This window comes from Haplochromis burtoni, unplaced genomic scaffold (assembly GCF_018398535.1).
Source record: "Haplochromis burtoni strain Fernald_Lab_line unplaced genomic scaffold, NCSU_Asbu1 Contig_561, whole genome shotgun sequence".
Lineage (NCBI taxonomy): Eukaryota > Metazoa > Chordata > Actinopteri > Cichliformes > Cichlidae > Haplochromis > Haplochromis burtoni.
In genome coordinates, this window is record NW_024582922.1 from 289,147 (window position 1) to 344,097 (window position 54,951).

Below are 54,951 nucleotides of genomic sequence, written 5' to 3' on the forward strand. Positions count from 1 at the left end.
GTGTGTGTGTGTGTGTGTGTGTGTGTGTGTGTGTGTGTTAGAGAGAGACAGAGAGAAACACAGAGCGAGGCAGATTAAACATGACGTGTCCTCTGCCTGTGCACCGTGTTTCTGTGCTCAGCGCGCTGTAGTTCCATGATATTACATTACATGCTGTTTGCTTCTGCTATTAGTGTTTCATTTTCCACAAACAAAAACTGACCACACGACAAATTCTGCCACACTGCATCTACTGCTGCCAGAGGATACGAGTGCAAAAGATTTTAATGCCCAAAGCACTTCCTACTTGGTATTTAAATCTGACCCCAATCACCTCCACATACTTGCCTTACATTCTACACCAGAGTTCAAGTTTGCCACTGAGGGCTGAGTAAAGTTAGCCAAAAACAACCTCAGCAGTTGCTGCCTGCAGTGCTTGGAGATCTATTACTGGATGAGTGTAGTACTAGAGGAAACTTTAAAGCTCGGTAAGATTTAGGTAAGCGCTACACTAAGAAAAAGTGGTTTTTTTTCTATAATTTTCAGAAGAATTTATGGATGTCTAGGTCATTTTATTGGTGATAAATCGGAAAGGGACTCCAAACTTTAGTCCTTCATACAAAATAAAAAAGGTGTGATATAAACAAATTAAAACACCCAACAGAAACTGGTTTTGTAGCAGGCTGCAGACATGTTTATTTCTGCTGTAAAGTTGGAAAATTTAACATGGAAGTCTATGGGCACTCGTTTACTTTTACACCCTGCCCCAAGTGGACAATAGGGGAACTGCAGCCCTAAACTGCTGTTTAGTCTTTTCAACCTTGTCTATTTACAGAACAAGTTAAAAAATGTACACTATTTAAAATAAATACTTGAACATGTTAAACTTTTTACCATTGTTATTGTGATGACTAGTCCATAGAACATAGAAAAGTGGCTGATCATAAATGAATAACAACAATGGTGCAATGAAGAAAACTTTCATCTAAAAATGTTTGTTCCATAAAAAGAGGGAAAATAAATCCTGAAAACTCAGTTTTATCCACTAAACGTCCAGATACTGACTGTTGTCGTTTGCTCAGCTCCTTCTCTTTCCCTGTAAGATCTTTCTTTAATTTCTCCATCATCTCCATGGCAGCTGAGACCTGCAGGAATACAAAAATAGAACAGTGAATATACAGCGACTTCAAAATCGTGTTTAAAACATTGCTTAAAGCCCCACCCACCTGTCGGGACAGGTAGGCTGCTTTCTCTTCCACTTCCTGTTTCTCACTCCTGAGTCGTTCCTTGTCTCGCCTCGCCCGCTGTAGCTCCATCTCTCTCCTCTGTAGCTCCACTTTCAGTTGGGCCATGCGTCGGTTCACCCTCTCCTCAACCTCCGCGAAAGTCCGGGCGATTTTATGATCCAGCCCGAGCCCCAGTCGCTCTTCCAGCCCAATCTCCACCAAGCCTAGCTGGACCCTCACCTCTCCAAGGTTCTTCCCAGCAAAAAGATCCACAGATCCAGGAAGGGCCAGAGCAGTGGAGGGGCCTTCTGAATGTACCGTAGAGGAAGGCAGAGGGCAATCTGAAGCACCGAACATGTCCCTGAGCAGTTGGACGGAGGCAGATGATGAGGCGAGATCCAAGCAGGCCAGTGGCAGGGGCAGGCTTTGATGTTCCATGTCCAGAGAAGTGCTCTGACTTTGGGATACAGCTGGGCTAGGGAGTGGGAGGAGAGAACTGGTTCTGGAGCTTCTGACCCGAGCCTGAAACATTAAGACAAAGTTAATACTGGCACTGGTAACGCAGTTCAAGGTCTGGTCACATTAAAAAAAAATTAATTAGTTACAGGTGGAAGATCTGGATCATCTCAATGGTCTCCAAACGATCCTGTAAATCTTCCTTTCACTCTTGCTGCTATCGTTCATTCACAAATTGCCCCTGACACTCTCCCCCCACTCCACCCTACCTGCACTCTCTTCCTCATCGCTCTTGTGCACTGTCTATTGCTTTGGATGGTTGACTCACCTTCACCATCTTTTCCTCTCCAGAGCATACCTCCACCTCTCCCTGCTCAAACTATAGAACACAGTGTCATCTGCAAACATCAGAGTCCACAGAGACTCCCGTCTGACTTCCTCTATCTTCCTCTACCTGTCTATCATAACTCTAAATAAGGGGGGGGGGGTAAAGCCAAACCCTAATGTGGTTCCACCCACCTGCCACTCCTACTGTCTCACTGTCTTCAAATGTGTCCTGCACCGCTTTTAGAATGCAAAGAACTAAAATATTCTCAATAAAATGAAGGAGAAGAAACGAATAACACTGGTATAAATTTCATGGGTGTCACAAACTCACAATATTAGCTACATCCCTGAGTTTATGATGCTGACATGAGGATCAGAGAGGTGATGCTTGACAGAATTCACATAAATCTAAACAGTTTAAGAGTCTTAATTATTTAGAAAAATAAAAATAAAAGCCTGTGTTTGTTTCTATTCACAAACCATGCACTAACCAGATTAACTGTCAGACACAGCCACTTATTTTCTTCGTTGCAATAATCTGGTCAGTTTTTCTCCCTTTCTAAGGTCTGACACGACCTCACTTCTGTGTGCAAACAGCACGAACATCCATCGATCTATGGTTTATTTTTGCAGTCCTAGCATGATCAGTTATGACCAGGCAGATTATGTTGGGAATTCAACCATGTTTGCTAGGAAATTAAAGCTACCAAAGTCATGTATTGTTGGCTAGCTTCATTACCAGCAGGTGTCAAACAGAAAATCTTAAATCTGAGAGGCTGAAAAATGAAACAGACAACATCAGTTTGTTTTAATGTAGAGTAACTAATGAGTCTCTGTAGCTCCATATAGCTGCTTTCCATCCATATTCCGTATTCACCGGGTGATGTCAGACAGATTTCCCAATCAGATCCATTATTATGTGTCCAAATTGCAATCGTTTCCACGATGTGGCCTCTGGGAGGACACATTATTTCTTTGTTCCACATGACAGTAAACTCAAATCTCTTTAGTTTGTCACATATCATGAAATCTTCCACAACAAAAGTACTTTAGCAGTTAACCAGTCGTGAAAATGATCATTTGCTTGGTTACCTGGGAGAGCACCAGCAGGGTCTCGTAGGTGTGTCGGCTGACCAGGTGCGCCCGGAGCTCAGCTACAGATGAGAACCGAAACCCATCACCGCAACGAGGACAGAAGTAGGGCAGCTCCGTGGAAGAGGAGGAGGACGAGGAGGAAGACATGATTCACGAGGAAGCAGCAGACCTGGAAGAAAAGATATGAGCTCATTAGAGAAAAACAAAGAGACTGCAACAGAGATAGTAAGAGTAGAAGAAGAAACACACAGAGTAATCCGGAGTGAAAACTGGGTCAGAGTGCGTGTGAGCTCTACATAATTGATTCTATGCAGATGAAGATGTAACGAGGCTCAGACCTGAACATTAAAGACAGCAGAACACGTGTGTTTGATTTATTCTTCACGGATAAGCCGGATCCATGCTGGAGCGTCACATGCGTGTCCTGTGGCGAGCTGCTGGGTCTGATGTTAGTGGGGCGCATGTGTGTGTTTGTTTCTGTGAGGCAGCAATCTTTCACGCCGCTGCTCCGAACCGTGCAGAGGAATTTAAGCACGCATGGATGAGCAGGAAGAAAGAAACGTCTGGGGCGTGGAGTCTCTGTGTTCGCCTACTTCAGCCTCCTCTTCCTCTTTCCATGCCCACCATGTTTCATTCAGGAGTTTTTATTTGGTAAGGACTACAGCGAGGGGCTGCTGCATTACAGTGACTCGCCTGAGAGCTTATACAAATATAGAAGAAGAGCATATTTGTGCTTAAGCAGCACAAATATAGAGTAAATATGCTCTGTGCCACAGAGGAGGATTTGTTCACAGTTCAGTTTTTACATTTGTTTTAAGGGAGTTATGCAGTTACTGAATGTCCTTTCACTCCCAAACAAATTGGTGTGGAGGCCTTTGATGATTAAATTTATGTCACTCAGACCAACACCAGCTTAACAAACCAAAATGTTTGAGTCGCCAAATCAAAATCATGAGATAAAAAGTAAAAGTGATCAGAAAAATTAAAGCTTTAAACATACAGCAACATTTTTAAATGAAAACTGAAACTGAAAGAAAAGTATACATTTAAGAACTAACCACTAAGAAACTTAGAATTTTGAGATATTTTGACATAAAAAGTCTAAATTATGCAACTAATTATGCTGCTATTCATACTGTCATTATCTTAATGCTGCTATCCTGTATATATCGTACTTACTATTGTTTGAGTACTTGTGATTGTTTTATTTTAGTTTTTATATTTTACATTTATATTTATTATTGAATCTTGCACCAAGGGAGTGGCACTCCAATTTCGTTGTACTCTGTACAATGACAATAAAGGCTATTCTATTCTAAAGAGTCAAATTATGACACAAAAATGTCAAAATTGGACAATTAAAACTTAAAACGTTTAACCTAATAAGTGAAAAGGTAAGCAAAACAGTCTAATTAATTAAAATATAAATAAAATAATACATTACAAAGAAAGGTCAAAATAAGAAATTAAGTAAAATTAGTTCTGTGATGAAAAAAATATAAAATGTAAATATATTTTTTAAAAAACGTGAAAAATATAAAGAAAATGTTGCTATAATGTATCATTATAAAATGTAAACATAAAAAAACTAACAATGATGTAAAATCAAAGCTTTTAGAAAAAAAAAGTCAACACTAACAAATGACAGATTGGTCAGAACTATTTTGGAAAAGTTTGATTTGTGACACGAGAAAACTTTAATTCATGAATTGAAAAAAATGAGACCTGAGCACAAATCAAAGAAAAGACTGTCGAATGACCTGCAGCAGAAAGTATGAACACTGAACAGGGTTTCACTGATTAATCAGCCCGCCCACTCTGTGTCCAGCTGTTAGAGTGCAGCTTACATTACAGCTTTTATTACGTAAAAGAACGTAAAAGTTGAGCCACACAGACAGAAACTGATAGATTATTCGAACATCTGCCTGCAGCTGTGAGGAGAACGAGCTGCTCTTCGGGTTCTTACCGAAATATCGAGACTGATGACAGCTTCTGTGCTGCCACACACACGCGCGAGCGCCCGGTTCACCTGTACCTGTGACAATCGATCCACGGATGTCTGGTCCTCGCGCTACCTGAACCCACCCTTATCGACCGCCTGCGTCACTCAACCCCAAAATCCCGTTGCCATGGTTTCCCGGTTCTTCCCAGTTCTTCCCAGTTCCCCTCGGATCGATGGTCCATCATCCCGGTACCGACCACGTTTTATCGTGCAGCAGCAGCATTGCACACGGAGCGAATGTGTGCGTGTCTGTGTGTGTGCGTGTGTGCGTGCAGTTGCTGACGTAGAGAACGCGTGATGTGGGCCATGATTGCCAAGGCTCTCTGGTTTCACACATTTGTGTTTTTATCGTTCAGATTAGACTGAATTGGACATAAAAGCATGAACACGGCGACGCGCGCGAGGCGATCTGTAGATAGTTTGATATTCATTAACACACATCCACTGCGCGGGCTTCAGTGTGTCTTTGGAAGTCACGAAAACTGTGTCCTTCTCACGGCGTTCAGACCACTTTTTTTTTTCAACTGAGAATCAGTTCACTTCTTCACCCCTGTAACCAAGGAGACACGTGTACTCCAAAACATCTCTCCATAGAGGAAGAAAAAAAACAACTTCAAGCATCATGGGAATGTTTCAGTCTTCCAGCTCAAAGCATCCTTAATAATTAAAGTCATTTGTGTAACGTAGAAGGAGTGCAGTGACACAGTGTTTATTTTATGAGTATATTTGGTTTCACCGACAAGTTTTATTCTCCCAGAGTGACACTGCTGGTGTTTCTGTTTGTCCGGGGGAACTTTTCATACCACAGAAATGACAGAATGGGCTTCGTGCCGCTTTTAATAAGACTGGAAATAAATGTCTGTGTTTTATACATAAGCAGCAGCCTGCCATCATCATCATCATCATCATCACTACCCAGATTTCACTGTAATAACTCCAGCCACCAGCCAGTTCCTCTACAGAGTGTCTGACCTTTAACCCACCACAAGCAGAAAGAATCAATTAAGAGATCTGTTTTCCCAGTGGAACTGATTAACTGATTAGGATGTCAAACACAGAACAGTCCTGCTGGATGAAGATGTTTGAATCACTGAAACTCCTCCGTGTGAAGTTTTGTTCTGTAATCTGTAATCATGTTGAAATTTCATCATGAGATGGCTCCCTGTACAGTCTATATGACCACAGAACGACAGCAAGACTACAAGTTTGTGGATATTAGGTGGTCTCTGTTTTGCAATCTGTGTAAAAGGCATTTTTTGTGACACATTCTTTTGTGCATGAGTGTATTATTTTTTTCTCCTTCTGTGATAATGTGGTGGCCACTGGAGGGCGCCAGAATCCTGCGGCCTTCAGGAAAAGCTTTTATCCTATTTAGTTTGCAGTGGAGGCCAAAGATCTCTGAAAGCAAACGTGTGTTTCCAAACACGTCTGGTTTTAGTATCAGGGTTACAATTTGGTTATGTTTAGGTTTAGGCTGAGGGTTAGGCTTAGGTATTCATTTTTGATGGTTAGGGTAAGCGACTAGGGAAAGCATTATGTCAATGAGATGTCCTCACGAAGATATGAAAATGAGTGTGTGTGTGTGTATGTGTGCGTGTGTGTGTGTGTGTGTGTGTGTGTGTGTGTTGTGTGTGTGTCTGGTGTGTGTGTGTATGTGTGTGTGTGTGTGTGTCTGTGTGTCTGTGTGTGTGGGAGAGAGAATAAGACTGGGTAAAACTGCTGTTCCCATAGCAACATGACCTTCACTGTTCAAAAAAGTGTTGGCAACAGAAACCTGTTGATGCACGGAAAACAGAGAAATCTGGAGAAACCCGAGAACGACTGAAGTGATGATGCATAGATAAGTCATGAGGAAGATGAAGGTGATAAGTTGGTATAATAATTACTGTTAGGTTTTGTATTGTTGATTGTCATTTATGCTTAGAAATATCTACTTATATATGCTTAGAGTTTTATAATTAATTTTAGATTGGTAGAGGTTTGATCCTTAATAGTCTGCAAACTTGACATGAACTGTTGGATTTTCCAGACCAGCAGGTTAAGGGAAGTCGTTTATGGGGTCACACTCTGCCCCCCCCCCCCCCCCCCCCCACACACACACACACACACAGGCAAGGTACTCTTTGTTTGTATGTAGACGTCATATGTTAATGACCCTATGCATATTCATGTAACCACAATAAAAGGAGTGCTATGGGGAACCTGGCTGAGAGTCTGACGGAGGTCAAGTGGTGGAACGACACTTGGCTCCAGGCAGGTCTCCCTCATGCATGAGTAACACGAAGAACTTTGCCTACTTGGTGTTCAATGCTTTTGCTGTGTTTTTAAATTGTCTCGTTCCAGCGGTGGGCCTGTGCTAGACAGACCCAACAATTACCATTTAATTGGTGTGAATTGTGGACTTAATCGTATTAAGTGGCTGCTAATACAGTGGTTCCCGAACTTTTTTTTGCTGGGCCCCCCTTTGTTTTACAGAAAAATGTTGCCCCCCCCCCCCCCCCCCGCGCGCACACACGCACTAACACATCCTCCAACCACACACACCCATATTTTGCTCCACACCACAAGTTTATTTCACACCTCAAATATTTAGTAAACAATTAAGCAAATACAAGTAACCAGCAATAAATGACAGGTAGTAATAAAATAAACTACTAACTCTTTTACGCTACGTCCACACCTACACGGGTATTTGTGAAAACGCAGCTGTTTCGTCCACACGTAAACGGCGTTTCAAATCACCGAAAACTGCGATTTTTTAAAACTCCTTTTTTGTGGTTTACGTGTGGACGAGGAATACAGAGTTCGTCTGGTATGTGCCTCTTTTCACGTCACGCTGTGCGCCACTTATTGTTTACATGAGATGAATTGCAGAATGGCAGAGAGAGACGAAATACTGTTACTGTTAATCTGACTATCCTCAGGTTTTACACGCAGTTACTGTCTCTCCATTTACAGAGGCAGAGGCATCACTGTGCGATTATTTTACATGTAGTTGGGGTTTTTTTCTGTGTAATAATATTCAACATTGCTATCAATACATTTTTCAAAAAAATGCCTCTCTGTGCAAAATGGGTTTAAAAATATAAACAGCTGTGGGATACTGTTTGTCCATGATTTGAACCGGGGTGACAAATCGTGGCAGGATCAGCCTGATGTTATTTGTATCCAGCTGTAACTTTACTGTATAAAGAGCTAACGTCTCCAAAATGTCAGGAGTTAGTCGTTACAACAAGTGTTTGTGAACTAAAAATCAATAATGTGGGATACTGTTTGTCCGTGATATAAAAAGCCCAGCACTGCTCCCAACGAAGGGAAAACCAATCCCGCAGGGGAGACCTACCTCGGCGCTTGTGCAGGTGAAACCAAAGAGAAGATATGCTTCAGCAGATTTTCTAGTCTTTGGCTTGGAAGATAGTTTGTTTGGAAACATATTCAGCAATGCTTCACCTCCTGCTTTGCATTTCTGTGGGAGCCCCGTGCTAGCAGTGTCCAAGAGTTTTGTTTTTTTTTCTTTTTCATACCGCGCCCCCCCATGCCATGGCTCTGCGTCCCCCCTAGGGGGCGGGCCCCACACTTTGGGAAGGTCTGTGCTAATAACACTTAAAAATGCTGATACAGCAGAACAACGGAGAAACAACTGCCTGTTAAACATAAGAGGACCGGGCTGAAACTCAACCTCCTTTTTAAATGAGTAATGATTAAATATAATTAAAGAAGTTGAGGTTGAGATCAGGGGTGTCTGCCCTGGTGAGTGGGTGGAAATCAAAGAAAAACACAGAGTGCCCCCTCATATCACCTCTGAGTGAAGAGAGCCTGAACCCCCCCCGTACAGACCCATATAAATTAGACCTGTGTTATGAAGCAGCAGAAGAATTAGTCGGACACGCTCACTCTTTGTTTGTTTGTTTATTGACAGCGACAGCAGCCTCCATGCAGAACGAGGGAACAGTAAACCTGCACAACCATGTGTGCTACTTGGAGCTCAGCTCTCACTGAGCTGGTATGTGTTCAGTTTTTTTTTCCACCGTCACAGTACAAACAACACGATGCACCGGTGCAGCTCAGACCTGCACCCGCAGTAATATAAAGTTCAGTCAGCGTCCAAAGACGCGACCGTTGGTTTCATAATCAGTCTCATAGAAAAGAAAGAGTGACATCGCAGCACATTCATCTTTAGAAATATATACAATCTGATTGTAAACACGAAGAGGTAGACGAGCCATCTAGAAAAATAGAGCTATCTTACAAACATAGAACTCCTCGAATATAAAGATGTTCACATAAAAATAGCAGTCAAAACAAAGCACGACATTCTGACGTCTACATTTCTTCACGTCCTCATGCAGAAAAGTCACAGGTTGGTATTTTACAGGAGAAACCTCCCAGCGGGCAGCGGACTGCTCCTTTAACAGTCCACCACAGTAAGCAGGCAGGCGGGCGCAGACAGGAAACACGTCAGTGGCACCTGCGGTACAGCCCTCTCCTGTGCGGCCCTGCTCACAGTCCAGCTGCAGGACCGCGCTTGCGCATGCGCCCTGAGAGGAACCAAAACGTGCACTTGGTAGTCCCCCGAACACCTGTAAACGCCTGGCACGTCCTCCTCCTCTTTCGGGTCCAGCCAAAATCGTCCACGATGTGACGTTATGTGGAAAGGTGTCTCGGACGCTTTCCGGTCGACGGTTCAAATCCTGAAGCTCTGAGCGAGCTCGTCTGCTGTTGTTCTTTGCTTTTAGACGCCAGGCGCGTTCAGGGCCAGGGAGTAGGCGGCCATCATCTGTGCGCGCAGCTGCTGCTTGACATGCACGCGCCCGTGCCTTTTTCTCTCGTCGCTGCGCGCGAACCTCTTTCCGCACACGTCGCAGGAGAAGGGCTTCTCTCCGGTGTGCGTGCGAGTGTGCGTGGTCAGGTGGTCGCTGCGGCTGAAGCTGCGCGCGCAGATGGTGCACTGGAACGGCTTCTGTCCCGTGTGGATGCGCACGTGCCTGTTGAGCTCGTCGGAGCGCGAGAAGCGGCGCTCGCAGCCCTGCACGGAGCACGGGAACGGCTTCGCCTTCGGCCCCCCCTTCGCGGGGGCTCGCCTGCCTCCGCGCGACAGCTTGGGGGCTGCTGCCGCGTGCACGCCGCCGATGTTGACTATCGGGAACACGCCCTGCAGGAGGGAGGAGAGCAGCTGGGAGTCGAGGGTTGAGGGGAGGGAGGAGGGGGCGCAGTGGAGGTCGCTCCCGCTCTGCACGAGCTCCGTCTTTATCGGCGGTCTGTTGATGACGTAGCTGCCGGAATCTCCCCCGGTAACGGGAGCGGCGGACAGGCTCTTCAGCCAGTCCTCCAGCCCCAGCGGCTCCTGCTTCACCTCGCATAAGGGCTTTAGGTCTCCCTGTGCGGCGTCAGCGCTCAGCAGCGAGTCGATTAGATCCGCCACATCTACCTGTTGCTCCAGAGCTGACAGCGGCAGAAGCGAGTCCGCGCTGGAAGGGTACAGCGCGTCGTTTCCGGCTGTGGAGAGCGGCTCACACCCGCTGCTGCAACTGGAAGCCACAAACTCGCTCTTGACCACAGCTGGCAGGGAAGCGGAGGTGGAGGGCAGCTGCTGGGCGGCAGGCAGGGGTGGAGGGAGGTCCAGGACAGGTGCTGGGGCGAAGCTGGAGGCTGCAGAGGTGGTGGAGGTGATGGTGTTGGTGGCGGGCTGCTGCTGCTGCTGCTGCTCCATCTCTGTGCAGATTCCCACGATCTCTGTGATCATGTTGAGGATCGCGTCCGCGGTGCTGCTCAGTCCCGCCGGTGCCGCCTCCGGCTCCGCGAAAAAGCTGCCGGTGTAGCCGAGGGAGGGCGAGAGCGTGTCCGAGGAGCAGTCGCTGAAGTCGGAGAAGAAATCTGAGTCAGAGGCGTCGGTGCCCGGAGAGAAAACTGGAGAGAGAGAGAGAGAGAGAGAGGGAGGGAGAGAGGGGGCGTTACTGTCATTGCATAATCAGCGGGCAGCCTCCTCGTCACACATCAGTCACAGGTGCAAACATCTGGCACAGCTGCTCTATCACACTCACCTTGGCAGAAAGGTGATCCCACGTCCGAGTCTGCGGGGTCGCTGAGGCTCGAGCCCACACTGTCCACCCAGGCGCTGCACGCGTCCTCAAACTCCGACATGAAGCTGTCCTCGCGTTCCAGAAGCATTTTTACACGAATCACAAACAAAAATCCAGTAAAAACGTAAAGCTGCTGGGCTCGTGCTGCCGGGATTCCCTTTAAAAACGATAATCCGGCGGTTAATCCGGAGCGGGTCGGTTAGTCCACGCTCTGAGGCTGAGGATGCTGAAGATGCTGAGGATGCTGGGCTCCCTGCGCTTTTATACTCTCCGTCTCCTAGGTAACTCCCGTCCGGGCCTTATTGGTCGACACCGGCGCGAGGGATTCCCCCCGCCGCGACGCTTCGTAGCTGCCCAAATATGGGCAGCATCCGGCCGTGACGGCGGGTATCCCCCATGCCTTAAAAGGACAGGCGGCAGAGCGACGTAGAGCTAGAGGAGAGAGGGGTTTCCTCCACTGCGGCAAGACAGGAGTTACACAAGCAGAGGAGGAGATGGAGGAGGAGAGGAGCGGGCTGTTTTTGAACCTGGAGTTCCAAGTTAGGAGCATTTGGCCTCGCGGGGAGACTGAGGCTGTGACCGGTGTCAGTGAAGTTTGTTTTGAGGACAAAGAGGCTGCTGCTCTGCTCAGACCTGCAGGTAAACACAGTCCGCAGTGCTGCAGAAGGGTCGAGAGACACCCAGAGGAAACACGGAGAGCGATAAAGAGAGAGGGTGGCATGATTACATGTTAGTGACATTCCTGCACAGCCTCGTTCTGGCTCAGCTGCGGTGATGTTGTCTCCATGGAGATGAGGGAGATTCAGGGCATGTGTTATGTAAAAGGAGCAGAGTTTACTTAGATTATTTTTTTTTATTTATTTGATGTTGTTTGTACATTTTTCTACATAAAGCCACACAGACTGCAGCTTAATGACAACTACAGTAAAGCAGTAAAATACTGAAGGTGGCTGGTGATATCAGTGCACAGGGAGGCATCCATCCATCCATCCATCCATCCATCCATCCATCCATCCATCCATCCATCCATCCATCCTCGATTCAGCTGTCACAGACAGGAGGACAAATAGAATCATTTACCCATATGCCCTGCTGATTAAGATTCTGTTTGAGCGCTGGTTGGTGGTGTGCACATTTCTGTGTGTGCACATTTATAAAATAAAAGCACAGCAGGACCAGTGGCCTCTACGGCTCCACACAGAAGTTATGTGGGTGTGACATGTCCACATGTGAGTGTCTGCCTCGGTTCAAAATTAAATTTAGTCATTAAAGGATGAACCAGAGGCTCCGAGTGGACATCAGCGACCTCTGCTATAAGAGTTTGAAGCCCAATTTAAAAAGCAGAGCTAGTGTCTGTCTGCTGAACCCAGTCTGGGAGCTGGGGCCTGAAAGCTGAAGGCCTGTCATTCTACTTTTTATTAGTCTAGGAACAACAAGTAAGCCTGCAGTCTTAGAGTGAAGTGCTCTAATGGGACAATATATTTCCATGAAGATATGACAGGGTCTGATTATTAAAGAGCTTGTATGTGAGGAGCAGGATTTTAAATTCTGGATTTAACAGGAAGCCAATGAAGGAAAGCCAATGTGGGAGAGATTTTAGAAGAACGCAATCAATAATTTTTGATGTGTGACAGTCAAAACATTATGACTCTTGTCCCTGATTACAAAGACCAAACTACATCCTCTGATAGGTTAGTGTTAGGGTGATCAGCAATGGCGACTGAATTACAAGGAGCCTCGATACACCAAATTTGGGCTAAGTGTGCTGTCAGGGTGAGGTAAAGAGAAGTAAATATTCGAATAATTTTAATAAAGGAGCCCATCTCACATTTTACAGAGACTACCTACAGTGGGGCAAAAAAGTATTTAGTCAGCCACCGATTGTGCAAGTTCCCCCACTTAAAATGATGACAGAGGTCAGTAATTTGCACCAGAGGTACACTTCAACTGTGAGAGACAGAATGTGAAAAAAAAATCCATGAATCCACATGGTAGGATTTGTAAAGAATTTATTCGTAAATTAGGGTGGAAAATAAGTATTTGGTCACCTCAAACAAGGAAAATCTCTGGCTCTCACAGACCTGTAACGTCTTCTGTAAGAAGCTTTTCTGTCCCCCACTCGTTACCTGTATGAATGGCACCTGTTTGAACTCATCATCTGTATAAAAGACACCTGTCCACAGCCTCAAACAGTCAGACTCCAAACTCCGCCATGGCCAAGACCAAAGAGCTTTCGAAGGACACCAGGAAAAGTATTGTAGACCTGCACCAGACTGGGAAGAGTGAATCTACAATAGGCAAGCAGCTTGGTGTGAAAAAATCAACTGTGGGAGCAATCATCAGAAAATGGAAGACATACAAGACCACTGATAATCTCCCTCGATCATGGGGTTCCACGCAAGATCTCATCCCGTGGGGTCAAAATGATCATGAGAACGGTGAGCAAAGATCCCAGAACCACACGGGGGGACCTGGTGAATGACCTGCAGAGAGCTGGGACCAAAGTAACAAAGGTCACCATCAGTAACACACTACAACGGCAGGGAATCAAATCCCGCAGTGCCAGACGTGTTCCGCTGCTGAAGCCAGTGCATGTCCAGGCCCGTCTGAAGTTTGCCAGAGAGCACATGGATGATACAGCAGAGGATTGGGAGAATGTCATGTGGTCAGATGAAACCAAAGTAGAACTTTTTGGTATAAACTCAACTCGTCGTGTTTGGAGGAAGAAGAATACTGAGTTGCATCCCAAGAACACCATACCTACTGTGAAGCATGGGGGTGGAAACATCATGCTATGGGGCTGTTTTTCTGCCAAGGGGACAGGACGACTGATCCGTGTTAAGGACAGAATGAATGGGGCCATGTATCGTGAGATTTTGAGCCAAAACCTCCTTCCATCAGTGAGAACTTTGAAGATGAAACGAGGCTGGGTCTTCCAACATGACAATGATCCAAAACACACCGCCCGGGCAACAAAGGAGTGGCTCCGTAAGAAGCATTTGAAAGTCCTGGAGTGGCCTAGCCAGTCTCCAGACCTCAACCCCATAGAAAATCTGTGGCGGGAGTTGAAAGTCCGTGTTGCTCGGCGACAGCCCCAAAACATCACTGCTCTCGAGAAGATCTGCATGGAGGAATGGGCCAAAATACCAGCTACTGTGTGTGCAAACCTGGTAAAGACCTATAGTAAACGTTTGACCTCTGTTATTGCCAACAAAGGTTATGTTACAAAGTATTGAGTTGTATTTTTGTTATTGACCAAATACTTATTTTCCACCCTGATTTACGAATAAATTCTTTACAAATCCTACCATGTGATTCATGGATTTTTTTTTCACATTCTGTCTCTCACAGTTGAAGTGTACCTCTGGTGCAAATTACTGACCTCTGTCATCATTTTAGGTGGGGGAACTTGCACAATCGGTGGCTGACTAAATACTTTTTTGCCCCACTGTACATATACACATAAGTTTTACATCTTATCATCTTATACTAATATCACTTAAAAAAGTGAAACACATATAATATAATTAACTAATAGCATTAGTTAATATTTATTATTATTATTAGCACACTATAGTGCTGCATTATGATTATTTTAACCTGAAAGAAGAAAAATAACATTAAGTTAAAAACACAAGGTGGAAAAAGATTTTAATAAAAAGTTATTAGTTTCAAACTATGAAACAAATGACATACAGTCATGTTGAATATAAAGTTTTCACAGGACTCTTAACAGTCATGGCAAAACAAAATAGCTCCCAGGGGTGATTATCAGATGCATTTGATTAAATGATCATCAGGAAGTCCGAGCACATCTATAAAAGCAGAAGTTTTACACATTTGCAGGTCTGGAGCATTCAGCTGTGTTCCCACATCCAAGAAATTCACTGTGAGTTCAGACCCTCTGATGATCAGGGAAACTGCAAAATATCCAACTCTACAGGCCTCAGTCAGCATGTTAAACAGTGAAGTTCATGACGGTACAAATAAAAAAACTAGTTGTTTGGAAGCAGAAAGCCTCTTCACTCTAAAAAGAACAGAAGGTGCTCCTGAGCAAACCGCAAAACTTCTGGAACGACGTCCTTTAGACAGATGGGACCAAAATGATGTTGTGTGGAGCAAATCAGCATGAACACCTCAGACCAACAGTCAGCGAGGTGGTGGGGAGGTGATGATTTGCGCACCTTGCAGTCACTTGGTCCGTCATGAATTCCTCTGTGTACCAAAATATGCTCGAGTCTAACGCAAGGCCATCTGTGTGACAACTAAAGCTTGGCTGAAACTGAGACATGGAACAGGATGATGATCACATGCACAGCAGCAAATCTACAACAGATTCCCTGAATATTAAAAGAGTCAGTGCAGCAGCGGTCAGGTCAAAGTCCAGACCTTCAGAGAGCTGTGCACGAACCTCAGTGACCTGAAGCAGAGAAGACAAAGTCATAGAGAAAATAATCACTTTAGCTTATTGCTGCTAAAGGTGGTTCAACTAAGCTAAGATCAAACCCAGCCCTCAATTAAAAAAACTGATTAAAAACAGAAAACTGTGCAACAAACAACAAACAGCTGCTCTGATTTCTGCTGAAAACATCTCTGACATATTTCAGAAAAGTGCCCAAACTTTTCAGATACTTTTTCTTTGACCTTCAGCATCGCTCTAAGTGTAAGCATACAACAAAGTTAGGAGCACTGCTCAATTTAGTGTATACAGAAAAACATAAATGAAATATGTTATATGCTATCATAAATAAAAAAATAAATGAATGAATAGGTAATATTAGTATAACAACACCCTGAATGTGTAACTCTTTCTGATGGGAGGGTTTAGCTCAAGTCTCTGAGTATGCTGTTAGACCAAACAGCCAAGCTTCATTTTTTAGTTTAACTTTTACTTCCACACATTCAGAGCATTCCCCGGGAGCATCTGGTGGCTGTCAGAGGAACTGCGGCTTCGGGCATTTTTAGCATCCTCTGTTCTGTATATTCATATTTAATCAGCTCGGGTTCTGGTGCTGCTTACGTTTGTGAGTGTTTGGATCCCGGGTGACTAAAATAAGCCCGATCACATCGGCGTGAGAGCGTTCAGGCGACAGGGCTGCAAAAAACAGTCAGCTGACGATGCAGAGAGAAGAGAGAAGGAAGCTATATCAAGAAAGATGATGGAAGAGGGAGTGTGTGTGGGCGAAGTAAGAGAGGCTGTTGCCATGGCACTCTGCCACCTCCTGTTCCCTCCACCTGTTACAAATAACACACTGCGATGGAGACATTAATGTGGCGTCAGAAGCACTGTGGCCTTCAGTTTCTGTCATCTGCAGCCACTGACTCACACTCCGTACAGTATGTGGCTGCTTTAGATTTTCCAGATTCTCCTACATCGCAGAGGCATCTCATTGGCCCCAGACTCATCCTGCAGCAGGACAGCAAGCCCTAGCATCCAGCCACAGTCACAAAGAACCAAATTCAACTGCGAGAGGAATGAGATTTGTGCTCTTTCAGGTTCTCAAGAGCACAAATCTTAACATCATGGCGTCTAAAATCAACCGAGTCCTGCATGACGAGTCCACCACCAACTTCAAAATGTGGGACACAAGTGTGTTTTGTACCTCACTCTGTAAGAAGGTGGTTATTTAATAAAAAGTCCTTATTTTGTTCTGAATTTACATTTAGAGCCTAAAACTTTCCATACTCCTGTAGCGAAGGACTATAAGGAAAAACTAAAGGAGTCCAAGCACTGATCCAAAAACCATTTGCTGACTCTGGATGCCATTACCTTCACCTCCAATACACTGTGAAAAATCTTGGAGTCGGTTTTGACCAGGATATGTCCATCAGTGCACATATTAAACAAATACGTAGGACTTCTTTCTTCTATTTGTGCAAAATTTCTAAAATTAGAAATATCCTGTCTCAGAGTGACGCTGAAAAACTACTTCATGCATTTATTACTTCCAGGCTGGACGACTGTAATTCATTATTATCAGGATGTCCAAAAAACTCACTGAAAAGCCTTCAGCTAATCCAAAATGCTGCAGCAAGAGTCCTGACAGGGACTAGAAAGAGAGAGCATATTTCTCCTGTTTTGGCTTCCCTTCATTGGCTTCCTGTTAAATCCAGAATTGAATTCAAAATCCTGCTCCTCACATACAAGGTCTTAAATAATCAGGCCCCATCTTATCTTAATGACCTTGTAGTACCATATCACCCTATTAGAGCACTTCGCTCTCGCTCTGCAGGCCTACTTGTTGTTCCTAGAGTATTTAAAAGTAGAATGGGAGGCAGAGCCTTCAGTTTTCAGGCCCCTCTTCTGTGGAACCAGCTTCCAGTTTGGATTCGGGAGACAGACACTATCTCTACTTTTAAGATTAGGCTTCAAACTTTCCTTTTTGCTAAAGCATATAGTTAGGGCTGGACCAGGTGACCCTGAATCCTCCCTTAGTTATGCTGCAATAGACGTAGGCTGCCGGGGGATTCCCATGATGCATTGAGTTTTTCCTTTCCAGTCACCTTTCTCACTCACTATGTGTTAATAGACCTCTCTGCATTGAATCATATCTGTTATTAATCTCTGTCTCTCTTTCACAGAATGTCCTTGTGTTGTCTTCCTCCCTCCAGCCCCAACCGGTCATGACAGATGGCCACCTGGGTGGTACAGGAAGTTTCTTGCTGTTAAAAGGGTGTTTTTCCTTCCCACTGTCACCCAGTGCTTGCTCATAAACAGTGTTGGGAAGGTTACTTTTAAAATGTATTCCACTACAGATTACAGAATACATGCCCCAAAATGTATTTTGTAATCTATTCCTATAAGTTGCTCACTGAGAGTAGGCTAACGTATTTTTGAATATCATGAATGTACTATTGCTGTGTGATTTATTACTGTTACTGAAGGTTACTCCCCATACCAATACCAATTTAAATCTTAACATAAAATGAGTAACAGTAGGGTGGACGTAAGGCTGCACTTTTTGCAGTCATCTCGTATAGAAAACCATTTCTGTATCAGTAATGTGTTTTCTTTTTGTCTGTTAATAATCATGTGGAACTGCACATGATTATTTGCAGCTAGCAGGTTGTTAATGCTATCCATCAAGTCTAAAAACAGCATGTTAATACATGGAGATCCTGAAGGCTGCTCCAAAAATGATCAGCTTATACTTTAAATATTTGTTCAGTTCTCTTCCAAACCAGCTGTCTATTGTAAGTTTTGAGTGCTTAAAGTGTTCTAACATCCCATGTTTGTTTTTATTCAGGTACAAATTTGCACTGCTTTTATTAAGAGATGAAGCTTGTGTTTCTGTCATGTAGTGATTGTGGTTAACTGTATGAAGCTTATTAGATATTATGAAAACAATGATATTTTTAAATGATCTTTTTTTTTTAAGAAACCTACTACATCATCTGTAATTTTTTTATGTCATGTGTAATTTCCATTGCAAATATTAATCACAGTTAAATTACGAGTCAGTCTAACCTCAGCTAACGCCAGCTAATAATGGCAGATACTGAAGTTTCGCCCATCCCATTCATCTTATGAGGTGGTGTCGGAATTTCCAAGTAAGAAAAGCATTCCTGCCCGTGTACCGCTGGCTCTGAGGCCATTGTGTAACTGAGGCCACCAACATTAACAGAATACTTACATTAGAGCCTCTTATTATGTCTTTTGTTTGGGTTTTGGGCAATCAGAATCCAACCCAGAGAAACTGCATTAATCCCAGATGGAAATTGAGTAAAAAAATAAATAAATAAAAATGATTCAAACCCCAGCCAGCAGCCCTTAACCATGTGTCATATGAGTGCATGATCAGCCAACTGAGCTAAAGTGGACCCAACTCTGTTTAATCACCAAAATTGGAGAAGCGATAGAGAGGGGATAGCCTAACATATGAAACAGGAAATGACTGCAAAAGGTGGTATTCTAAATAAAGCATTGTTTGATTGTTGGTGTTTTCTCTGTATTATTACACAATCTTTACTGTACAATACAAAACACCTTGAAGTGACTGTTGTTGTGATTTGGTGCTATATAAATAAAACTGAATTGAAATTGAATATGTGCCTTTTTGACTCTCTGAAATGTTCATGGAGTTAACCTGAGGTCCAGTAATAAGTGCTACACGGGTCTTTATATAAGAACAGAAACAGACTTTTCCCATATCACTGTACCACAGAGTTACTCAAACAAGAGTCAAATTAAAAAGAGACCACAATGAAGCCAAAAACAAAGCTCAAAACTAGTTTTTAAAACAAGTTAATTTGTCAAACACAACATAACAAATATAATTAAGCAACAACAGACAGCATAATACAAACTCACATAAGTATACACAAACACACACACCATCTCATTTTGTGTCATTATAATAAATATAAATATATAATAAATATGATGTAAAATGGTAGTTTAGAGTGAGTCTCAAACAGTCCGAGGTTAAAGGCGTTTTATTTTGAAACCCTTCAGCTTTAGAGCAGCAGCTGTAAATGTTTGCTGAGCCTCCTGTGGACACTCGGGTATCTGTGCTGCTGCTGAACAAACAGACAACGAATGATAGACTAATAACAGTAACAGCTCGTTAACACATTAATAAGTGCTTTGAAACGCTCACAAATCCACTGGTGTGCATCTGGCTTGTGGTCCATTGATTTACAGCTATCCAGGAGATAAATTCGAATATCACCTTGAAGTTTCATCCTGTGGTGAAACAGAACAAACTGACTTGGATGAAACCCACTGACGAGGTCGTATTCTCCTTTAAGGTTGCTATGGGAACCAGATATGCAGCTTGATAACATCAAGGTTGTCGAACCAACATAAACACCCGCCAGCGAGCGCACACACACATTCACGGTCATACGTAAGTAACAAAAACAACTCCCGCATACACACACAGCGACCTCTCCAAGGTTTTTTTGTGCGTGTATGAGGTTAAAGCCGGGGCTCTCCAGCATCTCCCTGCACTCTCCTCCACTTCACCGCAGACATGCTCACCTGTCTCCTCTCATTCCTGTCTCCTTCGCTCTCTCCCTCTGTCCTTATCACCCTTTTTACTGTCGTAGTGGTCGTCCTGTTCTTGACCACATGCCGGCTCGTTCCTGTAACCGAACCCTCGGCTCGGGGCTCCATCCCCTGCCTGCCACGGCTCCCCTTCCTGGGCAGTCTCCCCTGGCTTGGAGGAGGCCTCCCACCTCATCTCCTCCTCACGCAGATGTCCCACAGGTGAGATTGGCATGTTAATTTTCTGGTCGTGAGTTTGGTCATGAGTTTTCGTCAGGAGGAATCAGTCATGTTTACAAGACAGCAATCAGTCACAGATATGGAAGGACTGGTTCATTTTTAGGGACACTTTGGCAGGACCTTTTAATGTGTAGTCATGTTTGAGAAGACTAGTTAATGTTAGTCGGCAAATATTCCTTCATTTGGTGGACAAAATAGGTGGAAAACCTAGTGCATGTTTAGGAAGACAAACTATACAAATATGTATATCTTTGGGGGACTACTACTACTACTTATCATGGAATGAGTAGTTAATGTTTGAGAGGAATACTTAATATGAACTTTAGTAGCAGGGCTGGACTGGGACAAAAAATCGGCCCAGATATTTTGACTGGTGACCGGCCCACCAGGTATTAAAGGAAAAACCATAAAGCCTTTGAATGAAAACAAACGCCGTTGCCACAGTGATGTACACTGTCTTGTTGGTATATATGTATCAATCTAATAAACTTAAACCTACACCATCCTCCCTATGCTGGTATTCTAAACAGTACCTGAAAGTAGACTGCTTAGTCGAGTTAACCTCCTGAACTATCTACAACACATGGTGAAAACCTGAAATTAAGACAGAGAAGACTAGAGGTGAGACATGATCATTACTGATTACTGATGACAGATTTAGATATATTTTCATAAACCATTCATTTGACACATCTATAAACAAGCAGGGCAAAATATTTTTTCTAACATGGCAACCTTTAAAAAGTGAAAGGAGACAGAAAGACAGGTGAGAAAGAATAAAACTTAATAGACTTTTTGATGGCATTTTACACACAGTACTGGTGCAGTATCTAGAAAATGTGGGAAAATACTGGCATCATATACAGTACTTAGCTACTTCTGAAGAAATTATGTTGGGACCCTCAAAAAATTACTATGTACAATAATGGATTTCTATATTTTACATCAGATGAAAACGTTTGTTGTAAGATTCAGATAATTATTTATTCAAAGTTTTTTAATGACATAACAAAGAAAAGTATTTCTTTGTGCCCCCCTTTCCCTGTTAATGCCCTATATGCCCTACCTGGCAAAACTTTCCTAGACCCGCCCCTGCACAGTTACCAGCTGTCAGCTACCTAAAAAAGGATCCTGGTGTTATTTGTCTCTCAGAAACAGTTCATAACTTCCCTTCAACTCATTCATGTCACCTAAAAGGTAAACCTGTTTCTCCATCACAGCTCTGATGATTCAGTAAGGACATCTCCTGGTTTCATCTTCATGTTTCCCTCTCACCACATATCCAAACCGATATCATGACCAGCAGCTTTACAGCTGTGGCTCCAGCAAACATCAGCTGATACTAGAAATTAATATTAAATAAATTCTAACAACAGCTGATCAAGCTTAAACGTGCTGCTGTTGTTTAGCGCGACATCCGCTGGTTTCCTCTTTCTGGCGCAAAGTGAGCGATAAACAAACAAGAGAGAAAAGACGATCAGCTGATCATTGATCAGTTTCATGATTGAAGTAGAAACAGGAGAGGGAGGGGGGAGAATGAAAGAAGAGGCAGCTGTGCAGCAAAGACACAGAATAACTCCAGCTTTGTGTACGGGACAAACTGTTCCTTTTCACCTCAATAAACGCACAATATTTTCTCTGAATACAAGGCAACTCTTTTTACGGGACAGTTGGAAACTCTAATAACTAACCTTATAAATAAAATAAGATAAAACAAGTTCAACATCAATAAAATCATAGCACCCACCCAGCTGTATAGAAACTCCGTCGAGTTATTGTAACTGACTGTAAAAAGTCAGCATAACGAAAATAAACTCCACCTAAACTTGGTTTATATCTGACCCAGACAGACTGCAGGTCATAACTTCTTACCTGAAGTTCAGTTCACCGCCTCAGGTCTCTGCTCCTCCTGCCTTTCCGTCATCCACCTGCCAGCGTGTTGCACCTGCTGGCCTCCACCACTTGCTAATGTTACTGAATCTGTGGAAGCTCCGCAATAGCCACCACCAAACAACTGAGTTATTTTTACACATCTCCCTTCATCTGGCCAATCCACCACCTCAAGTTCAAGTTCAAATTTTATTCGCCCAGGTTGCCCAGACCCGCCTCGTGTTCCCAGGAGGCAACAAGCATCGAAGGCATTGGAAGGAGGGGGGATGAGTGAGTGCTTATTAGTGTAAGTGTATGTGTGTGCGTATCCATAGTTCAGCTGAGACAGTGTCCTTCGCCCTATCAGGCTTAGTATAACAGTCTCCAGCCAACCCAGGTGCTTTATGGATATATATGTATATATATATATTATATATGAATATTAATATATATATAATATATCTATATCTGTATCTATCTATCTATCTATCTCTCTATCTATCTATATATATATATATATATATATATATATACATTATATATATATACATAAATCTATTATGGAAGTACTGGATAGGAGGACAGGTTAATGTTTGTAAGTATGCATTCATTATTGGAGATCTAGATAATGTTGAGGAGGACAAGTAAATGTTAGTGATGTAAATATTAAATGTTAAATAAATATAGTAAATATTTATGTGTGGGGGAGGAGGAGTTAGTGTGTATAAGGACAATTTACTGTTTACTATGACTAGTTAGTGTATCTCAATTCACTGTGGTCACGTTTTTATGCATCAGTGTCCGCACTGTTCCATTTCAGGTATGGGCCTCTGTTTGGGCTCTACCTCGGTCCTCACTACACTGTGGTCATAAACAGCCATCAACATGCCAGAGAGGTTCTGATGCAGAAAGGCAAGGACTTTGCTGGACGGCCGAGCATGGTGAGACATGCAGATGTAAAGACAGAGAAAATACCCACATGATATTCTGTTCCAACAATTGCCCAGATTCTTCAATTTAATTATGTTTTTGCAGCTTGAAGGGCATAAAGAGGGTATATGGAGGTTCATGATCTAAATTTAATTTTAACTGGACTGGTTAGTTTCTAAAGTGGGAAATGATTTTAGGCTCTTTAGTGTTTGATTTTCTGGATTTTTTCTGGAATACTTTGGGTTTTAGGCTGTTGGTTAGACCTTTTGGTACTTAATGACACTCATGTCTTATGTGATCTGTGATAATTGAGAAATAATTTTATTCAGTTTGATAAAATTTCATTTCAACAACTGCTCCCTCAAAGAGCTTTACATTATAGGGTAATGACTCTAAAGAGCCCCCAACAATCATATCGTTATCCACCAAGCGCTTGGCGAAGGAAGGAAAAACTCCCTTTTTGTAACCTGTATATATATTGATAATGACCAGAATTCTTCAATTCTTCACTATAGCTTTAGTGTACTGCTCTCCTTGTGTGTGCAGGTACACAATTCACGCAGCCAGCCAAACTCCATTTGAAAGAATATGTGAGTCAGCATATAGCGTCCAAGCTCCAGATGCTTTATTTTACATTGCACCGCCATACACCATTGAATCTGAGTGAAACTAAAACATAAGAAGAAATAATACAATAGTAAGGTGATTAACACAATGATATATTACAAATGCCATTATCTACTCTATAGCAAGTCAAAGCTAGCAACAAAAGACAAAGACATATTCATGTAATAGGTCATCCTATGTATACATGACATGTGGCTAGCTTAGCAAATTTAGCAAATGTTACTAAAATATGGCTCTATACGGTTAAGTCAACAAGTACTTACAGACGCTGCTTTCGAAGGCATAAACAAGAATAAGGATTGCAGTGGATAACTACAGGAACCCTTCAGCACATGTGAACCTGCTTACCCTAACTAACATGGTCATCTTCCTGTTCTGAGTCAAAGTGCATGTCACGTTAACAACAATTTACAAGGCCCAGTAGGGGGCAATAAACTCAAGGCAGAACATCCAGTTTATGGAACATTTTACCTAAATCAAAAAACTATATAACTCATATTTCATTTTACAAAATTTTTTTTTTTTTTTTACAAAGTTTATTTGAGGTTGACGCTTATCCATAATTATAAACCCTTCACCTTTAGTGTACTTCCCACCCTTAATTAAACACATGTGAAGTCTTTCATTAAGATGCCCCCAGCTTAGTGAGAACCTCAGTAATGTAACTGTTACGTAATGTGGATTTTCCTATGTATATTTCATGCCTGTAAACCATTTCACAGCTACTCTGATGTGAAAAACACAACAGAAGAAAAACCCACTGCATTTTTAGAAAACCCTTCACAGAAATAATACTGTTGGTTTTCGTCCTTGGTGTCAGGTCAATGTCATTTCCTGTCTCTGTGCTGCTCTCAGCAGTGTCCTTGTCTGAATATTTTTCTTCCATTTTATTTTGAAGTACTGTTTTGAAACTGTTCTTACATTCATCCTTGTTTTTCCCTGCAGGTCACCACCAACCTGCTGACCAGAGGAGGCAAAGACATCGCATTTTCAGACTACACCCCTCTCTGGAAGCATCACCGTCGCCTCGTCCACAACTCCTTCACTCTGTTCGGAGAAGGAACAACTCGACTGCAGGACATCGGTACTTGGCTTCATCCTGCCACTTGATTTTAATTCACCCATCTGTTTCGTAAAAAAACAACAAAACCCCACACTTCTAATATTTTAACAGGTTTAGCTGAAGTACACTGCTGTTTGACAGGCAAAGTAAAAAATATTCATCAAAATCAGCATCAAGCTAACGTAAACCTAAATAGCCTTCAGGTTGGCATGGGAATTCACAAGAAATGTTTAATATAAGGCAAAAAGGAAATGCTTTTTCAAATGTGCCAGTTTATGTTGATTGTTTGATGGATATAAACAGCATGTAACTCCATAGACTATAAATAGTTCATTCAGAATATGAAGAAACAGACTTTTAGTTTTTTTTAAATGTCTCTGTATTGTACTGAAGCGATACCTACTGATGCTGGCAAAGGGTCAGGCAGTACTTTTATGTACAACCACTTCCTACCACAAGACGGTGCAGCGACTCTCTGTAACCCTGATTTATGGTACCTTCAGAAAAACCTTTAATTTCAAAAGTGTTTTGTTGAAATTCTGATTGTGCCATTTTCTGATCTTTTTTCTTTTTCTTTACATTTTTTATCATTTCTTTCTTCAGTTCTGTCTGAGGTGGACAGTCTGTGTGTTGAGCTGTTGTCCAGCGAAAAGCAGGGGTTTGATCCATCCTCTGCAGTAACCAGAGCCGTCACGAATATTATTTGCACACTAGTGTTCAGTGCCACCTATCGACACGGCGATGCTGAGCTGCAGGAGGTGATTCAATACAACAATGGGATTGTGGAAACAATTGCCAGGGGAGGACTGGTTGACATCTACCCCTGGCTGAAGGTATAATTCTATACTTGGTACTGAGGTGCTCTGTATACAATCTTATATCCTATATCTGTTTGAAAAAAAAGAAGAAGAAAATTGCCCTTTTTGAAAAACTCAAACTCAAACTCACTCAAACTTTATTTAAAGATGTCAACTGACAAATTAACAAACACATGTAAATATTTAACTTTAGAGGACACATTTCTTCTCACTGTGTTGCTAAAATGATCAGCTAAAACTTTCTCAAGGACTTATTGTCACCATTTGGTGACAGCTGGAGCTGTATGATTCAACTTAACCTTTACATAGAAACAAACAAAAATAAAACATGAGGACTTACTGATAAGTTGTAAAAATATGATACAAGGCCCAAATATTTGGCAGTTAAAAAAAGATCCAAAACCATCCAGTGATGGCATTTATAGTAACACAAGCAAAACATTGCTTCTTTCCTTGTCTGAATAAACTGTAAGAGTCTAACTCTATCCCGCAGGTATTCCCCAACAAGTCTCTCAGTAAATTGAAGAAGTGTATCACTATCAGAGACCAACTACTGACCCGCAAACTGCAGGAACACAAGGTAATAAACAAACTTACACTACTTTAATATAAGCAAACAGAATGGATTTTTTATCATAGAAACACATCACGTAGCATCAGGAGTCACTCAAGGCTCAAAACTGGAAGATGGGTCTCTCCAGTAGGCAACGTCAGGATTTTGTCTTGGGGAAATAAGGAACACACAGCATAACAGTGTGGCATTGTGGGTATATTAAACCCTTAAAGATGAGATAAAGGTTTCGATTTATAATGTATTAAGCACGTGTTGTTGCCTGTGTTTCAAAATATATTTACATATCTTCAAACAATTCTAGAAAATTGTCTTTGATCTTGCCTGATTTTTTTGTTTTGTTTTACCTTATCTGTTTTCAGTTATCAAGAAGTGACGGAGAACCACGTGACCTCCTGGATGCCTTGTTAAAGGGCCAGACTGGTGGGCAGGGTCAAAAATCTTCGGAGCCAAAAGATGACGAGTTAACTGACGACCATGTCCTGATGACAGCGGCTGAGACGTTTGGAGCTGGAGTGGAGACAACATCCACCACACTACTGTGGATTCTGGCCTACCTGTTGCATCACCCTGAGGTAGAAACATAATGTCGGTCAAAGAAATGTAAAAGAAAAGGCATTATAAGGACTTTCTGTTTATCAGCCCAACAAGAAAAACATGAAGACGTTTGGGCAGAAAACTGGCGGCATATAAGACACTTCATCTTGTGCCCTCCATCATGCTCGATGCCTTTTCTGTAGTCTTTAATTATGAATGGTCAATTTGGTCTGCCAATATGCTTCACCCACTCCAGGTCCAGGAGCGCGTGCAGAAGGAGCTGGATGAGCATGTTGGCAGTGAGCGGACTGTGACCATATCAGACCGTGGTCAGCTGCCGTACCTGAACAGTGTCATTAACGAGGGCATGAGGATCCGGCCAGTGAGTCCCGTGCTGATCCCACACACCGCTATGACCAACAGCAGGTAGACCAGTTTAAATCTGTATTGCAGCCATTGCTGATTTGTTTAGTACATTAAGTTTCTTGTTATGATGAAAATGTGAACAAGGAAACATTAGCTTATTTTCTCCATCCATTGTCTTCTGCTGAACTGAAGCACTGTTAGCTAAAAAAAGATTACAACAGAAATGCATTATAAGGTAATCTGATTGTTTTGTATAATACGAAAACCTTAAAACCTTAAATAACTGGGGATCTCTGGTAGCATTGGAGGCCACATTGTCAGCAAGGGGACACGTGTTTTGGTCAACATGTGGTCGATTCACCACGACCCCCATCACTGGGACAAACCTGATTTGTTCAAACCAGGTTAACAGATGCACATAAACACCAACAATGTAACTCCAGCTTTTTTTTAAAAAGAGCACCTGATCACACCACCTTCTCCTGTGTTATCCCATCATTTCAGAACGTTTTCTTGACCACCGTGGTCAGCAGGTCACACCCTCCTCTTTCCTTCCATTTGGAGCGGGACCTCGAGTCTGCGTTGGCAAATCACTGGCTATCCTGGAGCTTTTCCTTTTCTTGTCCTCTCTGCTCCAGCGAATGAGCTTCAGGGTGCCACATGGTGCTCCTCTGCCCAACTTGCAGGGACGGTTGGGTGTGGTGTTGCAGCCATTGCCTTTTAAAATTGTTGTTATTCCCAGGGCTGGATGGGAGGATGGAGGAAAATGACAGAGTGGAGGCAGACAGTCAGGCTGGGTGATGAGAAACAGAAACGTAAATTGCTCATTCCATGTCATTTCATCACGTGCCTCCTACTGCCCAAAATCCAAGCAAAAAAAAAAAAAAGGAAAAAACCAAATTCAGGTGAAAGATACACCTCTTAATAGCAACAGAGAGAGGAATACCAGTTTGTGGTGTCTCTGCTGTCATTAGTTTTCTCACAAAAAACAAAACAAAACAAAAACAGAGAAAAAAATGTTTTTAAATGTTTTTGTTGCATTGTTTTTTGAGGATTCATGTTTGCAAGTCCTTTATCCAATATGAAATTTTACATAAAGATGTGAATCTTAACCTTGGGATTTTTTTCAGGCAAAGGGGAGATTTTATTAAAGCTTATGAACTGTGATGGAGCCATACCATAACCATAATGCACATATAGCTAAGAGAGTAAGCTAAGCACTTCCATAACCATTAAACTAACCCATTAAACCATTATTCTAGTCAAAATATTCTATATTGTTGTTGTTCTTTAGGAAGCTCTTTGTCGTAACATACTTCCATCATATTTGGATAAAACAAAAAACACAGTTATTTTGTTAAATAAACATTGGGTAGATCTGACCAATAAACGTGTTACTAATTAGTATAAAATTATTATGAAGTATACCATATAAAGTATTAGTATAAAACTAGCAACTATCACCTGCCACTATTGCCGTTTTTAGGGGGTTTTCCTACCTGTGCAGTTTGGTCAGTTCAAGTCAAACTCTGGTTGAGTGGTGTCACACTTTGCGCTTGGTAACAGGAATGTCCTGTGGATTTTTTCCCACATTTTGGCTCACATGATAACAGTGTTTTAATGACCCACAGGAATGCCTCAAAAAAAGTATGACCAAGAGGGGTTAAATACTCTGGGCTGTCAGTTATTTTAGAAGAATCCTCCTGGATGCAAGGCAAAACAACTTCACATAGTCCAGTTGACTTCATTTTAACCACTCAAGGTGTGTTCAGTTGTGAATATGGGCATCACACTTAGACGTGGGCCAATATGAGTGGACAGAGACCCTTTAGTGGCTTTGGTTGGGTTTCAAACAAACTCCAAAGCAGTTTTTTATAGAACCATCCGACTCAAGTACAAGGTCTATGCTGCAGTTTTGAGTTAGACGGCCCGTAGCCAGCCATGGTCTGCAATCTGGTGTGCAGCAGAGCACTACAGACACAGACTACAGCTCATCCTGAAATATCATCTAATATAATGAGTTTGTAAACTACAGGTATGAAAATGCCCTGAGAAGATTGACAAGAAATTGTTTGACTTGGTAGTTTTATGCTGAATTCCCTTCCTGACACGACAAGCAAACTTATGTCCCCGGCTGGAATCAAAGTTTACCACTACACTATGAAACCATGTACTGATTTCTTCTTTAAATAACAGACAAAAAATGTACAAGAACACTGTAAATCCTTAGAAATGTTAGTGTAATGGTGGAACCTTCCCTACAGCTTCAAGCTGCTAATACCTTCAAATTTTCACTACTTTTTTTAAATTTTAGTATTAACGACTATGTGATAATTTTATTACTTGTTCAATTATCATCTGTAATTGTTACAAAATACAGTCTGTCATTATTATTATTTCAAATGAATAAATGATGACTAATCTTCAGTGTGGTTGTAGCACTTCTTCATTTTCTGTCCTATATGGATGAAATGTTGTTCTACTAGAAAGAGCAGAAAGACAGTTTTTTTTTTTAGATTTGACAGTTTATTCAGTATATTTTCACACACTTTTAGAACAGGCTGGTTTAGTTGGATCACACACACATACACTCATACATACACGCTAGCTATTAATTTAGTATTACTACTAATTAGCTCTGTTGCCATTGTAATATTAATGGGTTTTAACAACTAATCTCTTCGGTGCTTCTTTCGACATCGCCGACAAACCTCATGCATACAGGAAGGACAGAAGAGATTACTAGAAGAGCATAGCATCCTTTAGACAGAGGGATGGATCCCTACAATAGAAGGAACAACAACACTTTCAGAAAATTAAATAATTTTGCTATACACCACAGGTGAAGCTGCTTACAGTTGCATCGTCCAAAAAGTGAAAATTGATCAAAGAGCCAAAAAGAGAGAAATTTGGTTATTCCAAATCTAAACGGACTCTAGTCATGTTAAGATCTGTGTTTGTTTCACAGGGTAAGATAATAATAACAGGGTACAGACTCTGCATGACCAAATACTGACTGTACCATGACCATGACCAAACATTTGGTCATCAGACTTTAGTTCCAAATTTAGTCTTTTGTTAGCATCAATGTAGGCAGTTTTACATAAAGAGAACAGGTCACCCCAAAAATTAAAACATGATTCATTGCCTCCAAATAGCTCCTGCTCCTGGATCTCAGGATGGACTTCCATTTATAGCCCCCACTATTAGCAACTCTGATGAGAAGTTATGATGAGAATACAGAATTTAGCTTGTAACATTCGCCCACAATCTTCACGTAATCATCAAACAAGCATGCGTCTTTCTCCAGAAGTTAAATAAACCTGGTCTCTTCTGACTTCAGCCAGAATGTCAATGACGCAATAGGTCATCTGGCTTACAATCCATCACAATTCACTGCTTATTAACTTGAAAATAACAAACTGATCTTGACCTTAAGTGCAGTTTAGGTGAAGACACATTAGTTGATCATTTTGTGCAAGTTCCACTAAAACTTCCCAAATACTTCAGGAAGAGTAGAGATTCTTGTGAACTATTAAGAGAAGGCAGATGCCTCAACATGGTCAAAGTTCAACGATCCTTTGGCCAGATGAGCTAAAATAACAAGATGGTATGGCCTTTAAGATAAGGAACCACAGAGTAAGATTACAGCAACTATGGTATACTTTTATAAAATGGTCTAAGAAGAAAACCATTTCAGCGGTTAGCCAATGGGCTGGGTAGGTGATCAGTTCCCTTTAATGGTTACACTACCTCAAATGTATGGAGTCAGAGAAAAACAGGAACATAAATGCTTTTACATGGATACTTTTTGACTCTGTTTGAGCAAAAAGTTTAAAATAACATATTGTGACACTACAAACATGTGACCTGTCGATGCAAAACCTGTCAACGTGCTAGTAAATGTAAAACTCTTCAGTGCAAGAGAACACTTGTTAACATCTGATGAAAATGATAAGTCCCAGTTTAACTCTAACAAAAAGACAGAGACTGGGGTTTCCAAAAGTTATTCAGTTCTAAAATTAGCCTCACATTCAAGGAGACTGGGTACAATGGGTCGAAGATTTTATCCCCAAAACGCCAAAGGAGACAGTTACCATGTTGGCTTCCAAGAGCTTCAGTAAAAACTCTTGATGGTCAACATGTCACAGCTCTAAAGTCACAATCACACAGCTCTAGAGACTCTTTGACACTGACTGGCAACTCCTGGTTGCAAGGAAATATTTAGCATTTCCCAACTGGTTGCAAGTGGCTTAACAATGGCAAGTGACTTCTGGTAACCACTAGTTACCAGGGAAAAATGTGTATTCCCCAAACGGTTGCCAGGTGGCTGCTTGATGCTGCTTGGTAAAATAAGTCACAAGATACAGATGATGTTGAGTCTAAAACCTTCTTGCCTTTGCTTTGGTTGCTAGGAGATTGCAGTGGTTGCATGATGCAGAATTATCTGCAAACACTTATCACTGAGTGGCTTCGAAAATGAAAAGTGCAACATAAAGTTTAATAAGATTGTTTCCCTCCAAAGTAAAAGTTATGCCCTTTCAAACAAGATGGTATCAATGGTTTCTATTTCAGCCCCATGTTGCCCTGTGTTGCACTCTTCAAACCTTCAGAACCACCAGTGAGTAGTTTGCAACTGTTTGCAGACAAGTCTGCATCTTCAGTATAAACTACAGGAAACTGCTGCAATCTGCTAACAATCAAAGACATCACAAGGAGATTTCTGTTGCTGTTTGTGATCAATTTCAATGAGTTACCTCCAACAAATACTCCACATCTGGTTGGGAATACATATTTTTACATACTGACTGGACCTTGCCAAGGTTCGCCAAGTGGTCTCTTGGCTTGTGTGACTAAGGAATTGTAAGGCAGATTAAAGAGCTCCACAGCTTTGGGAACCCGGGCTTGCAGACAGATTTCAGGCAACATTTCCCCAGTCATTCTGGTCAAAAGTCCACACAAACACACACACACATACACACACACAGAGCGAGAACAGCTCTAGCTAATGCTAAGTAGTAACAGTTGTCAAGTAGAAATAGCACTCATTAACCATGGAGATATATATAACCTTATTAGTTCAGGTATACAAAAAACTTCAAAACAAACCAAAATTAATAAACAAAACAAAAAAAACAAACACCACCAGTAACAACATTTACCACAACATCAACGGCTTGTTGTCATCCTTGAACTTTCTGGAGGTCCGTCAGCCACGGCAAACTCTTTGATCTCAATCCATAAGATGAATCCGTTCAGACTCACATAAGTCCAGGTTCAAAACCAGATATATGCACACTGATCCAAGTATTAATCCAGTCTTTTGTACGTTGGCTACCAAAACAGTCTGCTTCGTCATGTCCTTTGTATGGTGGGACACGGCTTCTGTCCATGACAGCGTCGTATATTGTGAGAGGTATCCGTATGGACACCTCTGCCAAGAAAGTTGTACATGAAGTACGTGAAATACATGTTGTAATGCAGCATGGACACAGGATTTAAGGATATCACCAGGTGAACCCTGCACCATGGGGACCTGACCATTCTCATGTCTTTGCTTTTTTAGGCAACAGTTAAACATTCCAACCTTTAAGAGTTCTGGTTTAAGCATTCACCTGCCAGTACGATCCAACAACACCACTGTGCACTATTTCTCTTATTGGAGTCAACACACTTTCCAACACACTGCAAATTTAACGCACGTCTGTGAAAACTTTCAAACGCAGGTAACATTAACAGGCTGCAAAAACAAGTGCACTTTGTGGGAGCAGATATGAAGGCATCTCACCCTTTGTGCTCCAACCAGTTCAGTTTTAAGAATCCATGCGCTACAATGCTACAACACAAGATAACAAAGTGACAGTATACATTTTTGAATTGTATGCATTCGACTTGATGTTATACACCGACACACAGAGTCTCACAAATGTGTGATGGCGCACTTCCATCAAGCGCGTTGGAAATTACTTGTGTCCTTAAAACTGCACAATTATTCTACTGCTGTCAGGTGAAAAAGAAGAGAAAACACAGACAAAGGTAGGCAGAATTTGCTTGAACCACAGTAGAAATCCAAACCTTACAGATTTTACAATCAATGATGATGCATTCTTACTATGAAGCCTTTCAGAGGTGGTTATTCTGCAGCTCTCTCTCTGGCTATTTACACACAGACTCTTGCTGAAAAATATTGCTTTTCACTAATTTCACACTCTAAGGTGACTTTAAACACATTAGCCATTACTATACAAACATTATTCTGTGTCACTGACAAAATATACTCTACCTTCAAGTCTTTTTGTCACAAAATATCAATATTGACATGTTTATTATGTGGAGAGTGTACGAAACATTAATTGGTACCAACTGCTGCCAAAAAAATAAATCACAGTTCTAGCCAGATTGTGGGGCATCATTTCTAAGGCCTTAAAATATCTTGACTTACTGGCAAAACGTTGATTGGAATACATTTACTTGATCCCATTTCACCAGGACAAAGGAGAGTTGTCTATGAATAAGAGGTGCATGAAGCGTAAAGCAAGATGCTACTGTTTAGATGTATTGTATCATCTGACCTCAAACTCAGTGAAAGAGGCAAAGAAGGCAAGACGGGAACCATGACGTGTTTCGTCTCTGCTGTGTTTGGCGCTTTGTTTCTCTCTAAACGTACCCATTGTTTGCGTTTATTTATGTAAGAGCTTTTCTCTGTTGAATGGCTGACGCACAGGAAGCCTGCCGATCCTGTCCACCCCGAAAATCTTCTACACACAATCAGGATCGCAGGAAAAAAAAAACATCAACAGAAAAAAGTAAATGAAAAATAAAAAAAGCGACCCACCTAATTCTACCCTTCTGACAGACTTTTTCATCAAAAACGTCCCCTTAATGAATGAATCAGCTTTCCTGCTGTCAGTCAGCGTGAATCATCCGCCTACATCAGCCTCTCTTCAATTCCAAACCAGCCAATTTGTCCCCAGCACATTGCCAAACCTACGTCATCACCCAAGACGAGCGAGGCATCTCTGGCTACATGTCCAACTATTTAAAGTTCCTTATTTTTTTTTATTAACCGTGGACAACATAATTTCTGTGAGGGGTGTGATGCAATCTACAGCGACAATCTGTGCAGTCTTAATTCAGTATTAATGACAAATTGTGACAGTCATCGGATCGGCTAAGTTTCTCTCTGAGCATTTAAATCCTCTGCATCACTAAAACAGCATTAATCTGCTAGTCTGCTGAATTTGGGGGAAACAACCACTTTTTAAGGTTTCTGGTGTAGCCAACAAAAGTCTGTATCAAGACTACTTCTGCCCATGAGTCATTGGTCTACAAATGCACCAAAACTTAGGCTAGCAAAAGCCTAAAAGCTAATGATTTTGTGGTTTTGCAAGTAAAATTACACAAATCCAATCCCTGACTGTTTGCCTTCATGCAACTTGCTGTGCAAACATGGTTAGAAAAATGAACTTGAAGTAGAAACCAAAATTATTAGCAATTATCATCAAGTGTTTGATGACTGCATGCAGCATATGTTTTGTAGATATTTAATGGCATGTCCATCTGCTGTCACAACCAAACCATGACTGAGATGGTTATTTGTTTAATGGAAACTAATATTGTCATCAATTACTTTGTGTTTACAATTTTTCTTGCTGGCTAACAAATTACTCCATCTGTGAAAGCCTCCAATGTACATGAGTTAAAATCACGTTGGAACTGAAAACGTCAACCTCAAGACGATCCTACAATCAGAGTTAAGGTTAACTCTAACTGTAACCCTAATGTTTTGAATAAAGAAAACTATATTTTTGCTAGTTTCAAGTTTTGTGTCAGTTTTTCTTTTGCCCTGGATGCCAAAGCTCAGGAGAACAACTTTCAAAAGCTAAAAAAACCTATTGTTCAATACCACAGATTAGATTTTAAGGTTTAGTTCCCACTTTACAAAGACTTTCCTGTAACTGTGAACGCCACTTAATGGATGTGCAGATCCTTTACGATTGGGTGCTTCAGCTAATGCTCCATAATCTTTGTTAGAGATATAGATTTTCTTCATAAATAGGCAACTGTCCAAAATGAAGTAATAATGGATGGGTAGAAATTTTAGAGGCCGCTTTTGCAGCACCATCTAAATGAGATAAAATTAGGGAGATGGGGCCCACCTAGCTGACAACAGCTCTGCAGTGTGGTAGTCCTAAAACTTTTCCAACATTGCATGGTATTTGAGTGAAAACCGCTCTTGTACCTGGATATGTCAAAAGTTGGCACAAGGACTCTTTATGATTCCAACTCATTTTAAGAAACTCTCAAGTCAGCCATCTAAAAATTGTGCATGCCTATTAACGGGACCTATTTTATCCTCAGTCAAAATCACATTTAACTAAAGCCTTTCCAGTTACAGAAAGATTTAAGGGTAAACACTATCGATCAGTTCTTGTTGTCTGGAACCCCTGTCTGGATGGCGAATGACCCTACTTATGTCAGTCACACTGTCTCCATGACAATGACGACTTCGCCGCTGTCCTCAGATGTTGGTGTTGTGGTAGCGGTCGGAGTACACAGTGTAAGTCCTTCCTCTGTGGTCACCTGACCCCTTGCAGGGCAGTCCACACTGTCATGGAGATCAGAGTCACTATTTCTTTTATCTCTCTCCCCTCCATTTCCTCTCCTGCCACCTTCCTCCTCCTCCTCCTCCTCTTCATCCTCCTCCTCTACTCGACACCTGCACACCTCGATCCCAGAGTCACCTGTGAGTCGCCGGTGTCTATACTGGCTCTCATCAGCTCCCATGTCCTCATCGTCGTCTTCGTCATTGTCCTTCTCCTCCTGGTCCTCGTCCTCATTCTCCCAACTGGGTGGTCCTGGCTCAAAGACATCCACGCAGGGGGAAAACAGAGTCTGTTTTGGTGGAGACTGAGTAGCACGAGGTGATGGTGAGAGGGAGGATGCGTGGCCAGAGGAAGATCCACCTTTGTCAGACTGGTGGAAAGCAGTAAGGGGGTCCAGAAGTAAGGCTGGAGCAGGAAGGGAGGTGGAAGAAAGGGCTTGAAGAGTTAGGGGAGGAGGAGGAGAAGTAGAAAGGGATGGGGGTGAGGATGGGGAGAGAGTCGCAAGGGGTGACTGACAAGTAGCATAAGAAGATTCAGACTCTATGGTTATGGCTGGGCAGGGGGACGCAGTGGACACTTGTTCTGAGAAAGTGAGAAGTGGTGTAGGGGTGGACAGAGGCTCAGACTCAGAACCAGCCCCAGGGCGCAATTCAGATCCAGAACAAGAACCAGAACTAAAACACGCCTGGGCATTTGAAGGCAATGGAGGAATATGGTCAAACTCAGACAATCGAGGCGGGACCAGAGAATGACCTGAATGATCTGTTTCTGCAGTTGAATCCAGGCAAGATGTTGAAACAGCAATAGACCCTAAATGCTGGGATAAGTGTGACCCAGGGCTGGGATGACCCTCGACTAAACCTGATCCAGGTGATAGTTCTAGGTTCTGGCACTGAGATAGGATGGGTAAAGTTGGTGCTGCATCTGTGACTAGGGCAAGATTTGCATGCCTTGGAGACAGAAGGCTATTAACTGGTGAATCTGCAACTACCCCAGCTTTAGGCTGTGGATTTGGAAGCAGGATATGATCTGAAGTTACCAAATCTGGAGGTTGTGTAAGCTTTAGAAATAGTGATTGTGGTTCCTGACCTTGTGTAAACTTTGTATGTTCTTGGACTGGAGACTGGGTAAGCTTTGTAGGTGATGGAATTGGTACAAGAGTTGGGTCAGGAGTTAGGCAACCAGAAACAGAGCTTGCTATTGGAGACAAAGTTCTTCCAGCATCTGGTGATGGAACTGAGGCTGGGCTATTAGGAGAACTGACTGTATCAAAAGTCCTTGTTAAATTGAGTGTTTCCAGTGATTTTATGGTTATAGAAGAGTCAGAAGCAGTTGGGGTAGGAGGCCTTGACATTAAGGGAATCTTTGGGGTATCGTTTTGGACAGTATTGGTGTCCATTGCTGGGCTATGTATTATTTGGATGGAGGGGAGTGCTGTGTCAACAACATTTGGACTAGGGAGTGTACTTGAGCTACAGGTGCTGACTATTGGGGTACATGGTGCTATGTCAAGCTGCTGCTTTATGGGAGATGTAGTCCCGACTGGGAGGGTGAGCTGAAAACCAGGTGAGGGTGGAGGCTGAGGGGAGGCTGCCCTGGTAACAACCGCCACAGTAACAGTCTGGTTGGAAACCGATGAGTTTGTGGCAACTGCTGTATGAGCTCCAGCACCGCTTACGTCAGCAACGTCAAGGACCATCCTCTCAGAAGCAACCTGCGTCTCGTTTGAATTCAAGTAGGTTGCAGCTGCAGAGATGGTCTCCATGGTGACATCAAGGGTGAGAGGCGTGGCTTCGCTGGGTGTGGAGGCATGGCTAGTGTCAGTCTCATATGTAATGGGTGCCGACAGGGAGGAGCTACACGGAGAGGAGGGGCAGCAGGAATCACAGGAACAGCTGGAGCTACAGGAAAGATTTACAGATATTGAATAACACCTGAATATTATATACTAAAGCTGCAAAAATCCAACTCATAAGGTAAACACAGTAATCAGTGACAGAAAAATTGTTTGAATGGTATTATCAGTACTGAAAATGCTACGTTGATGAACAAAATGAACCTTCTGGGATTTTCTTACCTGGATTGAACGTGCATCAAGACGGTATTATCAGTAGTTTAAATAATAGCGGTAGCAAAAATACTGGGAGTAGCTATTATTTGTGATAGTACCACTAATACCAGTGACACTTGATGTCACACTTGAGCTGAGGTAGGAAAAGCGCCTGGTTCCAAATCAGTAATTACTGCTACTTTTGCTGTTGCGGTAGTAGTTATAGTAGTATCACCACTTGTACTTCCTGTACCATTAGAAAAACTGTTACCTGTTGTCTGAGCTGAGGGAGGACGGCCCATCGCTGTGCGGCCGGTGCAGCAAGGGACCGTGTTGTGTGAGCAGATGGGGGTCGGCGGTGCGTGGAGGTTGAGGGTATCGAGGGGTGGTGAAGACGGAGCTGTAAGGAGGAGGAGGAGTCGAGGGCTGAGCTGCCACCTCCTCATAGGAAGGCAACTTCAGGGATGCCAAGAAACCTACAAGCAGAAGAGGGAAGGAAGGTTAGCACAAAGACACTGGTCAGTGGCCCTTTTGTTTTTTTCTACATTTGTTTTGATGTAATGCACCTAGAGGGCAGTGGGATTGCTTTTTTTAAGCAGTCCCTCAGCAGGTTGATAGTGGTAACTTTGTTAAACTGAACTTAATAAAAGCCCAACTCAACAAAAGTGCTCTCTCCTGCAGCCATGTCAAAAGGTGGAAACCAAGATTCGAAAATCTTGTCCTATTTAGCAATATTTTTTCTATAGAATGTGAATTCATTTGTATTCCTAGACATGCAAGATATCATGGTTTTCCAAATAAATAAACAATACCCCCCTGCCAAGGGGGGCGCTACAGCGAGTAGCTCCACAAATTAGATTTTTTACGCTGGACTCCCAAACCGGCTTTTATCCCCTCATGGGTAATTATAAATTACGCCTGGGTGATCTACCCCAAAAATGTCCAAACCCGAGTTTAAAAGACGATCGAGGTGTTGTGGTCCAGCAAGCATCTGTGATTTATATGACGTAGCCTTGATCTGAATTACAATAATGACAAGTGGGCAGCTTGATGCCGAGGCTCTACAAACAAAACCTGATGCATTTACAGATGCACTTCTCTTTGGAGTGCATTTTAGCACAAAGTTTCTGAAAACCTTTGGTCTATGTAACTCATTATGCAGGCAAGATATATGCTAATGGAGCTTTTTCTGCCAGCTGTAGACAGAACAAGTGATGAAGACAGTGTGATTTATCTGGAAGTAGCAAGACACTTAGAATTCTTTGATCATGCAAACCCACTGCATGGAGTGGGTGTAGCAGAGGAGGATGCTAGGGGACAGGATGAAATGGAGGAAGATGATCTGCTGTGACGAACCGCAAAAGGGTGCAGCTGCATAAGGCAAATTCATAAAAATCAAACAAACAAGAAGTGGTTCAATTGTGATGCCACTTCAACTCGATTAGCACAGCGTTAGCATGATCCAACATCTCCTAGCTTGAGTGACCCCTGCTTCTACTTCAGCATATTGGGAAATGACTGACTGCATAATAAGACTTCAGTAAATTAACCATTCATTTGTGCTATTTTGCAGACACAGACCAAGAATGGGATGTGTGGAAGTGATGCATCACATGAAGATCTACTGCAACTTTAATTTTTCTCTGCAACACTTCAAGAAATGTGCTGAAAACCTTTTTAAACATATAAAGAAGCAAAAGTACATAGACTGTACACAGCTGAAGCCTAATATGCATTAAAATGAGCTGATATGTAGCGCCCAGTGAATATTTTTAAGTCATGCAAAAAATTATTCCAACGTTTAAAAGAAAAGAGAAGAAAAGAGGGTAAACGTCTTCACAGGAATCATTCTTTAAGGCCTCCACACTGTAAATTTCCACTGAGTCGTCACAGCCACAGATTACAAAAGCGGCACGTCACTTGACTTGACAGCCGAGCATCAGTCACAAACAAGAACAGGCTTCATTGTCTTGATGCTGTGAGTGGAGTTTAGAGGCAGCTCTCATACAGACAGAGATCCCAAAGGTCCTAGAAAACCAGAAACCTATGGTTTTTCAGCCTCTGTTGTTTTGTAACAGTGCTCGGAGCTTCAGAACGAAGCCTTTTTTTTCTCCAATCAGCCAGAAAAAGATGAAGTTTGGAGCATCTTATCTTTAACCTTCTGTCCAGTTTTGACGAGTCTTGTTGTGGCTGGTTCTCGCTTTAGCCCTGCTGTGATGAGGTACGGATAGAAAAAAAACAAACCTAATCTAAACACCTCATTTTTCAAATAGCCACTGAAAGCATCCAGAAAACACAGATTCAGGTTTCTTACTGAGGTCCAGCATAGAGGAGGGGTAGGAGTTGGCTCCATGGTAGGCCAGCAGGCTGATCTCTCTCTGTCTCTGCTGCTGCTGGACTCTGAGTTTGGCTCGACGGTGTCGGTACGCACAGCAGCAGCTGAACAGGATGAGGACGGTCCACAGCAGCCAGAACCCTGAACACATCACACACACACATAGATTTCAATGATACCAATGATTTCTGGGTAGCAAGAAAGAATGAATGAGTCAATGCAAGCAGCAGAGGCGAACTTCCTCTGGTAGAGCTATACTCCACTGCAGACAGACAGCTGGAAACCCCACAACTGAGTAGATAATCTTGCTATGCTTGTTCTTCTGTTTGGAGCGCATGCAGACGCGTCTGTGTGGTCACAAAAAAAAAGGTTGACCCTCACTCTCGCCATCTAGTGATTAAATTCACATCACTCAGATTCGCATGTACATAAACTGACTCGAGGACAGGAAGCAAAATTGAAGCTTTAGGAAATCAGCCATCTGGGAGGGACTAGGGGTTTCTACTTCTTTACATTTAAAGGAACCATGAGAAGTTCAGGCATCTGATCATGTGATGCCTCATTGGTGAGCTCGGCTATATTGGTTATGTCCAACTGGGACAAGAGCTGGGGGATTTGGTCAGGTCCTGTTACCCGGACGAGCAGCAGAAAAATGTTATCAAAGGTTGGAAATCACACAAAAGCTATCTAGTTTGCATCCAGAAGAATGAAGTTATGATAAAAAAAAAATGAACAAAAACATAATTAACTTGTTTTCCTAAATGCTAATATTATAACAGCCTTGTTTTGAAAGAGATAATTCACTCATACTTTTCTATAAAAAAAATTCAAGTCAGCCCATTAAGCGGTTGTTAGTGGTTTGATATTCTTTTTCTGTTAAATAAATAAATAAAAATCAGCTAACTGTAAAGCAGCAGCAAGTAAAGCAGGCTTCCTTTATTATTATTCAGTACAAGCACTCCTACAGCTGCATACATGCATGTATAAGAGCGACAGACCCAATTAGGAGTGCAAAATGATGCTGAGACAGCACCTTAAGTCACCGCTACATTACACTGAGCCTTAATAAATGAACTTACACCAGAGTTCGTAGTAGTAGGTGCAGCAGCCGGTCTCTCCGCAGCAGTGTCCTGTCTCACACAGGTATCCTCCGTTAACGCTGGCACCCGGGCAGTACCGTGGTCTGCCCAGCAGGGGCTGGCTGCCACCGGAGTGGTACTCCATAGCACCCCTGCTTCATGCACACTTAGCCCCGAGCCACCGCTGCCTGCTCGCCGCAAGCCGCTAACTAGGCGTTAGCTGCTAAAACGTGTGATCCCGGTTGCAAATCCAGCTACATTTTTTCATGTAATCTGTTTTGTAGCCAAACTTTACTTCAGGAGCAGATAGCCTGTTATTCTTAAATTCTGGTCAGTCAGTAAATCCAAATAGCTTCAAAATTAAGCTAATCTACATTTTCAGTGCAGGTGAAACACCTGAAATGATAGATTCAGGCAGTTTCAGCGACGCCTCTGTGATAGCAAATTACTGAGCTTATCACCGAGAAGGACCAGAAACTAGGCGGGAACTTCTGCATCCAAAGAGAGACCGACGGGGCAGAGAGGGGCTTCCTCATCCGTTAGCACCACTCATGCACGATTTAAAGGCTACAGAACAGCAGCACCTACACCACCCTCATGTGACAGCTACTAAACCCTGTTAGTACTGCAGCTGCAAGAGAGCGCTGGGGAGGAGACAGGATGACAGCCAGTAGGAGGCTCTGAACTGGAGAGAGAGGAAAAAAACAAGAAAACAATAGTTAATTGATAAGAAACAAGACAGGGTGTCTCTCTCTCACACACACACACACTACTACAGGCCTGTTTGATATTCATTGCCGCAGCGAGTCAAAGCACAAGTGACACAAAGCTGCCACTCTGTCCATGTCACACACACACACACACCCGTGTTTGCACTTGTATCCTTGTGAGAACCATTGCTGACATAATTCACCGGCAGAGTCCCGACTCTGATGGACGGGCTCACACACAGGGACAGAGGATCAACATTTAAAAAAACTTCAGGAGGGAAAGTAAAAGTGGCACTGAGACATGAGAGTAACGTTAATGAGTAGCAATTAAAATAAACTGCTGATGTTTGCAGTCATGGTAAAAAGAAAGTACATCTTCATTCTTATTCTAATTTTTTATGAATCTGAGCATATAAAAATCTTCCAGTTCTTAGGTCTTAAAACTATTTAAATACAGCCTAAGATGAACAACGGCTCACAGCTTATTACACGGTTTCATTGTTTGTTTAACGTAACTCTAGCAGTAATGCAGAGGCAGTGCATGAAAAAAGTACACCCTTACAGGAATTCAGAGGCTAAGCAGCAGCCAGCTGCTGATAATCAAATGCACTTGATTAAAGTCATCATCAGGAAGCGTGAGCACCTCTCTGAAAGCAGGCGTTCTGGTGGTTTGCTGGTCTGCAGCATTCAGATGTGTGTTAACACAATGTCGAGGAGTAAAGATATCAGCAACAATCTTAGAGCAGCAACTGTTGATATCAAATGGGAAGGGTTATGAGGATATTTCCAAACAATCTGAAGTTCATCATTCCACATCATTTTCTGAAATGGAAAACACTGAAGGCAGCTGACAATCTTTCCATGAGTGGACATCACAGCTAATTCACCACAAAATCAGAGCAACATCTCAGACTCGTCAGGCCTCAGTTAGCATGTTAAACATTAAAGTTCATGACAGCACAATCAGAAAAAGACTGAACAGGTGTGCCTTGTTTGGAAGCATTGCCAGGAAAAAGCCTACTCTCTCTAAAAAGCACACAACAGCACGGCTTAGGTTTGCTTCTGAAAAAATCTATTTTTCAAGACTTCTAGAACAAAGTCCTTTGGACAGATCAGACCAAAGCAGAGACGTTTGGCCATAACGTAGAAAACCAAACACAGCACATCAGCACGAATACTGCTTCATACCAACTGTCAGCATAGTGGAGGATAGGTGATGATTAGAGCTTGTTTTGCAGCCCAGGACCTGGGCACGGTGCAGTCATTGAGCAAACCATGAACTCTTCTATGTCAGTGTTTTCCAACCACTGTACCGTGGCATATAGGTGTGCCGTGGAAGATTATCCGGTTTCACCTGATTGGTACTCTAAGGCTACGTTCACACTGCAGGTCTTAATGCTCAATTCCGATTTTTCGATCCAATTTTTTTGGTCTGGTTGTTCACACTACAAATAAAATGTGACAACAAACGCCCTCTAGTGTGAACCCTCAAAGCGGCCCGCATGCACAAAAGAAGACGTCACACACAACACGCTCTGTTTACAGAAGTAAATATGGCGGCTACAGAGCTAGTAGGTGTTGTTGTAGCAGTCTATGTATTTGTGCGCAGTCGTAACCGACAGAATTTTGACAAATTAATTAGAGAAAGAAAGACACTGAGAAAAAAGAGAGCCCGTGCTTTAACAATGGCCTTGTTTGATGCAGTGGCTGCTACTTCCGTGCAGAGGTTTGTCTTCTTTGGCGCTGATAATTGGCGTCTGTCTTGTGTCAGTGACGTAAAAGATGGATTTAATGCGACATGACCATTCAAACAGCAGTCGCTTTGTAAAACATCGGACACGTATCAGATTCAGTACCACATACGAAAGTGACCCAGATCAGATTTGAAAAAATCAGATTTGTGCCGTTCACACTGTCATACCATGATCGGATATGGGTCGCATAGTGTCAAAAAAGTCGGATTTGATGAGCTTTCACCTGCAGTGTGAACGTAGCCTTAGTGATCGGCATGAGTAACAGGCAGAACAATTGCATTCTCTTCCACTAGAGGGCAGTGCAACTACCTGCTCTAATTAAACAAGTTGCCATCTGCCAGTAAAACAGAAGAAGATGAAGAAGGAATGACATAATAGTCATGCTGCAAGTGAGATGATGCAGATCGTAATAGCAATAGATAAGTATTTGAAAAGAAAAAGTAGTCAATCTGACCTGGGTCCTGGAGAAAATTCTGACCCAGATGAAGGCCCTAGCATGAGTACTGGTCAGAAAAAAAAGCAAAAAATGTATACTGGGGACAAGCCGAGCCAACTCAGCTATACCTGGTGTGCTGTAGGGCTGCCCAATTAGTCGACTAGTCACGGTCGACGACTAATTTAATAGTCGACGCGTCATTTGAAGCTTTGTAAGATCCCAAAAGACGCAGGAATAAGTAGCAGGATTTAAGCGTGTAATAACGGACTGAAACAAAAGATGGCAGCACTGCATGTAAAAGGATGCCAGCTGCCGTTAAACCCTGAAGAAGAAGAAGCAGTGTCTGGTATCGTAGCTGTGTCCAAATTCAGGAACCACATCCTCCTGTAGCCGCATTTGTAGGCCTATTACGTTACAGCGACACGACGAAGACTGTCCAAATTCGAAGACTTCGACAAATGCAGCGGACAAATGCACCCTTCATTTCCCCAGATTTGAAGGATGGGTCGGGTGTATTCTTTGTGGCCCAACCTATCCCAGAATTCATAGCACGGCCCAGCTCAGTTTCCAACAATGGCGGCAGCTAGTTAGTTTTAATATTACTCTTATTATTCTTTCTGGGTCACAAAATAAACGTTTAGCATATTTTCAGGCGAGAATGTAGCTGTGTAAACCTCAAATATCTGCTCAGTTTATCAAGACACCACATATTTTCAAAAGCGCTCCGACGTTTTCGGAGACGTCTGTTACCCACTAGCTCGATAGCGAGCCAGGGTTCAAGGCTCACTAGAGCCCGTGAGAACACCGGACTCCCGGCAAATCGTTTTTAAAACCACCGCCGTCTTTCACTACTCAAGTTAAACATGATATATAAGTCACTTAGGTAACTTAAAAATGTTATTATTTGGATTTTTTCAGTGTTTTACTTGTTCCTGAGTAAATCGGTTTGGCTGAGATTAAAGTTATAGAATAAACGTCAAACAGAAATCTGATTAAACAGAAGTGTGAGATGGTCGAGAATATAATACGATGTCCTGTTATATTTTAGCGAGCGAGAAGCAGACGGCTGAGTTTATTAAACTCCACTGAGACAATCTGCGAATTTCATTAAAATTTAATAAACTATCATCTTGTCTTTATTTTTAGTTAGCACATACATTAAACACTTAAAGCTGTAAGCTAATGATAGTTATATAAGAGCAGATGCATACTGGTGCAATAAGCTGTACGTTTTACGTCCAATGGATGATGATCTGATTAGTCGACTAATCGCAAAAATAATCGGTGACTAGTCGACTATCAAAATAATCGTTTGTGGCAGCCCTAGTGTGCGGGGATAATTATCAATATGGTTTTTGTGACATTTTTGTTTAGGTGGTGTGCCGTGTGATTTTTCTGATGTGAAATATGTGCTGTGGCTCCAAAAGGTTGGGAAACAGTGACCTATATAACAAAGTATTCTGGAGTCAAATGTGAGGCCATCTTAATTCACGCAACTGGACAACGATCCCAATAACACCAGCAAATCTACAACACAACAACTGAAAAACATAATAACCAGTGTGCTGCAGTGGCCCAGTCTAGACAGCAAAGTGGAAAGCTGCCATTAGTCCTAAAGAGTACTGAAACAATGCTGTCAAGAAGAGGCGACGTGAGGAGCTGATAAAGTCATACAGGACATCAGAACCACCTTTGGCAGCAAACTATGAAATCATGAGGTGGGCTTAGATTCTCACACACAGCGTCTTCATTTTAGCTTTATTTTTGTTAAATAAAATGTAATAAGGAATGACAGCACAATCACATCACATGGTTTGTTTATCTGAGCTTGTAAATCCTTAAAACTGAAAGAGATTTTTTTTCACGTCTGCAGGAAGTCTGTTTTCACTGGTGTAGTTAAGGAAAATGAAATTAGCGACATCCCGATGTCTCTCTTACTCGTGGCTCAGTTTTTGAGGACGCTTTTCCTTTTTTGCATGTAAAATAAATGTTTAGCTAAAAAATTCTGGCAAGATTCACATTCCCCTCTGTACCGTCCGATGAGTGAGAGACACTGCGCTGCTTCTAACTCTGAGTCATTTCAGTATAGACCTGTTTATTGATTAATCAATAAGAAGAAAATTAATCTGTGTACGTAAAACAATCTTTAGTTTCAGGTTCTCAGTCGTGTCTAATGCTCCAGCTGGTGGAGAAGTAAACTGAAAAAAATAACCTTTTTAAAAGAGATTTGATTGTGAAATTTGTTTTGTTTTTGGCGTTTTATTGTAACACTATATTACAGAGCAAACATATCACCATATCACAACAACAGTCACCTGAAGGCACTTTATATATAAGGTCAAGACTTTCTTATTTTAAGAAGGACGTGACATCTGACTGAGAGTTCCTAAAATGCGATCATACTTGTTTTTCTTCAGCAAGCAAAGGAGGAATTCATAATGCAAACATTAACAGTGATTCTTTTTTTGTGTGTGGAATAAACTTAAACCCTCAAAAAAGCCCTGTAGAAAGGTAAAAACCAAAATGTCCTCAGTACGTATAGATGTCCTCACTCCCTAAAACTCAGTGGTCCCCACACTGACAGATGGACAAGTGGACAAACACAGTGCTGCAGAGTTCACAGGAAAAGCTGGTGGTCTGTACAGGACTTTCTTTACTGGGCCAAGTTCTAGCTGCATTCTGCAGTACTACAAACACGCGCGCGCACACGCACTCACACATTCTTTGCAGCCTGGTAAACATGATGGCTGATGGTCAGTGAAGGCAACACGCGCGCACACATAAAGGCCATATGTGTCCATACAGAGAGACGTCAGTAGTAAACACGTACACGTTATTTATGGCCGCAGAAGCCTGGAGCCGCTGACTGAACGCAGGTTTTACTCAGACCCAGGCAGTCTGTAGACGGCCCCCCCTCAGCTGCCGTTAACGGTAAACCCCCCCGGTAGCTCATAAACAAAAACAGCCCTACCGCTCCGTCCGTCCGCTCGTCCTCCAGTGGGTCAGTCTGCGGGACTGGCTGCTTCTGCAGTCGGTGTGATTCCTGTTTGTCTGCCGCGGTGTCGGTGCTGGGTACGCCGGGGCCTCCTCTCTCAGTCTCTCTGGTCCCCCGCCTCCTCGCGCTCCCTTCTCAGTGCGACCCTCCGCCAGCCCCGCCGCCATCAGCGCCAGCAGCACGTCAAGCATGCACAGCGCGAGACCACACACCTCCGCCCTGTCACCACTGTTCCTTTCAAAGTAAATACCTCTTTTACAAAGTGCAACAGAACTAATGTGTATTTTCATAACTGTGCCACAAAATGCAAACCAGTCAACTAATCACGAAAACTTTGTTTTTTACCACTTTACATACACATCTATGACAAGTCTCTGAAAGTCTGACCTGATGGATTTTACACTCAAATATGGGTTTTCTTGCATGCACCATTAAACAGAGAGCATTGTGAAAAACGAAAACAGGAATGAGGGGTGAATTTGTACAAGCCATGGAGTTCCACAGGGCTCTGATATAGAGCCTATACTTCTTGTTCATGTTTAAATTATATTCTTGTTAAAAAAATAACGACAACAACTCGTAACAAGTGATCGATGGGTTATTTTTCCTTCTATTCTTTTTAAATAACTACCTTATCAAATTATATTAAGGCTTAAAATGTACATGATGGGGGCGTGGTACTTAATTCTGATCTTATTCAATCAACATTATTGGCGGTACGCAGCCACATAGACAGGAGGCAGTAGGGGCCTTCGACACCTACTAGTTTATTAGAAGTTTTTTTTTAATCATCCATTCACATAGATGACCACTAACAGAGGTATAGGAAGACTCCATAATCTGTTGCTGCTGGCTTCCAGTTGATAAGGCAATATATAAAGGTAAAATTATTTAAATGGAGAGCATAACGTCCATTGAATGGACTGATAATGATGAGCTAAAGCAGGTGCTTTGACAGTGGATGGCAGCACAGGCTGACTTCAGTTAGCCTGCGCCACCTGAACTGTGTTTGTGCTGTTGATGCCTTTTAATTTTAATGAAAGTCCATTTTAATGAAAGTATCTGACAAATAACAAGGCTGCTGTGCAGTTAATTCTACTAAGAGGTCATCTAAGATGTCTGTGCTCTAGTAATAGCGAATGAAATTCTAGGATTTTATTCAGATCTTGCCTAAAAGCACCATACTGGCAGTAAAAAAGCTGTGGCTTCAAGATTCAAAACCAGTGAGTGAAATCATGGTGGCTACATCGTGTAGACTCCAAACATTTTGGTCAGCATTTGCCAAGCCAACTGTATAAATAAAGTTGGCTTGGGGCCTGGAACCTGGAACAAGAGCCTGGAACAAGAGCCTGGAACAAGAGGAGACTAATGTGCAGAGTAGCAACAGCAAAATGTTTAGAAAGATATGCACAATATTAACTGCAAATACAGTATTAATACAGTATTAACAGATATACGGTTAAAGCAAAGTACCCCATGAAACTATATACTATATATAATATAAATATTAAAAATATAAAATATGTTTTAAAGAAGTGTTTGTATATTTTAAGTTATTAGTATAATATAAAAGAATAAATCTGTGTAGAGTCATGTTGTTTCATGTGTTTTTTATATAAAATACGAGTGTATATCTAAAGTAAATATAATGTTTCACATGGCATCATCGAAAGTGGTTACAGTTTCACCTTTATTCAGTTTTTTATGCAGCAAAGTCGATACATTTGTAGCGTCGCCCATTGCGAGTTTTATTTTGTAAAAACCATTCAACTAAAACGGAAGTTGTGCGTGTGCGCTTTTCTCTGACTGCACCGCCACGAGCCAGCAACAGCTGCTGCTGCAGCACATCCCCATCGGTGTGTCGGTGAAACCAGGAGAGAGAAAAAAACACACCTCACCGACGAGGACGTGTCTGCATGTTCATCAAGAAATAATCAATTATATCGACATGTCCTCGCGCGCAGGTACAGAAAACCTCAGACCAAAGGCACGTTCAGGTTTCACAGGAAATAAACAGGTCCTAACAATAAATCTTAGTATAGAAGAAAAAAGAGGACCATGGTTTCTCAGTACGGACGCACTGGTATCTGATTGGCTCGAGGTGGCGGGCTGGGAGCCAATCAGAACACCTTGAGGGATTTTGCCGGTCCTAGCAACAAGAAGAAACACCAAAGGGTTTCGCACTTTTCTCAAAAGAGTAAAAAAGGAAATGTGGTGAATTTATTGAAACTTTTACTGCTAAACTTTCTTCTTCGCTGAATCACGTGCTCTGACACACATCTGAAAATCTGCTTCGCACCGTTTTTTGTGTCAGAAAACACTCCGAGTTGTGAGAAATGCATTAAGAGGGTTGCGAAAACTCAGAGCTTTAACAATTCTTCTTTAACTGAACAAGGACTTTATAAATCTATTATAAACTATGAGGCTGTTTGAAACTATTGTTTGTATTGACAGCATGTCGACATATGATATATGGGGATTTTTAATATCACGTTAATTTGGATCTCTGACCTCATCTTCAAGGTCAAATAAGGTCAAAATTTAAATAAAATGTTTGATCTTTAAAACTTTTTTTTAATCCTGCTCCTTATTTGTATTATTCACGTGTAGGAAATGATAGTGGCGATTCTAAATAATTAAGTCTGCATCCAAATCAATCAATCAATCAATCAATCAATCAATCAATCAATCAATCAATCAATCAATCAATCAATCAATCTTTATTTATAAAGCACTTTTCATATAATACACACACACACACACACACACACACACACTTAAAGAGTAAAATTGGGCTGGGCACACATGAGCCAGGTGAGGAAACACTATCACAGGGAGCCGTCTGCACCGGGAGCCGGTCACAGACCGCAGCCACCAGGCTGGGCACACAGCAGGAGGGAGGCAAAGAAGCCCCCCAGCCAGGCTGAGAAGACAGGCAGAGCCCCAGCAGCCACGGTCGATCACAGCCCCGGTGCAGAGAGCCCCTCCGAGGAAACACTGGAGATATGACCCAATAAGAATATATACAGGATAAAAAGATAAAATAAATAAGAATGGGATACAATATAACTTTTAGTTGAGTTTTGCAGCTGATGGAGGTGGGGACTGCTGAAGATTTGATTTAACACCTGGAAACATGGCTGGAAATGGAACAGCACCCTCTGCTGGCTGGATTGTATACTTTACTGTAAACGTTAACTGAAGCTCACTGATGTAAATCTAAGTTTTTAATGGTTCATGTTTCCTCTTCCCAAAGTTAAGCATATGAGCAAAACTTTAACTGAAGACAGAAAAAGGACAGTATACCCAAGCATGGACTGGACATTCACATACTAACATATTTGTCAACGTCATTTTAAATGAACACAAGTTACATGTGAAAATGCAGAGGGCCATTTTTTAAAATTTAGAATTGAATTTGAAAAGGAAAGCTTTAAAATATGAATGCTATAAGTTTTGATGAAATGCCAGCGGGAACAAAGCATACACCACAACATTGATTATCTCAAGTATCCTACATCTTCCGTCTGCATCCAAACAAAACTGCAACCTCAGCCGAACAAACACATAACAGCTGAAAGGTCAGTGTGATAGTACGTGTGTCAGGCAGAACTACGCAATACTGACATGATAATCTCAAATACGCCGTGTACTCAGATGTATCTTGATAAGGTGACATTGGGAGTTTTTCAAGCTCTTCTTTCCTTTAGACCCAACAGTTCTTACATGAAGGTAATCATCCAAATTTTACATCCAACTATGTTCTCTTCATTCACGTTACCATATCATAACCTACAGTTATTACAACTGAAGCTGTTGTATTAGCCACTGAAACAGTAAAGCATCTCAGTGAAAACAAAACCTCTAAGTCTCTAATTCTGTGCACCCGACACTTTTATTGTTTAATCCCACTGATCACCAGCCATTGCATCTTTCTCAGACTGCTCATATTCATTTTGCATTGCTGACATGTGTGTCTCATGTATGACAAAAGATTAATACAACAGTCAGCACAAGGAGAGAACCGATGATAATTTTTGAATTTCTTTGATACAATATCTCTGGCTTCAAAGGCTCAAGCCTCTGGACTCTGTCTATGTCGTCTTTATCATAGTGGCCTTGAAGACGTTGTCTGTGTATTTGTAGCTGCACAAAGATCAGGAGATGCAGCTACACAGGGGAAAAAAGGCTAGAAAGTGCCCAATTTAAACCCAATATTTCTCATAAGAATGAAGATGGACCATAGTAGGAGGATACACATCTGCAGGTAGCCATTAAATGTCAGTCAGTACCTGTTGATCAAAATATACAGCCTCAAATCACAGCAACTGTCACCTACAAGTGTGAGGCAAAGACCCTCCAATAATAAAAAGAAAACCCCAACAATCAGATGAACCCCTTTAAGGAAGCACTTTGGTGACAGTGGGAAGGGAAAAACTCCCTCTTAACACAAAGAAACCTTATGATTTAGCTTTGGAGAAGGTGGAATCTTTAGAGGGAGGTTTCCATGATTTAGCACCGCTGTGGACTCCACCTCCACCCCTTCACTCCTCATGGGTGGGGACAGCAGCGAGGATCCACGTGAAAACAGAGACAGCTGATGGCTCGCTCCACCTGCTGCAGAATCACCAGAGAACAGTTCAGAACTACTGAACAGTAGCCTTCAGCCACCTCATCCTCCTCATCCTCCATCAGAGCTGCAGAAGGTAAGAGGATCTGCACACCACTGACATCTGCAGCAACAATTCACCAGATTTCAATCCTCATGACTGTTCATACATCAACTTTGCCCCCAAAACAGAAACAAGTGAGAGGGACTGTAGGGTCAACAATAGCTTCCTGTAGCTTTATTTCAAAACAAAAGCCACCTAGAGTACCGCATCACACGCTGATGCCAATTTTTACTGTCTTGGTTTGAAAAATCCAAACCTTATAGCTGGTTGCTATTAAAGTTTAAGACTCCCAACAAGCTGTGTGAGCAGAACAATACAAAGCAACAGTCTGAGTTCAGGGCAGGCTTCAACAGGAAGAATAACAAAAATGAACTCAACTCAAGGGTGAATTTTGGCTCCTTTTTAAAAGCAGTAGTTCATAGTTGAATAGTTTGGTGTCAGAAATACACCTTGAACCTTTAATTTCAAACTCTAGTCCAACAAGAGCCTTTTTCCATGCACTCTGACACAATAAAACCTGTAAAACAACATTTTAAAGAAACCTAATTGATTCAGCAGTATTGCATCATAAGCAGTTACTTCCTCAATTCCCAACAACAAGCATCAGCAGCTCAGCCAGGTTATAGACTCTGGTCAGACACCTACTGCAGTACAGCCTCCATGGACTTCATAGACAGTTGTCGTCACCTGTTGAGAGTCATGGTTAAAGTAACTCAGTCTGTGTTAGCTGTTGATAAATACGAACTATTGTATCACCTCTCAAAACCATTTTTGCTTTTCCTGTCAAACTATCCTGTCAGTTTAAGTCGGAGCTACATTATTGTGACTTATTTTTAGGAGCGCTTCGTTTTTGTCGTACAGTCACGCCCACCCATTAATTTACCACATCTTAAATGTAGGTTTGAAGACAAGGGAAAAAAAATACTTATATAGTGCTTTTTTACTATATTTGAGCGCTCAAAGTGTTTTCTTAACACAAGAACATTTGCCTCATTCATATACACATTTATACAAATGCTTTATTCTGTGCCAGAGTGCTTCTAAACTAATATAGATGCATTGAGGTCAACTCAGGGTTCAGTACCTTGTCCAAGGATACTTTTAACATGCAGACTAGAGGAGTTAGGGACCTTCCGGTAGCTGGGCCAACAGTGATAAATGGACCTTTAAATTGGTAAATGACCCACTTTACCTTCCAAGCCACAGTGACCTGTATTTGAAATTTATTTTGTATGGCCACTCATGTCATATCAGATCTGTAAAACACTTAGGCATTGTGGGTGTGTTTTCACCACGTGTTGAGAACTGGAACAGCAGTCTGGAAACCATGTTTGAGCATGAATGAACTTAAAAACAAAGATAAGGAGGACATGCCTTGCATCAAGGTGACCCCACACATGAGCATGCTCACAAGATAAGTCATATTTTTATGACTAGTTGGGAAAACATTATAACAAAAGTTGTGGAAAACAGCGAGTATATAGTCATTCCATTATATTGCTGTTAAGAGGCCAGTCGCACCCTCTCTGTCATATACTCATTCAAGGTAAAAATGTTTACACTGACAGTTTTTCTTTTAGCCTACAGCTATTTCAGGTTCCATGGTGATGGAGTAAATTTGATTCTGTATAGGACTTTGATGTGGCTATGTTACAGTTTGATTGTGGCTGTTACTTTCTGTCCAATCAGAAAACTTGTGTCTTTCAGGTCTCTGTGAGCTGATTGTCTCCCCTCCAACATGCCCCGCCCTCTGCTTTTCCTGTCTACTCTCATTGCACTTGCATGTAAGCATCGGCACAGCAGCCTAGAAGACCTGAATAGAAAGAGCATAATTAAATCTGAACAGTATAGGAATGAAAAAGCAGAAAGTGTTCATGGGCAGATATTTCTGCCATCTTCATAAGAACTGCTAAATGATGACATCATGATAGAAGTGTTGACCTTTCATGAAGTCAACACTTGAACGTACAGTACTTCCTGTTAAGGTATAGCTAACACCCGTCGTCTGTATGTTTTCAGGTGCTCAGCAGATAATTACACCGTCCTCAGTGTTGAACATCAGCTCATGTCCCATCACGTATTATGGAAAGAAGTATGAACAAATCTATGTGAGTAGAAACGTGATGTTTCAGAAGACCATTGTTATTTATTGATGAACTAAAGCAATCCTTGAATTATGTGTAACATTTTCAATTACAGCTCAGTAATAAAAATGGAAATAGTGGAGTAATATGGTGGGAATAAATATGTAAATAGCAAGTCATTTAATTACCATTATCATCACTGACAATGCCCATGCAATTATCCTGTATCAACAGTGGTTGTAGACGAGTTGTAACACTTGTGTAACTGTGTAATAAGAGGCAAGAATGTGGCAGTAATGTGGAAAGAAACACACACCTATGAGGCAAAACAGTAACTAATTATAGAGTAATTTTTGTAACACTGTAATAAAACTGTGGTAATATCATGACACCATCTCTGCATTCAAGTTTTTATATATTGATTTGTGGTAGTAACCTCATAATAACAAGTTAATATTGAATGATGTTTTTAATATAAAAGGAAACCATTAGCGTATAAAGTAAAGTTTGTTCTTGATGTTTGTCTCGGACTTCCCCAGGTGAACAGCACGACTGAAAACTTTGCGCTCTGCTTTGATGGTTTCTTCAAAACTCAAACTGGAGGAGATTGTCTTGTGGGACCTGCAGCCAGCTATGTTACCTTACACATAAAATCAAAAAATTCAAAATTGGAATCACAAGTCCACCAAGAAGTGCCATCAATTAAGGCCAGTTTGAAATGCAACTTGGAATTCTTCATGGAATACACCAAGGCGACAAGTGTAAGTGTTGTTGATTGACATGAGAAGTCAAACTTGACTTTTAGAGTCCACAGCTTACAATTAACTGCTAAAACAATGAAACCAAGCATCCTGATTGTGTCTGGATCTTTGTTCACCCTTTACAGGCCGATTTGTATCTGTTAACTTTTGGGAAACAATCTATCTTGCGTGCTGCACAATATCGTTTATTATTCAGTAACTATTGATATCTATGACTAGCTAGTTTATTGTGATGGTGCTTTGTTTTCTCTATTATTATGTTGCTCTTTGTTGTTTGCTGTCTCCTCTGTTTG

The 54,951-nt window shown here is 42.0% G+C and overlaps 4 protein-coding genes across 6 annotated transcripts in view; 1 reads left to right on the forward strand and 3 right to left on the reverse strand.

Moving 5' to 3' along the window:
• LOC102295575 (F-box only protein 41) overlaps positions 1-5,527 on the reverse strand; it is a 13,268-nt gene extending 7,741 nt beyond the window's left edge. Inside the window, exons 1-5 of one of the 3 annotated variants that reach the window (XM_042214424.1) lie at positions 3,422-4,101; positions 3,243-3,252; positions 3,081-3,209; positions 1,206-1,727; positions 1,045-1,124 (exon numbers count right to left, since the gene is read on the reverse strand). In XM_042214424.1, the coding sequence (XP_042070358.1) occupies positions 1,045-1,124; positions 1,206-1,727; positions 3,081-3,209; positions 3,243-3,252; positions 3,422-3,546 (866 nt within the window). In that variant the 5' untranslated portion in view covers positions 3,547-4,101. Of the gene's footprint in view, positions 1-1,044; positions 1,125-1,205; positions 1,728-3,080; positions 3,253-3,421; positions 4,102-5,049 lie in introns of those variants that run through there. The other 2 variants (XM_042214425.1, XM_042214426.1) reach the window with 2 other exon arrangements.
• Positions 5,528-8,832: 3,305 nt separating this feature from the next.
• Positions 8,833-11,400, reverse strand: LOC102295878 (early growth response protein 1). Its single transcript, XM_005950804.3, has 2 exons — positions 11,127-11,400; positions 8,833-10,992 (listed from the first exon to the last, which is right to left on the reverse strand). The coding sequence occupies exons 1-2, from the start codon at positions 11,251-11,253 to the stop codon at positions 9,818-9,820; spliced, it is 1,302 nt and encodes a 433-aa protein (XP_005950866.3). The 5' UTR covers positions 11,254-11,400; the 3' UTR covers positions 8,833-9,817.
• Positions 11,401-20,007: 8,607 nt separating this feature from the next.
• LOC102296183 (steroid 17-alpha-hydroxylase/17,20 lyase) lies at positions 20,008-29,602 on the forward strand. Its single transcript, XM_005950805.3, has 9 exons — positions 20,008-20,376; positions 23,084-23,204; positions 24,766-24,904; positions 25,487-25,716; positions 26,195-26,281; positions 26,635-26,847; positions 27,066-27,235; positions 27,476-27,579; positions 27,680-29,602. Exons 1-9 carry the CDS (start codon positions 20,141-20,143, stop codon positions 27,943-27,945), a joined length of 1,566 nt encoding a protein of 521 aa, XP_005950867.1. The 5' UTR covers positions 20,008-20,140; the 3' UTR covers positions 27,946-29,602.
• Positions 29,603-29,678: 76 nt separating this feature from the next.
• Positions 29,679-47,348, reverse strand: LOC102296485 (mucin-5AC). The gene is made up of 5 exons (XM_005950806.2): positions 47,117-47,348; positions 41,246-41,930; positions 40,146-40,307; positions 38,103-38,307; positions 29,679-37,682 (listed from the first exon to the last, which is right to left on the reverse strand). The coding sequence occupies exons 2-5, from the start codon at positions 41,388-41,390 to the stop codon at positions 35,657-35,659; spliced, it is 2,538 nt and encodes an 845-aa protein (XP_005950868.1). The 5' UTR covers positions 41,391-41,930; positions 47,117-47,348; the 3' UTR covers positions 29,679-35,656.
• Between the last annotated feature and the right edge of the window lie 7,603 nt (positions 47,349-54,951).

Excerpts from the sequence above, each read along its gene's own strand:
- LOC102296183 (XM_005950805.3), top strand. The coding sequence starts at position 20,141 with ATGCTCACCTGTCTCCTCTCATTCCTGTCTCCTTCGCTCTCTCCCTCT. Across the intron at positions 20,377-23,083 it reads CTCACGCAGATGTCCCACAG|GTATGGGCCTCTGTTTGGGC; the intron begins GTGAGATTGGCA and ends GTTCCATTTCAG. Across the intron at positions 24,905-25,486 it reads AACTCGACTGCAGGACATCG|TTCTGTCTGAGGTGGACAGT; the intron begins GTACTTGGCTTC and ends TTCTTTCTTCAG.
- LOC102295878 (XM_005950804.3), bottom strand. The coding sequence starts at position 11,253 with ATGCTTCTGGAACGCGAGGACAGCTTCATGTCGGAGTTTGAGGACGCG. Across the intron at positions 10,993-11,126 it reads GGGATCACCTTTCTGCCAAG|TTTTCTCTCCGGGCACCGAC; the intron begins GTGAGTGTGATA and ends CTCTCTCTCCAG.
- LOC102296485 (XM_005950806.2), bottom strand. The coding sequence starts at position 41,390 with ATGGAGTACCACTCCGGTGGCAGCCAGCCCCTGCTGGGCAGACCACGG. Across the intron at positions 40,308-41,245 it reads CTACTACTACGAACTCTGGT|GGTTCTGGCTGCTGTGGACC; the intron begins GTAAGTTCATTT and ends TGATGTGTTCAG. Across the intron at positions 37,683-38,102 it reads TCCCTCAGCTCAGACAACAG|CTCCAGCTGTTCCTGTGATT; the intron begins GTAACAGTTTTT and ends TCTTTCCTGTAG.